General features: G+C 37.0%; 5 protein-coding genes and 1 pseudogene across 5 annotated transcripts; all 6 read right to left on the bottom strand.

Annotated features, from left to right (window-relative positions):
• Nucleotides 1-10,008: 10,008 nt before the first annotated feature.
• LOC131914239 (putative olfactory receptor 8G3) lies at nucleotides 10,009-10,932 on the bottom strand. Its single transcript, XM_059266830.1, has one exon. It carries the CDS (start codon nucleotides 10,930-10,932, stop codon nucleotides 10,009-10,011), a length of 924 nt encoding a protein of 307 aa, XP_059122813.1.
• A 13,275-nt stretch (nucleotides 10,933-24,207) lies between these two features.
• On the bottom strand, nucleotides 24,208-25,146 carry LOC131914238 (olfactory receptor 8G50-like). The gene has a single exon (XM_059266829.1). It carries the CDS (start codon nucleotides 25,141-25,143, stop codon nucleotides 24,208-24,210), a length of 936 nt encoding a protein of 311 aa, XP_059122812.1. The 5' UTR covers nucleotides 25,144-25,146.
• Nucleotides 25,147-35,285: 10,139 nt separating this feature from the next.
• Nucleotides 35,286-36,218, bottom strand: LOC131914237 (olfactory receptor 8G50-like). Its single transcript, XM_059266828.1, has one exon. The coding sequence runs from the start codon at nucleotides 36,216-36,218 to the stop codon at nucleotides 35,286-35,288; it is 933 nt and encodes a 310-aa protein (XP_059122811.1).
• A 16,421-nt stretch (nucleotides 36,219-52,639) lies between these two features.
• LOC131914236 (olfactory receptor 8G50) lies at nucleotides 52,640-53,578 on the bottom strand. Its single transcript, XM_059266826.1, has one exon. It carries the CDS (start codon nucleotides 53,576-53,578, stop codon nucleotides 52,640-52,642), a length of 939 nt encoding a protein of 312 aa, XP_059122809.1.
• An 8,232-nt stretch (nucleotides 53,579-61,810) lies between these two features.
• Nucleotides 61,811-62,474, bottom strand: LOC131914674 (olfactory receptor 8G50-like; annotated as a pseudogene).
• A 5,853-nt stretch (nucleotides 62,475-68,327) lies between these two features.
• On the bottom strand, nucleotides 68,328-69,272 carry LOC131914235 (olfactory receptor 8G50-like). The gene has a single exon (XM_059266825.1). The coding sequence runs from the start codon at nucleotides 69,264-69,266 to the stop codon at nucleotides 68,328-68,330; it is 939 nt and encodes a 312-aa protein (XP_059122808.1). The 5' UTR covers nucleotides 69,267-69,272.
• Between the last annotated feature and the right edge of the window lie 2,817 nt (nucleotides 69,273-72,089).

The raw sequence follows: 72,089 nt of genomic DNA, 5'->3' as shown, positions 1-72,089 counted from the left end.
ATTGAAACTTATATACATGTAAGGAATCACTGTTCAGAATTATAAAGAACCTCACAAATGAATAAAGGAAGAGAAAATAGTGCAGCAGGTAACAAGTCAAAAGATAGGAACATCCAACTCATACAGATAATAGTTATCTTAACAGCCAATAGGCAGCCAGAGCAGCTTACCTTCCTAGTGTGGTACTCAGGATACTACAGCAAGAACACAGGGCTGCTTGGTCTTCTATGCCATTTTTAGCTTAAAGAGCATTTGTAAATTGGGAGATAAAGAAGCTTGCTCTCAGACTTACTGGCAAATGTTAGTTCTTCCTATGCATAGATTGTCTTTCACCATGTCCTGAAAGGGACATGATCGAGAAGTTCTCAAATGGTTGGCAGTGCACAGCTCCAGATTGGCTTGCAGAAGCATTCTGGAAGGTTCTGGGAGGAGTTGGGGAAGGAGGGAAAACATGATCAAAATATATTGTATAAAAATTAATTTAAAATGAACACACACAGGGTGTGTACTGGTCGAAGCCACATGGGGGTGGGGCAGGGAGGAACTAGATGTGAACCTCCATCCCTAACCCATAATCTGTTTACAGTTGATAAATGCTCTCAAAGGGAAAATAAATTATCTCCAGTGGAGTTTCACTGGACAGACAAATGACACTTAAGGGAGGTCCCATGCCCAACAGTAGATGGCCAACACAAAATGAACTCTATGATATTTTTGGAGGCATTTTTATCTCATGATGCTTTGTTTGGGAATTTTCTTTTTTACCTTATTTGTCTTTTGCTTATCTATTATGGTTTTTGATTTTGTGTTCATGGTGTGTGTGTGCATGTGTGTGTGTGTGTGTGTGTGTGTGTGTGTGTGTGTGTGTGTGTATGTGTGTGTGTGTGCATGTATATGTACGGACTTCTTGTATTTTTTTCTGGTCTGCTTTGTTTGTACTGTAGCTTTTTTTGGCCTGATTGTTTTCTAAGGAGAGCGGAGGCATAGGACTAAATGGGTGGGGTGAGGGGGAAGGTCTGGAAGGAGATGAGGGAGGGGAACCATGATCAGAATATACTGCACGAAAAAAATTGTTTTCAATTAAATAGAAAAAAAAGAAAGTATCAACTTGAGAGTAAGGGAAGACACGGGAGTGGTTTGAAGGGGGAGAATGGGGGGGGGCTGGATGGAGGAAAGGCAAGGGTAAGTGATACAATTTTATTTCAATTAAAAATAAAAAGTAAATTATATCTTAAAAAAGCAAAACAAGCCGGGCGGTGGTGGCGCACGCCTTTAATCCCAGCACTCGGGAGGCAGAGCCAGGCGGATCTCTGTGAGTTCGAGGCCAGCCTGGGCTACCAAGTGAGTTCCAGGAAAGGCGCAAAGCTACACAGAGAAACCCTGTCTCAAAAAACAAAAAACAAAAAACAAAAAAACAAAAAAAAAAAACCAAAAAAAAAAAAAAAAAAGCAAAACAAACAAAAGAAGTAACTGGAGATAACTTCCCTTTAAGAATCCATTCCATTTAAGAAACAGATTAAATCCAATACATAAACAGATTAAAATCCAATACATAGAACATATTCTGATCATATGTACTTTTAAGAACCTCAACATGTTCCTGCTTTGTTAATGGGAATAGATTGTGACTTGACTGATTAGTACGTCCTTGGGAAGAAGCTAAATGATGTAATTGCAAATTTAGTTGCGCCCTTCTGTGCATCTCTAGTAGTATTCATTTTCAACTCATGCACATTCCTTTTAAGGCTCATCAGTAAACCAGAAAGGTGACCCATGACTCTGTCCCATCCAAACCCACAAGTGGCCACTTTCAACATATGACACAAGAAGGCAAGTCACCACTAACTCCCATACTAGATTGTGGCCAGCCAGAAAAATGCTTCTAATGGGTACATGGTGGTGTGACAGTCCTGTGTGTCTTCTCACTCCTCTCAAAGTGCTAAAGCAATGTTTTTTTTAATAGACTTACTTTATTTACAAATTGATGGCTCAGTGGGTAAAGGTCCTATCCCTTCCAAGCCTGTTGACCTGAATTCAAATCCCACAGCTGGATGTGGCAGCATGTATCTATAGTTCTACCATGTCTATGGAGGTGAAATGGGAGGAAGAGAGTGTATAATTGTCTGGAAGTCCATGGGCAGTTAACCTGGAGTACATAGTCCAGCGGTAAAGCATCAAGAGAGATCCTACCTCCACATAGTAGAAGACACGCACACACATACACATGCGCACATATGTGTGTGTGTGTGTGTGTGTGTGTGTGTGTGTGTGTGTGTGTAATGTGTTCGTTATTAACCATGGTAGGTTAGAGATATAATTCAGTATTCACAGACTGAGGTCCCTTGGCTTGAGTTCAAAGCCATTGTGAGCTAGACCGTGAGATCTTGCCTTAAAAAAACAACAAGAACAAAAGAAAAAAAAAAAAGAAAAAAAGTAGTAACGGTGAAAATGCAGTGATTTTCTGCTGAAAATCACCTGCCTAGGAAGCAGAGTATAAAATAAGAGTCTAAAACTGCAGGAAGACTCACCCGTGTTCTCCTCTCCTCACGGCAGCCTTGTCTGCCTGTTGAGTTACCTCAGTGAGGGAACAAAGAACCTAGGACTCACATTGGAAACCACTTCACCACAAAACGTGCAGTCTTTGTTTCTCCCAGCTCTAGCAGGGTAATTTTGTATCCATGCTATACCGTAGAGAGGTCAGCCCTTATCAGAGAGGTCTGGGAGGGCTGTCGGAAATGGCTCTGTAATGACTCTGTCACAGGGTAGGCTATGCTTCTGCCCTGCAACCTTAGAATCCTCATTTTGTCTGAGCACAGACAGGGACTTTTTCTTTTGGAAACAGACTTGACAGTAGCCCAACCTATTAAGCTGATTCATAGGAGCAGAATGCCATTTTTCAAAAGGACAACCAAATTAGGACACTAGAAGATGGTATCCATCAGTTGACTCAGCCCAGCTCTGTGGGAGACAGGTCCATAACCGGAAGGCCAATGCATCGATTGGATAAGGAACTCTGCTACAGGAGCTTGTGTACTTCTGTCTGCATGACTCATCATTGTCCTGTAGAGAGACTGTGAGACTTAATAACTAAAAATGGTTAGGTTAGAAAATGAAACAAAATGAAAAAAAAAATCAATTTTCTAATACCGAAAAGAGAATGGTTTGTGTGGGACCAGTGCTAGTGAGAGGTGATTGTAGCCACTTTGAACAGTAGTCTAGATTTTTCATTTGATAGCACAGTCACACATTCCACATGACCTCAGTTCCTGATTTAGAAAATTTTAAGTTTTTAAAAATAAACTTTACACATAACAAAACGTATAACTTGTTGGTGAATACAATGCCTGTGAATAGTCACAAGAATATTTCTGTCTCAGCAGAAGTTTCTTCCTGTGTCTGTTCTCCATGAGTCTGATTATTTTTCGATGCTGGGAAATGAGTTCAGGTCCTTGCACATGGTAGGCAACTGTTTCACCTCTGAGCTCTAGCCCTGGCCTCATTGATTGACATTAGATTCTTTTACTTCCAGCTTGACTTCTGTGACATTTCTTAACATGGCTGTGTGCAACTATGCTGGAGTTTCAGCTCTAACCTACCATGCCTGGTAGCTATCACATTTAAAAACAGTTATTCATTTATTGTGTGTGTATGTGCGTGTGTATGTGGGTGTGTGTGAGTGCATGCGGGTGTAGTGCATGCGTGTGTGTGTGTGTGTGTGTGTGTGTGTGTGTGTGTGTGTGTGTATGTATGCTATGGCTTTCACATAGAGGTCAGAGGACAGCTTTTCATATCTTGATAAAACTTTTGTCCCTGTGCTTTTTCCAATCATAGTCTCAACATCTCTCGCTCATACAGTCCCTCCTCTCTCTCGCCAATTGGACTCCCAGAGATCCACCTGGGGCCTGGCTGTGGATCATTGGATGAGAGCAGTTAGGGTGTTTGGCCATCCGATTACCAGAGTAGGTCAGTTCGGGCTTTCTCTCAACCATTGCCAGTAGTCTATTGTGGAGGTATCTTTGTGGATTTCTGTAGACCTCTCTAGCACTTTGCTTCTTCCTATTCTCATGTGGTCTTCATTTATCATGGTCTCTTTTTCCTTGTTCTCCCTCTCTGTTCTTGATCCAGCTGTGATCTCCCATTCCCTTAACCTCTAGTGGAAACACATGAACTATGAACCAATAGCTGAGGAGCCCCCAACTGGATCAGGCCTTCTGGATAAGTGAGACAGTTGATTAACTTGAACGGTTTGGGAGGCCCCCAGGCAGTGGGACCGGGACCTGTCCTTAGTGCATGAGCTGGCTGTTTGGAACCTTGGGCCTATGCATGGACACTTTGCTCAGCCTGGGTGAAGGGAGGAGGGGACTGGACTGAATCTACCAGGCTGAGCTGAATCCCCAGGGGAGTCCTTGCCCTGGAGGAGATGGAATGGGGGGTGGGTTGGGGGACCTGGAGGAGGGAGGACAGGGGAATCCATGACTGATATGTAAAACTGAATTAAATTATAAAATAAATGAAAAACCTTTTATGGCAGAAAGATGACAACATATTATTATTTTTTTTTATGCTTTTGTTAGGAGCATTGTCTCCTGTGTTAAGATATCTCCAATTAAATTTTTTTTTTTAAATTTATTTTTATTTTTATTTTGCAATACAATTCAGTTCTACATATCAGCCACAGATTCCCTTGTTCTCCCCCCCTCCCGCCCCCCCACCTTCTCCCCAGCCCACCCCCCATTCCCACCTCCTCCAGGGCAAAGTCTTCCCTGCGGACTGAGATCAACCTGGTAGACTCAGTTCAGGTAGGTCCAGTTCCCTCCTCCCAGGCTGAGCCAAGGGATCCTGCATAGGCCCCAGGTTTCAAACAGCCGACTCATATTTTTAATTCTTCCACTGATGGTTACATATTTATTTCCCTTTTTACATAGCTGTGAAGAAAGCCATTGTGAAAATCCTTGTATGGTTTTTGTAAGCAGATGTTTTAATTTTTCTTGTGAAAATTGAACACCACATGATGTCATTCATTTGGAATCTCAAAATATTAACTTCACAGGAACTGAACTTAGCATGGTGTGGCAAAGGTGTGGAGTGAGGCTGGAAGACGTTATTTAATGGCTACTGAGTCACAGTAAAGAGCAGAGATTTTAGTGTTCAGTTGTAAAATAGGATGATTGCAGATAACAATGGCTAATCTACAAGAAAATATTCTAAAAGGTTTTGCTGTAAATAAATGATAAACATTTGAGGCTGTAAATATATTAAACTTTATTTAAGCATTGCACAGTGTGTGCATATATATATATATATATATATATATATATATATATATATATATATAATGTTAAGTTGGTAGGGGCCATTTGTGCTGAGCACCAATTCAAACTAATTAAGGTTGATAACAACAAGAAACTAAAGGAATTGTGTAGCATGAATCTTAAAAGGTCCTTATTAATAAAACCAAACCTGAGGCCAGTTATTGGTGTGAATGCTGGAAGATCTGAGAAGCAGAACAAGCCACAGCTACCTCACCTCACCAGTTCCTCAGCTGATCCTGTTTCCTCAGACTAGAAGCCTCTGAGTCCTCATCCGAATGGATCTCAGCTGAACTGCTGCTCAAAAGCCTGAATGCTTAACCAGCCAAATGCTGCTAGTTTCTGGTCTTCACACCTTATATATCTTTCTGTTTTCTACCACCACTCCCTGGGATTAAAGGCTCACTTCTTGGGATTAAAGGCATGTGTCACCATGCCTGGCTGTTTCCAATGTGGCCTTGAACTCACAGAGATCCAGAGGGATTTCTGCCTCTGGAATGCTAGGATTAAAGGTGTGAGTGCCACCGTTTTCTAGCCTCTGTATCTAGTGGCTGTTCTGTTTTTTGACCCCAGATAAGTTTATTAGGGTGCACAGTATTTTGGGGAACACAATACCACCACAGAATTGGTAGGTCTCTATGAAATCAATTGAGAAGAGAAACCCTCCAAGGTGGTTGGGTACATTGTGTAGTGATTAAATACTACAGAAAATAAACTAACAGATGAAAAAAACCCAACAACCCAGACCAACAAGATCATGTGAAAGTACTTGAAATTCAAGAAATGAACACATAAAAAAATTGGCTCATTAAAAAATGTATCTAAAAAGAGCAAAGCCAGGAGTCAGAAACTTAATGTTAAATTTTGTCTCCCTTCTCCAACAGTTCTAAGAATATATTGTCTTAGAGGTTAGTAATTCCCATCCATTAACAGAGAGGCTTCCTCCAGCAGCTGATGGGGAGCAGATACAGAGACTCACAGACAAATATTAGGCAGATCTTGGGAATCCTGAGGAAGATGGGGGGAAGGACTTTAGGAGCCAAAAAGGCTGAGGACACTAGGAGAACACAGCCCACAGAATCAACTAAGCAGGGCTCATAGGGGCTCACAGAGACTGAAGCAGCAATCATGGAGCCTGCATGGGTCTACACCAGGCTCTCTGCGTACGTGCTATTGTTCTTTAGCTTGGGATTTTTGTCAGACTCTTAACAATGGGAGTAGGGATGACTCTGACTCTTTCCTGCTAGTGGGGCCTATTTCCTCCTACGGGGTTGCCTCATCCAGCCTCGATATGAAGGTACTTGCCTAGTCTTATTGCATCTTGTTATGCCAAGTTCAGTGGCTATCACCAGGAGGTCTGCTCTTTTCTGAAGGAAAACGGAGGAGCAGTGGATTTGGGGTAAGGGGAAGTGTGTGTTGGTGTGGGAGAGGTTGGAGGAGGGCAGGGAGAGGAAGCTGTGGTTGGGATATATTGTTTGAGAGGAGAATAAAAGAAAGAATTCTCATTTAACGACTGTGTTAAATAGCTGTTTGAAGGGTTGGAGAAATGACTCAGTGAATAAGAGTATCTTATATTCTTTCAGAGGATCTGAGTTCAGTTCCCAGCACACACATGGCAGCTCACCACCATCAGTAGCTTCAGTAACACAGAAAGCAACACTCTCTTCTGATCTTCACCTGTACCAGACATGCTCATTACGGCACCCCCCCCCCATAAATGAATGTAATAAAATTAAATTACTTATTTTAAGAACTTTTAAGAGTGAACACCCAAAGAAAATTCATCTTGAGAGTTGATTAATGGTAGTGACAGCTGATGGGTTCTCAATTGATAATTGAGAAGTAGCAGTAGAGTTGGAAGATTTTAAGATGCATTTAAATATGATTTAGGCTGGGCGGTGGTGGTGCACGCCTTTAATCCCAGCACTCGGGAGGCAGAAGCAGGCAGATCTTTGTGAGTTCGAGGCCAGCTTGGTCTCCAAAGTGAGTTCCAGGAAAGGCGCAAAGCTACACAGAGAAACCCTGTCTCGAAAAAACAAAAACAAAAAACAACAACAACAAAAAAAATACGATTTAGGGTCAGAATGAATAATGGTGATCACTGTAATGTGAAAAGAAGTATAATATTCAAGTAACATACAGACTGAATAGCTTATCTTTATATAATGGGGATATATATATATATATATATATGTATGCATGTATATATGAATATATACATAAAAAGAGGATGTGAATTTGAAAGCTTCCTGGGGACAGTGTTGTAGAGCTAAGGCCATTCACCCATCTTACTTTCAAATGAAGTTATGATAAAACCACAGTTTGTATGGTGAGGAGCCTGTGAATAAAACATACAGATAAAGTGGACTATATTATCTGACAAGCAGTCAAAGTAATTATACTAACCCGCAGTAGTTAGTTTTTTTAACTTGACCAGATTAAGAGAGGTCTAGGAATAGTTAGGCATGCCTCTGGGTGTGTATGTGGTACATTTCCAGGGATGATTTACATGAAGGACAGCAACAGAAGGGAGAAAAAAGACCCCTTCTGAAAATGGGAGGCACAATCTAAAGGTGCTGTTCCAGGTTGAAAATAACTGGAAGAGAGGAAGGCAGCATGAAACTTCTAGCGGCTCTCCTTTCTGATTATGTCTGTTGCTGCTGCTATCATCTGTACACTTCAGATTCCAGTTTGTTAGAACTTTTGACAGAGTGCTAGTGACTCTCCAGGGAGCTTCTATGCCCTCTGCTGGATTGTGACTACTGAGACATTCTAATTCTTACAATGACTACTGTTTTTTGTTTGTTTATGTTTTTGCTTCTCTAGCACACAGATAGTGTTTGTTGGATTGAATAGCTAACCAAATAAATTCTCTCATCATATTTACTAAATTTAACCCTTAATAAAATATATTTACTACGTATTATATTTCTGTATCCCCATGACACATGAATGAAAATATTTAAAAAAAAAAGAATATTGTATCAGAGTCTTCTTGGCTGTTAATAGAAGAATACAAAAATCGTGTTAATTGTGTGGTGGTGGTGGTGGTGGTGGTGGTGGTGGTGGTGGTGGTGGCACACGCCTTTAATCACAGCACTTGGGAGGCAGAGACAGGTGGATCTCTGTGAGTTTGAGGCCAGCCTGGGAAAGGCTCCAAAGCTACAGAGAAACCATGTCTAAAAAAAAAAAATCATGTTACCCTTTTACTGGGAATTGTCACAGAAGGACTCTGGATTGAACCTTTAATATTTTTGTACATAATCAGTAAGAATGTCCACATTATCTTGAAGATCCTTGAGGAATTTTTGAAAGTTATGGAGTTTAACCATACATTAATTGTTACAGAATTTTTAGATACTTATCTTAAAAGACAGTATCTGATTTTCCAGAAGTGGAAATAATAATTATGGACTTACTCTGGCAAGAAGTATTCTAGGTCCTAGAGGCATGGATGTAACCATGTAGATCTACAGAGCCACAATGCATCAATTAATTTTTAGTACAGTAGATAATAAACAGACAAATACAACAAGGAAAAGCAAAGGGCAAAGAAGGGGATATGTTTACTTGAACAATCACAGCATGTAACTATATCTGTAACTCAAATTTTAAAGTTTTGATTAAGTTGCCGAAGTAAGATATAGATTTGATATAAATTTCAAACTAGAAATTAAAGCTATTATCCAGCTCTGATTTTTGCTATTATTGAGTGCACATAGTAAAGGAGTTTAGTATTTCCACTTGGATGATGGGATTATCATCATGGTTGAGAATTCACTTGAGTTTATATCAATTAGTAGAAAAAGACAGGCAAGATGAATGGATTTGAGATGAACTGTCCCATGTGATTTTGGTATTCATTCTAATAGATCCCTCAATGATACGGATGACTCAATAGTACACATAGCAAATGATATCAAAGTTCATAGGAAGACAGTATATTGAAAATAGAACCCCCAAATGCAAAACAATGTTGACATACCCACCAGTATGCAATGGATTATTCAAATAATATAATAGTCACTAACAGGTTTACAACACCATTTTCTTTTCATTAAAAATTTCTGTTGACAATAATATTATTTCTATCACTTTAGGCAACACTGAAGCAGTTTTTTTTAAATACTTGACATCAGGGAATTCAGCTGAACACAAGGCTTTATATCTATTTAAAATTACCCAAACCAAAAATCATTTTGAGTAGTATCATGGTATAGCATCCAAACTCTATATGCTCAATTACTTCTTATGTTCAAGACTCTGAGCATACATTTTTTTCACTTGTAAATATGTGAATAACACTAAGACTTGCTCTGAGAGATATTATTATATAAAGTATCCATTTGAAGTTTTGGGTGCACATTATATTTTGAAAAATCTCAAGGATGAATACTAAAACTATCATCATTATCCTCATCCTCATAATAGGTTTCATTGCCATCACTATCATCATTGGCATTATTATTAAAACATAGAACTTTGGCTCTTTAAGCCTTAAGAGTTTTTTTCATTCTATACACTCTTTGGACATTGCAATATAAGTTCAAAGATGATATAAATGAGAATTGTGTAAGGGTTACATAGGAAAGCGTCATTGATATTCTAAAAATACATAAAGTAAGGCTAACAAATCTCAAACACAGGCAAAATACCTGTTTCTAATATGACAACAACTCCATTCATGAGTCTATCATGTTCACCTGTTAAGAATTTTCTTTATGGCTGATTTGACATCCTTATTTCTTAGGCTGTAGATCAATGGGTTCAGCATGGGAACAACAGTAGTATAAAACACAGATGATACTTTCCCTTGTTCCATTGAGCTTACTGATGATGGCTGTAAGTACATGAATGCAGCAGAACCAAAGAAGATAGCAACAGCAGAGATGTGGGAGCTGCAGGTGCTGAAGGCTTTGGACCTGCCCTCAGTGGAACGGATGCGCAGGATGCTGGCCATGATGAAGATGTAGGACATAAGGATGGTCAAGGCAGGTGTCAGGATATTTAATGCACTCAAGAAAAGAACCAACAGTTCATTGACATATATACTGGAGCATGATAGCTCCAAGAGTGGAAAAAGATCACAAAAATAATGGTTTATCACATTGGTCTTGCAAAAAACCAACTTTAACATAAAGCCTGTGTGAATTGATGACCCAATAAAACCCAAAGTATAAACTCCCACTGTGAGCCATAAGCAGAGATGATGAGACATGACAACATTGTAAAGTAAAGGATTACAGATGGCAACATAGCGGTCATATGCCATTGCAGCCAACATGTGACATTCTGCAATAGCAAAAACAAGGAAGCAGTAGAGCTGAGTCATGCATTCAGGGTAGGAGATGATGTTCTTCACTGTCACAAAGTTCACCAGCATTTTGGGGGTAATGACAGTAGAATGGCAGAGGTCAATGAAGGACAGACTGCTGAGGAAGAAGTACATGGGCGTGTGCAGGTGGGAGCTGAGCAGGATCAGGATGATCATGCCCAGGTTTCCCAGCACTGTGAGCAGGTAGATTCCAAGGAAGAGGAGGAGCAGGGGTAGCTGCAGCTCTGGTTTGCTTGAGAGTCCAGCCAAGATGAACTCGGTTACCGTTGAATGGTTTCCAGACCCCATTATGCTCTCATTATATTGTCTGAGGTTCTAAGTTTAAAACAGAGAAATGAGTACACTTTTGTGCATCATCTGTATTCTCTCTCTTCCCCCATCTCTCTGCCTCTGGGACTGTCCCTGTGCTCTTTCTCTATCTATCTCTACCGCTGTCTGTCTCTCCCCCCCGCCGTGTGTGTGTGTGTGTGTGTGTGTGTGTGTGTGTGTGTGTGTGTGTTTCAGAGAGACAGAGACTTAAAGCATTCTGGGGAGATTATGGTCCCTCATCAAAGCATACATTCCATAAAATTGTTTCTTAAGCTTCTCCATTTCCTTTGGACAAGGGATGACTGCACGATCAGAGGAAGAGGAAGAAACATCTAGAACCTTAAAATTAATGCTGATCACAACTTTTGAGGATGAGTGCAAGGTTTGTACTTTAAACTTCAATTTAAAACAAAGGATTATGTTTTATTTTTAAAGATTTCCCCCCTCTCAAATTCTCTGTCATATGTGTTGTCATGCATATTGCTTTTTATAATGCACAGTAATTAAATTTTATCAGATTAAGAACCAACAAGAATAATAAATATTTTCTTTCATTTCTATTTGTAACTCGATTCATAGAATTGTTTTCCATGGTGTAATTCTGACTATAAGTAGCTGACCAACTGGCTGGCTTGTCAATATAGTAGCTATCCTATTGAAACTGCTGCACTGTGTATCCCATATACTTCACTTAGTCCTGCTACCCTTCAGGGCAAAGAATAATTTCCCCATAGATGTTGTACTTGTATCTCAACAGCAGAGGCATTGTGCTTTCTTCTAACTTGGATAGTTCCCAGGGAAAAATCTATTGGCATACATTTAGTTATATTCTTCACCACTGTGGAAGAGAAACAATGGACCATGACTGACCTCTGCTAACTGGACTTCATTATTGAATTGGCAGAGCTCAAAATACTACTTGTATGAGAAGAGTTTGGAAGACCAACACAAGATGCATTCTTCATTGGTAGATTCTGTGATCATGAAGTTTATATGTACCCTCTAAGTGTTTATTGATGGTGGCTTGTAGATTATCAGAGCACTTGCAAAATGGAATTTGAAATTTTTATCAACCCACTAAGCTAATGATATAATGTAGTACTTCAAAATGACCAATATACATTTACTTTATATTAAAAAAAACACTTTCAAGCAACATCTGTACTATCTTCAGACCAGACTTGGATATTTTAAAAGAACATGGAAACCAGATAGTTTCAGAAAAAAAGTCAACAACTCTTGTTAGTTGGGGAATGTTTAACATAGTAGAGAGTAATTTGACAATATAGTAAAAATACACATATTACATGACATGTGTATCAAAATATTTATCTTATTGGTCTATTTAAAAGAGTATTAGCCACCTGTCAGAATGGCTACGATCAAAAACATTGGTGACAGCTTATGTTGGAGAGGATATGGAGCAAGGAGAACACTCCTCCACTGCTGGTGGGAGTGTAAACTTGTACAATCACTTTGGAAATCAGTATGTAGTTTCTCAGAAAATTGGGAATCAATCTACTTCAAGACCCAGCTATACCACTCTTGAGCATATACCTGAAGGATGCTCAATCATACCACAAGGACACTTGCTCAACTATATTCCTTGCTACTCTATTCATAATAGCCAGAACCTGGAAACAACCTTGATGCCCCTCAATCAAAGAATGAATAAAGAAAATGTGGTACATTTACACAATGGAGTATTACTCAGTGGTAAAAAACAATGACATCATGAAATTTTCAGGCAAATGGATAGAATTAGAAAAAAATCATCCTGAGTGAGGTAACCCAGGCTCAGAAAGGCAAACACATTATGTACTTACTCACAAGTGGATTGTAGATGTAAAGCAAAGGATAACCAGGATACAATCCACAGCCCTAGAGAAACTAGGTAACAAGGAGGACAACTAAGAGGGATGCATGGATCGCCCTGGGAAGGGGAAATAGATGAGATCTCCTGGATAAACTGGGGGTGGAGAAGAGGGGAGAGGATGGGGGTTGGGAACATGAGAGATCAGGACGGTCAAGTTGGGGGAGGAAGGGAGAGGGAGAGCAAGAAAGAAATATCTTGATAGAGGGGTCATTATGGGGTGAGGGAGAAATCTGGTGCTAGAGAAACTCCCAAGAATCCATAAAGATGATCCCAGCTAAGACTCACAGCAATAGTAAGGATGGTGCCTGAACTGGCCTTCTCCTGTAATCAGATTAGTAACTACCCTAATTGTCATCATAGAACCTACATCCAGTAACTGTTGGAAGCAGATGCAGAGATCCACAGCCAAGCACTGGACTGAGCTCCGGGAGTCCAGTTGAAGAGAGGGAGGGGGGATTATATAAGCAACGGGGGTAAGATCATGATGAGGAAACCCACAGAGACAGCTGAGCTGAGTTCCTAGGAGCTCATGGTCTTAAGACCAACAGCTAGGGAACCTGTATGGGACTGACTTAGGCCCTCTGCATATGGATGACAGTTGTGTAGCTTAGTTTGTTTGTGGGGCCCTTAGCCATGGGACCAGGATCTGTCCCTGGCACATGAGCTGGAGTTTTGAAACCTATTCCCTGTGGTGAGATGCTCTCAGCCTTGATGGGGGTGTGTGAATTGGGGTGAGGGGAGAAGCTTGGTCCTTCCTCAACTTGATAAGACATGCTTTGCTGACTCTCATGGGAGGCCTTATCCTTTCTGAGGAGTGGATTGAGGAGGGGGTAGAAAGGAGGTTGGGGGAGGGGACAGGAAGAAAGCAGGGAGGGGAAACTGGTTGGTATGTAAAATAAATAAAAAGATTTAATTACGAAAAGAGAAAATATGAGTATTGGCCTCACTGTATTTGTCAGTCTTAAAGTAAAATTAATGTCCTGAAGTACATTGCTTCAAAACCAAATAGGACATCTCAACAGTCAGACATGCTATGATTTCCTCAAATCCAGGAATGTCAGAGTATTTACTGTGTAGCCATTTTTCCGATATTGCTCAAGGACATAGAATTAGGCATATTAAGTCCCCTTTAAGACCTGTTCCAACTCTATTATTTTGTGACTTGATAATGCTAATGTTATAGATTAGACAATCTAAGTTCAAATCATTTCTCAAAATCCTATTTGCTGTGTGACCTCAGGAAAATTTATTCCATTCTTCAATTCACCTAGAAAGCAGAAATTTAAAAATCTGATGTGTAAAAGTTAAATTAATTGGCACATAGGCTCTGGATCAAGGTATGAACTTAACTGAGGACCATGTTGTTTACATTGAAATGTGTTGAGTTTCTCTCTGGGATGTCCTACATGAGTTAGCAATTTTTCTTCTCTTCCAAATTGTTGATCTGAATAATGCTTGGCTTATTGGCTTGTATATAGTAAGTGTCAAAAAATGCATTCAATAAAGTTGTCTACAGAAACTTAATATTCAGTTAAAACAAATTCACAAGAATGGAATACCATCTTCACACTGATTTAGCTAAAAGTGAGTGAACAATGACGTGTGTGACATGAGTCTATACTGAAGAAGACGTGGGGGAAATAGACTTCTCCTCAGTGTGGTCTCTAGAATTAGCATGGGTATAGATGGATAACTGCCGTGAACATCTGTGTGGACCAGGAGAGATATTGCAGCAGAAGATTATAAGGTTTTAAAAGATAACCATGGAAGTTTGTACTTACCCTTCTTCACAGCCAGTTCAGTTGGAGGTTTTTAGTCTCCATTTCACTGGATAGAAAATTGTCTTTGATAATGTGAGAAGGGAATAGATAGCTTCAAAGATTCTTGAGCCTCTGATCTTGACCTGCGATTAAGCTGGTGCTTCAGTCGTTCGTTCATGTGCAAAGGTTGGCTAATACAACACTTCCATATGTCAGAGAAAACCACAGTCTCATTAAAAACAAAAGTAATAATGACCTCTCAGAAGAATCCTATCCCATAGGTATTAACTGTGAGGGAAAAAGTCAACAATTAGAAATCCCCTTCCTCCACCGACTGTCAAGTGTTTAGTATCATCTAAGGTTATTTGCCCTTCTTATTAGACTCTGAATTCAAAACAAGGATGTGAGTACTCTCTCATTGTTAGAGTCTAGACATCTTAAACCAAGGCATTTGAAATTTCAAAACTTCAGCATAAATGTAAAACATATATTTAAAGAATTATCTCATGTAGTTTCTCCAAAAGGGAAAACAGAAACTAGAGAAGCTATATGCTTTCATTTACCTTTGTTGACTTTACTACCCTAACTGTATTTAAATATATAATACATTCAGAAGCAGTGATTTTTAGAATATTTTCAATTGTGGAATGAACACAAGCATATCTCATTTTGCTTTCCCATTAAAATATTCAGATATTATCAAAGACTCACAAGGAGTTCCTAACAAGACCAATAGACTGAGACAAATATTTTTTCTTTCTAAATTTAATAATAAAATATGAATGGACAAGGTGAACATATTTTTTGTAGGCTCTATTTTCATATTAAATTATTTGTTGAAGTAAAATTGCATTTTATGTTCTATTCACTATTCACTAACATACAGTTTTGAGATAATGGTAGCAATAAATTTTTGTTTACTTTGGAATTCTTTAAATTTTCTGGATGCAGAATAGAGTTTTAATGTACTTTATGCAGGTATTTGTCCAAACTGTTAAAACCTACCACTCAAGTTTTAAATAAGATTAGTAAAAATAAAGCTATCAGCAATTAATGGCTGCTGGCAAAAGGAAAATGGAATATCACTAGGTATATTAATCACATTCCAGGACAGGGCCCATGCCCAGGAATAGTTGATAGACACAAAATGGGCCCAATTTTGTTTTCTGCTTTTTTGTTTTTCATGGACTTTTTGTTTCATTTTGTTATTTTGATATATTTTTGTCTTGCTGGTCTCTTGTTTGATTGTTTAATGGGGTCTTTTTTGTTTTTGGATTTTGTTTTTTGTGTTTTTATTTTTTTTTGAGAGAGAGAGAGAGAGAGAGAGAGAGAGAGAGAGAGAGAGAGAGAGAGAGAGAGAGAGAGAGAGAGGCATGTTGTGTGGGGAGGAGGTGGGGAGGATCTGGGAGTAGTTCAGGGAGGGGAAATATATGATCAAAATATATCGTATGAATTTTTTAAATGAAAATAAACTAATTAAAAATAACAATCAATCAAGAAACAGACATCAAGACAGAGGACCTGTGACAGCCCTGCTGTGTGGGTCTTGTGCTTACTAACACAGGCTGGCACCTTCTCTTCCATACCCCAGTGCTGCTGGAAAGTGGGGATGGGGGTGGGGTTTGGAGTGTTTTAGGTAGCCAGAAGGGAACAGAGATCCATCTGTATTAGATGTATCATGAGCAGGAACTTCCTCCTGGTGTCCTTACTTGGAGCAGATATTAAAAGAAGAAAAGAAAGATGTTGCTGATCAACAATGGTACTATGCAAGACATAGTATATGACATCTACAGCATTCAGATGCAACACCATTTCTATAGCATGTATGATGGGTGGTATAGTGGGATGGGATGTCTGGTTAAAACCTGGAGCAGTAGGGAATGCATGGCAATTAACCACTTGTGCTTGTCACTGACAGGACTTTAAAAGCTGGAAAAGGATGGAATAAAAAAGCCATTCTGGGTGGGAAGCATCAGGAATAAAGACAAAGATAAAGACTGAGTTTAACATGATATGAGCCTTTCTAAAAACTGTTTTAAAAGTTACTAAAATACTGAATATTTTACTAGTGCTTTATATATCTTATTTTAGTCACATTTAACAGCATTATTTTTCTTAAATGCAATGCTAAGTCCAAATGTTAAATTCTCGGTATTAGTATTAGAGAAATGCCTCAGCTGTACACTGTACTTGCTTCTTGCAGAGGACCTCGGTTTGGTTTCCAGAATCCACATTGTGTCTCACAACAGTCAGTAACTCTGAGTCCAGGAGATATAATGCCCTCTTTTGGTCTCAGACACTAGACGCGCACATGGTATATATGCAACCAAAAACTCAGATACACAAGAAAATAAATCTTTAAAAGATACTAGGAAATGCTTTGGATACAACTGCATCATTTCTAAAAATGCAAAATTTGCAATATGAGGAAGAAACTGTTAGATATTTATTCCTGATATTCATTCTGTTTTCTTCTACAATGAACATTCTGAGTCTTAGTTTGACATGCTACTATCTAGATCAACATGGCATCTCTCAATATCTCTTGCAACTAAGTTTGCTTATGACTAAGTTCTTCGAAAAGGGATATAGGGGAGCTCCATGATTCCTGTGTCATACTCATCAAGGTATGAGGCACCCCTTTTTCCTTCCACAGATTTCTTTCTTACTGTCATGCAATGCAGATGAACCATTATGTAAGACCAAAAATGAGAGCTCCTCATAGCACATAACAATGAAAAGAAACTAATGTCTCTGGGTAACTATTCTACCACCTTGGGTGACCTTTTGACTGAATGTGATATGGTTTATATGTGTACATATGTGTGTCAAAATTTTGGTGTCTAATGTTCCTTCTAGTGACAACTAATGGTCCTTGAAAATGCTAATTTCATATGTAGAAACACTTTCTAGTAGAAAACAATATTCAGTTGTATCAGAGAAATGAAATACCTTGAACAAGAATATTACCCACCTTCATCGTAGTACTTAGTGACAAAATGTATTTACTCTGTGAAATTTTCTTAAATTATTAACATTTTGATTATATGAGTAATTTTGTAATTGTGTTTGATAAATTACTGTATGTATATGTACCACATAACACACATCTATGTGAGGATTGATAGACATGTATGAGTTTGTTTGTGCTGTAATAAAGGGCATATTATATAAAGAAGTCATTAGTATATGGAATGTGAGGAAGGCTATTTCTTCTAGTTTTCAAAGAAGAGAATAGTCTATTATACAGTTTTGGTGCTACACAGAGTGGGAAAATTGACAGGATCGAGGTGTTTTGTGTATTTGAAGGCCAGGTGAAGAAAAGGCAGCATAGCCCCAAGCCTGCTAGAGGAGGCAGCTGGTATTAAAGTTACAAGGCAAACAGTGCTAGTGCCCAAAAAAGAGGAATAAGGGGTCTAGTGCTACATCTCAGGACACAGAACAGCACAGGGGCAGGGAAAACACAGTGTTTCTTGGAGATATCCATGCTTGTCTCTTCCAGGAAACTTTTTTTTCAAATAAAGCTTGAGGATTTATTCATATTTCTCTTTGGTAACAATTACAGCAAGGAGGTAGGATTTTTTTAATAGTTGAAAGAAAAATTTAAAGTCAAGGAAAATTAATTATATTTTTATTATTCAAAACAACTGTACAATTTAAGTATATTTTGATCATACTCTTCCCCTCCTGCAAGTTCTTTGAGATCATCTCCTCCTTCCTATTCACACAACTTTAAGTTCTTTCTAAAAAAACAAACAAAACTCCAGGACAACAATAAATGACCCCCAAACCAAGAAAACAAAATAAAACTATGCCCCCAAACAAATCAAAACACCAAACTGTAACCAAATAAAAGCACATAAAAACCAAAACAAAAAACCTGTGGAGTTCATTATTTGTTGGTCAACTACTCCTGAATGTGGGACATTTCTACTGTATAAGGTTCCCATACCACACCTCAAATGCCTTTTAGCTTTAGCTGTCTCTACCCGTATTTCCTTCCTCAACACCCTTTTCCCTCCCCTGCCCACCTGTCCTCCCATTCCAGCTCCCTGGCTTCCATTTATATCTATCTATTTTATTTCCTTGCCTAATGAAATTCATCTGTTGCCTCTAGTCTCTTACTCCATACCTACCCCCCTGTGGTTATATGGATTATAGCTTGGTTATCATTTGCTTTACAACTAGTATCAACATATAAGTGAATACATACCATATTTGTCTTTCTGGATCGGGTTTTCCTACTCAGAATGATTTTTTTCTAGTTCCATTAATTTGCCTGCACATTTCATGATGTCATCTTTTTAAGTGGCTGAATAACTGTCTATTTGTAAATGTACTACATTTTCTTTATCCATTTTTCTGTTGAGTAACATCTAGGTTGTTTCCAACTTCTGGCTATTATGAACAGAGTAGCAATGACCATGATTGAGCAAGTGTCTCTGTAGTAATTTGAAGCATCCTTTGGGTTTATACCTAAGACTGGTTATAGCTGGATCTGGAGGTAAATTGATTCACAACTTCTTGAGGAACTGCCACACTGATTTCCAGAGTAGCTGGGTGAGTTTGTACTCTCACCAGCAATGGGTGACTGGCTATTTCTCTCACTCCACATCCTTGTCAGCATGAGCTGCCACTTGTTTTGTCGATTTAACCATTCTGATAGGTGTAAATGAAATCTCAAAGTAGTTTTGATTTGCATTTCCCTGAAGACTAAGGATGCTGAACATTTCTTTAAGTGTTTCTCAACCATCTGAGTTTCCTCTATTGAGAATTCTGTTTAGATCTGAACCCCATTTTAAAATTTGATTATTTGGCTTTTTGATACCTAGCTTCTTGAGTTCTTTATACATTTCAGATATCAGTCCCCTATTGGATGCGGAGTTGGGAAAAAAATTTTTTCCCCATTCTGTAGGCTGACACTTTGTCTGACTGACAGTGCCCTTTGCCCGATAGAAGCTTTTAAGTTTCATGAGGTCCCATTTCTTTTCTTTTTTCTTTATTTTTCTCTCATATAATACACCTCGACCAGAACCTCTCTTCTCTCTCCTTTCTTACTCCCCCTTACCTCTCCTCTCCCGCAGATCTACTGCTCCTCCATTTCCCTTCAGAAAAAAGCAGGCCTCCCAGTGATATCAAGCCAATTACAGCATAACAAGATGCAGTAATACTAGGCATATACCTTCATATCAAGACTAGACAAGGCAACCCAGTAGGAGGGCAAAGGTCCCATGAACAGGCAAAAGAGTCCATTGTTAGGAGTCCAAAAAAAAAAAAAAATCAAGCTAAAGAACCTAGTTCATTGGAAACTTCCTAGAACCTATGAGATTGACCCTAGCAAGGAGTCCTAGTAATGGAGGATATGGAGCCCAAACAAGTCATCTTCTGTAATGAGGTCCCATTTATTAATTTTTGATCTTAGTGCCTGTGCAAATGGTGTTCTGCTCAGATAGTCTTTTCCTGTGCCAACGAATACAAGGCTAGTATTCCCCACTTTATTGTCTATTATGTTCAGTATATCTGGTTTATGCTCAAGTCTTTGATCCATTTGGACTTTGAGTTTTGTGCAGGGTGATAGTATGGCTGTATTTGGATTCTACTACATGTAGCCACCCAGCTTGCGCAGCAGCATTTGTTGAAGATGCTGTCTTTTTTTTTCCAGTGTGTATTTCTGTACTCTTTATCAAAAGTCAGGTGTCTATAGCCATGTGGACTTATGTTTGGATCTTCAATTGAATTCCACTGATTAACTTGTATATTTTTGTGCCAATACCATGCTTTTTTATTACTTAAGCTTTGTAGTCAAAGTCAAGACAACTTGAAGTCAGGGATGGTGACACCTCTGGCAGTTCTTTTATTATTTAGGATTGTTTTAGCTATCCCCCCCGACTCCCTGTTTTATTGGCTTTGTGTTTGACAGTTCCATGCAAAGTATAATCTGATTATTATTGTAGCTCCCACCCTTTTTAATCTCCCTCCCACCAGTATTACTACCACTTCTGCTTAAAATTCTTTTTCCACATTCAGTTTTTATTTTTAGTTTTGCTGGGCTCTGTATCTCTGGTTCTTTATCTGTGTCTGTCTGCCTCTCTTTCTCTCTCTCTCTGCATGTGTGTGTGTGTGTGTGTGTGTGTGTGTGTGTGTGTGTGTGTGTGTGTGTGTTGAGACTCACTAAGTTAAACCAAGATCATCTGTGTGGCCATGGTTTTGAAACTACTCATTGGAGACTGCTGGGCTCCTCAATGGGCACATGACTAAATTTAATGATTGGTTCTTGCTTATTATCCATCAGTATATAATACTTCAGTAAGGAAAGATAGGGCTGTACAATGTTCCCTGTTCTGTCCTTGTTTCCTGATTCCTGATTGACTTATGATAGGTCCAATCTAGGCAGTGAGACCATGATATCATTGTCTGTGCCATGCCCAGAAGCTATTGTGTAGCCCTTCTGTAGCTGGAGTTTTCTCCAGTCCTGCTTGGGCCCGCAGCCACTCAGAACCAAATAAACATGCAGAGGCTTACATTAATTAAAACTGTATGATCTAATGGCTCAGGATTGTTCTTAGCTAGATCTTACATCTTAAATTAACCCATATCTATAAATCTATACCTTGCCACATGACTTGTGGCTTACCGGTATCTTTACATCTTGCTTCCTCTGTGTCTGGCTGGTGACTCCTGACTTAGCCTCCCTGTTCCCAGAATTCTCCTCTCTGCTTATCCCGCCTATGCTATACTTCCTGCCTGGCTACTGACCAATCAGTGTTTTATTTGTCAACCACATCAGGGCAACACATTCACAGCATACAGAGTGACATCCACAGCACCCTTCTTCCTTTCTCCTGGCTCTTACATTCACACTAATCCCCCCTTTTTCTGCTGCCTCAGAGGGGGTGGTATAAAGGTGTTGCTTAGGGCTGAAGGCTCATCTCTTACTTAGCATTAGCACCTTGAACAGTCTCATGTCTCTGTTTTCAATGTTGTCCATTACAAAAAAAGGTTTTTTTTGCTTGAAACTAGGAGTAGCATTTGCCTTTTACTATAAACACAAACATTTAGAAAGCAGCTTTGGGCCATGACAGTTTAGCTAAAGCAGTAGTCAGTTTGCTCCTCAGGTCTAAGAATTCCTCAGTATGTTTTAACTGGGTTTATGCTGTAAGGCATGAATTTGCTCTTGTGAAATAAGCCTCAAATCCAGTTAGAAAGTAGTTAATTATCCCCATAACGGTTGTGCCACTATTGCATTAGAAGACATCTTCCATAGTACTTTCTTACCCTCTCTTCAACTCATATTAGTCCTGTCCTGTACTTCCTAAAAGTTCCCTTTCTATGATCATGCCATTTTGTTTGATTTTGTGACCAACTGAGTTTAGCCAAGGCCATCTGCATGATCCTGGGTGGGAATCATTCCTTGATGGGTGATGTTGCTCTGTATCCTCTGAATGTGTTGCTGTGAATGTGTTGTTTTGATTGGTTGATAAATAAAATGTTGATTGGCTGGTAGCCAGGCAGGAAGTATAGGCAGGATAAGCAGAGAAGGAGAATTCTGGGAGAGGAAGGCTGGGACAGGAGATGCCAGCCTCTGGGGCATTTTTTTAAAATTATAACTGCACAGCTAGCTTAGTCAGTAGAGCATGAGACTCTTAATCTCAGGGTTGTGAGTTTGTGCCCCATGTTGGGCACCATTTGTAGTTGATGTTTTCTCCAGTCCTGCCCAGCCCCATGGACCCTGCAGCTGCTTATAAAATAATCACTCAGAAGCTTATATTAATTAAAACTGCTTGGCCATTTGCTCAGGCCTACCAATAACTAGCTCTTACATTTAAACTCAGCCCGTTTCTGTTAATCTATATGTTGCAACGTCTTCTGTGGCTTTACCTGTGTGCCATTACATGCTGCTCCCTGGACTGTGGGCTGGCATCTCCTGTCTCAGCCTTCCTGTCCCAGAATTCTCCTTCTCTGCTTATCTTGCCTATACTTCCTGCCTGGCTACTGGCCAATCAGCATTTTATTTATCAACCAATCAGAGCAACACATTCACAGCACACAGAGCAACATCACTCATCAATTCCTAATGAAATTTTTCAATTTCTTTAAGATTTCAGTAACACTCAGAAGGAATCAGTAACAACACAATCATCACCTATGGCCCAGAAGTAGCTCTAGATAATAAGGAAGCACCTTCTTTGGAGATGCTTTAGGAGAAGACAAGAAAAGTTCTGAAGATGCTGCTACCTCCAGGAGCAAGAGGAGGTGATATGGAACCTGATATATTTTTTGGAGACCACTTAGAGCTACTGAGATGGCCTGATACACAGTTACCTTCCAGAAGAATGAAATTAGTTTTTTGAGTGCAGTTTCAAAGAGAAGCAATGAAAATTCAGTTGCATAAGTGGAAAAAAGGGATTTTTTTTGGACATCTTCTCTGTTGTGGAGGCCCACAGAGGTTTCCTAGTGAGATATGAGCTTGCTTTACCCAGCAGGGCTGCATTAGAGGATTACATGACCATGTGAGTGGTTACTAGGTGATTGGAAGGGTCTGCATTTGGCTATGCTAGGGAGAGGTCTTTTGCTCTGCCTCTTGGCATTCCTATAAAAACCCCTTTAGAAGAGACAGAAGGGGCCAGTGGATATTGATGCAGGCCCTCCTGAACCTATTCTGTGTTTCTGTCTGTTTCTTCTTCATACTCCTTTTATACCTAATATTCTTTATCCCTTGCCTCTAGAGTACCCTGGGAAAAATGGGAAAATGTGGGAGCTGGCCTCCCACACTCTATCCATAATTCAGCCTTCTTTTGGAAATAGATACTCCTTTTGTAAATATCAGGGCTACTTGTCAGTCAGAAAACAATTTTTTTCAAATTTTCCTTTCCAGAGATGAATAAATATTTCATGTTGTGCAGTATTAAATTAATGCACTTCTGAATCTGCCATGTTCAATTATGTGTTGCAGACATGCTTACAAATATTAAAAAACACACCAACATAAGAATTCTTATTCTTATTTCTACTCTGCTTTGGAGGCTTTGTGCACAATGTGTACATTCTTATTTAATGATGTGTGTCTCATCCATTGTAACCTTTTTTGGAGGTAGAAGTATCTTATAACTCACAATATCACTCCATCACCTTTAACACAGTTCTGTGCACTTAGCAAAAATTAGGCATCATATTTTGCATATTTTATTTTTTCACAAAGTTATTTGTTTTGAGGATCGCAATGTCTGAAATTTTAAAAATGATACCTAATTAAAAAGGCCAATTACACAGATTTTTGAAATGATTAAAGATGTTGACCAAATATATTTATTTTCTGCCATAAGATAAATATGTCTTGCATAAAAGGAGCATTGTTCTACATACATAAAACATAATAATTAACAAGAAATCTTTAAAGTGTTTGATAAATTGCTTATGTGATACATGTTATGATGAGCAGATGGATTTTCTGCATTCCTAGTGAGATGTTGTCCTTTGTATGTCTTATTGGCTAAAACCCCTGGCAACTTAAAAATAAACAGTGTTAGAATAATTTCACAACCTGTGGCCATAAAAAAGCCTTTGAATTGTTTGCCAATCCTACAAACACGAATTTTAGTAAAGAAAAAATTAGTCTTTTCATAAGAAAAATTTTCGTTCAAGGAACTTATTTAGAGCAACTTTGACATCCTTATTTCTCAGGCTATAGATCAATGGGTTCATCATGGGCACAACAATCGTATAAAACACAGAAGACACTTTCCCTTGGTCCATGGAGCTGACTGATGATGGCTGCAGGTACATGAATGCAAGGGAACCAAAGAAGACAGCAACAGCTGATATGTGTGAGCTGCAGGTGCTGAAGGCTTTGGACCTGCCTTCAGTGGATTTAATCTGGAGGATGCTGGCAATGATGAAGATGTAAGAGCTCAGTATAGTCAGAGTTGGAATAAAGATGTTAAAAGCACTGAAACACAGAACTACTACTTCATTAATAAAAGTGTCAGAACAAGAGAGCTCCAGAAGTGGGAAAAGATCACAGAAGTAATGGTTTATTACATCAGCCTTACAGAAGTGCACTCTTAACATGCAGACTGTGTGAGTTGTGGCCCCAATCAAAGCCATACTATACACTCCAAATACCATCCAGGAACAGACTTGATAGGACATCATAACATTATAAAGCAAGGGGTTACAGATGGCAACATAGCGGTCATATGCCATTGCAGCCAACATATGACACTCTGCAATTCCAAAAACAAGGAAGCAGTAGAGCTGAGTCATGCATTCAGGATAGGAGATGATGTTCTTCACTGTCACAAAGTTCACCAGCATTTTGGGGGTAATGACAGTAGAATGGCAGAGGTCAATGAAGGATAGACTGCTGAGGAAGAAGTACATGGGCGTGTGCAAATGAGAACTGAATTTTATCAGGGTGATCATGCCCATATTGCCCACCACTGTAACTACATAGATTCCTAAAAAGAAGAAGAAGAGAGGGAGTTGGAGCTCTGGTTTGTCTGTTAACCCAGCAAGCATGAACTCAGTCACTCTGGAAAGATTTCCTTGTAACATTTTCTTCTGGGAGTTCTATTTAAAAAGAGAAGGGAAAAATGAGATAAATATCTATTATATTATTATATACTGAGGTGTGAAAGAGAATTTAAGTTTTCATTTTGCCTAGCATCTTCAATTTTCTGACAGCTATTCTTACATGTTAGCCATCTAAGACTTTAGACTTCCCAACACATGGCACTTGTAATTAAATATAAGATACATCTGTCCCTGTTTGTGACTTTTGCCATAAAAATGGTAGTACTCAGTTCATAGACAACCAAGGAGAGATCTGATGCATTCAGCAGAGTCTGCTAAGGACTTTTCATGACTCATTTGTAGTTCTCCCGATCAAGAGAAAAACATTTTTTCTGTGTTACAATAAGAGCAGCATCTACACAGACAAAAGAACATCAGGCACATATACAACCCATCCTCTAATTAATGGTGGTGACCTAAAGGCTTTCTCCATAAAGTAATGAACAGTATAAATTGAACTCTTTTTGCAGGCTACAAGAATGTATTATAGAGATTCAGCTGTGTATCAAAGCTATCTATACCTTGACCGGCCAAGGGTCCTGTCAGGAGACAAGCCATTTATTATGAATATTTGGTGCTATTGAGCCTTTAATATTCCAGCTATCCTCTACTATGACAATTTTGCATGGCCAAATATTTTCAGACCTGCTGAACTTCTAGGTAACTTCCCTGTTGAAGCCAGTACCTGGATAATGTCACATAAGCAAAGACAAGCTGGCAGAGACACATAGCTTTGTTTCTTGTGCAAATGAAGTTCAGACCACCCTCCTGACCCGAGGCCTAGTGGTTCTCCAGAGCAACTGACTGAGAACCAAAGAGGTTTTTACATATCAAGGTGAGAGATAGAACAACATTCCTAGGAGACAGGGAACCACATGCCCAGGGAAAGAAAAGGCAGGCACAGAATGGCATGGCGAAAGAGAAGAGAGGAAGACAGGTCCCATAGAGGGAAAGCAGATCTTGGGTAGAGTTTTCTGTGTCAGGAGTAGAGAGTATCAAAGATGGAGAAAGAGGATACAGGGGACAAAAATGAGGCTTGAAGCATAGGAATTTAGTCGTTAGCAGGACTATGAGCTAGGGAACTGGATGGAACTGAAGCTATGGAAATTCCCAGAGAAATAAAGTAGACAGATAAAGAGATTGGTATATCTAGAGTTATTTCTGCCCTAAATGCCTGACGGAGCTATAGCTGTATTGATAGGATTTTGTCTTAGAGGAATAAAGTTAACAGACATAAGAACATAGTGTATGTAGATTTTTTTCTCTCAGATATCCCACACTGAACATAGCACCCGGGACCCCTGGGTACTCCATATTCTCTTTCTTTAACCAACATTATAGTAGAAGTTAAAGTTAGGGCAATCAGATAAGAATACAAAATCAAAAGGCATCTGAATTGGAAAGTAAATAATAAAACTACCTTTGCATGTATATGAATTAATTTTGTATACACAAAATTCCAAGAAATCTATAAGGAAGCACTGTTATTTATCTCAAAGTTTATCATGGAACTGGGGCCCAAGATCATCAAGAAATGTAGCAATCATAAAAGTCCATTTAAAATATCATGGAAAAGGTTAAAACATTTAGGAATAAAATAAAGACATAAGGTATTGCACTTGAAATTATCAACATTGTCAAAAGGATAAACCATTACATACATGGAAAGACACCCCATCTTCATGGATTACAAGTTTTAACATTGTGAAATGACAATACTTCTCAAACTAGTCTAAAAGTTCGGTGCAATCCTAATGAAAATCCAAAATATTTTTATTGCAATAATGACATGCTGATCCACAAAATATAAGAGCCTTGATCTGGGAATGATCAGAACAAACCTGAAGGAAAAGAATGAAATTGGAATTTTCAAGTTTCCCCAACTAAAAATATACTACAACCTTATAATATGCTCATAATACAGATGTGCCATGAGATATAAGGAAATTGGCAATCTGTTAAAAAAATACATCTACAAATTATTAAAGTTATGTGTTTAATAATAATTCAGTGTAGGAACAATGGATTTCCAATAAATGGGCAATTAGATGAAGTTACATGTTAAATAATTAATATGCAACTCTTCATACTATGAAAGAGTTAATGAAAAATGGATGTTATATATAAATATTCTATTTTAAAATAGTAACATTTGATAAAAACTGCAATACTAGAACTTTATGCCCATGAAATTGGTGATAGTTTCTTGGATAGGATGTTACAATCAGAGGCTACAGAAACAAACAAACAAACAAACAAATAAATTGAACATAATTAAAAATAAAAATAATTGGTGCCTTAAAGGACATCATAGATAGATGAAAAATAGCACACTCAATGGGAAACACATCTCATGTAATGTATCTTAGGGAGAACTACTGATAGATGTAAAGAAATTTTTTATATCTGAATGGCTAAGGGAACAAATAATCCAGTTATACGCAGCCAGATAATCTGAATAATGATCCTTCTAGTGGAGATAGACAAATTACCAATAAACAGTGAAAATATGTGTACTATGATTAACATTAAGGTCATTTTAATAAAAACCAGAGAGAGACAAAATTTCACATTGGTTGGAGTGGTTGAGATAAAATGGTAAGTGCTTACAAGGATGGGAGGAATCACAACCTCATATTACTGGTGAGTTTATAAAATGGCACAGAAGTTTCAGAAAATGGTTTGAGAATTCTTCAAAATGTAGAGTGAGTAGAAAATTTCTTAATAAAGAAAAATGAATAAAAAATGTAAACCATAGAGTTATCACCAACCCAAGGAATTTCAGCACTTTGACACCTCTATCTGAATTAATAACACACTGACAGAAAAAGTCATACAAAAGTGTCTGGAGTAGCAGACAATGCCTAACAGCCAACGCTAGGTGGAGGTCTTCCTACTCCATGCTTGTTTCTTCTACCTCTCCTGCTGGTCTCTCCTAATGGGAGAAACCATCCTGACTGTGGATCAATTCTATGCTTTTCTATAAAATCTCAAGACTTTCTAGAGGTTGATTTTGTTAACTTAAAATCAAACTCAGAAGTGACAGTATACTAGTTTGTATGAAATCTGTTTCTTTTAGCAAGTCTCCTAGTTTTGTTGTGCCCAGATCATGACCCTTAGAGAGACCACCAAGGACGAGCGTACCAGAATGCAAAAGCAAGGTTTAATTTCAGGATATCCAAAAGCAATACAAGGCTAGGCAGGGACTTTGTCCAACCGATCCAACACAGTGGAGGCTGGAGGAAGTGCCCACCTATCTGTAAGCTCAGTTTTTAAAGGGAAAAATCACAAGGTTACATCATTTAGGGGTGCTAGTACGGGTACAATTCTGATTGGCTTGTGTCTAGGAATTCCAGAAATCATGATTCAATTTTCCTTCTAAGGAGGTAGTTGCCTGTCACCATTTCTCATTGGCTGCCCCCAGATGGGGGCATCTGGTAATTACGCAGTCACTATGGAAACTAGGGTTGGGATATTCTATGGTCAAACAGTTACCTAGGGAACCAGGGAGAGGACATTCCATAGTCAGGCAGTCATTACCTCCTGACTACCTTGTGACTCTGGACTTTCACACTTCCTGGTTTCTGGAATCTGGACTGACTGGTTTCAGTAACTTCTGGCCTGTTCCAGTAACTTATACCCTGTAGCTAAAAGGAGAAGTCTTAGGCCTTAGTTTTGGGGGTGAAAGCATTTGGTCTTATTTTGCTTCCACAGTTTTATCTCTCTTAAAGAGAAGGATGACTGCCTAAACGTGAGCTGAAGAAGGAAAGCAGTAGACATGCTAATGTCAACAGAGGAAAGAGGAGGCTTTGATACTATGTAAAGAATTACTATGGGCAACTAAGGAACACTGAGCTTGGGAGAACTTGTTTTCCTTAGGGAAGAATACACTGATCAGTATGATGATATAGTTACATTAAAGTGATATTATTATAAATGATATAATTATAACACAAAATCATTATAAAATACATAACTATGAAATATGTGTTATAATCATAAAAATATAATTATATATAAATGTATTATAATTATAGAGCTATGTAATTATAAAAATTATAAATTGATATAATTACAGTATAACCTCAAAAAGTAAAAGAAGTAAAAGAAAAGATAATAAGCTTCAATATTGATATAGTTGTTCTGTGTCTCCCAAAATTCAAGTGTTGATAATTTCCACCACGGATTAAACCTGGATTTCAATAACAACAGAATCTGCAGAAAGTCTACAAACTCATGAAAATGGAACAACTCTACTAAATCATCACTGGTTCAATGAAGAAATAAAGAAATTAAAGATTTCCCAGAATTCAATGAAAATAAATGTACAACATACCCAAACTTACAGAACACAATGAAAGCAATCCTAATAGTAAAGTTCATAGTGCTAAGTGCCTTCATAAAGAATTTGGAAGGATCTCATACTAGCGACTTAACATCACACTTGAAAAATCTGGAACTAAAAGAAGCAAACACACACAAGAGGAGTAGAAGGCAGGAAATAATCAACCTGAGGGCTAAAATCAATAAAATAAAAACAAAAAGAACAATACAAAGAATCAAGGAAACAAAGAGTTGGTGCTTTGAGAAAATCAACAAGATAGACAACCCCTTATCCAAACTAACTAAATGGCAGAGAGAGAATATCCAAATCAACAAAATCAGAAACTCAAAGGGGACATAACAACAGACACTGAGGAAATCCAGGGAATTGTGTTTTTGAAGTATGACCCAATGAACTAAAAGAGACCTCCTGTATTAGTTGTTTCAGCATTGTTTTTTTTTAAAACAGTGTATTTATTTATTTTTAAATTATTTCTTTTAAATTTATTGAGATTATAATATACTTACAGTATTTCCTCCTTCTTGTTCCTCACATTAAATCCTCCCAATATAACCCTCTTTTTTCTCTTTCAAATTCGTAGCCTCTTTTTCCTTTCATGTATGTATGTATACATATATATCTTAGCCTCCTTTTTATTAATTTTAGAGATGAATATGTTATAAGCAAAATATCAAAATGTAAGGACAATATTTTTCCTTAAACTTTGAGTACATAATACTGTGTTAAATATAGGTACTATACTATATACTGCATTTTATAGCTTAATTCATCTATTATTACTAAGGGTTTATACCCACTGAATAAGTCTACCTCTTCTCTCTCAGTTTCTGTTCTCAGAACTGTTTTCAGAACTAAAAGGAATGTAGCAATGGCCTAGAAAAGTTGTGAACCTGGTGAAGTGCATCTAGATCTTTGATTTTGTTATTATTTGATAGACTATATAATTAATTTTTAGGTTAACATACAAAACTGTGTTTAGTCACTGCATCTAAAAATATGTACTTCTTTCTTTGTTCTTCTTCCATATTGAGTGGTCCCTAGTTTATCTTGATAGATTTTGCTAAGCCTGTTGAATTTATCTTGTACAAATGACAATTACGGTTCATATATGAAAATAAAAAACAATCATCTATAGCTATGTAAACTTAGGGAATACGTAAAACTACTCAGAGATTGAGTAATCTTGACTAATTATTTTCCAAGACCTTATATTTTAATTGTCATGAAAAATATCTATTGCAAATTTATATACCATGTATTATTTATTATGAAATTTGCAGAAAATACTTCCATAATGATAATGATCAAGAAATACTGTTTGGCTGTGAATGTGGACTGATAAAAATTTGATAAAAATATGCAGAAAACATTTTATAGGCATAAAGCCTATGCTCATTAAAATGCTATAATATATAAGAGAGAGAAATGTGGTCTATGGGATGCATATAATGACTGAGCAGTTCTGCAGGAGCACAGCTGCTGTGGTGTGTGATCTAAAATGGGGCCATTGAAGGATTTTCAAGAGAAATACAGTTTGGAAGAATAAGAAGAAATAAGGTATGTTTATACAATATTAGTTTTATTTTAGATTTACCAACACCAGAACATACTAAAATTTTCAAATGATTTATTAGAAGAAATAATGAAAAATGAGGAAAGTAGTAGAAACTCCTCATGAATAGATGCTGGTAAATTGTGTTTACTCTAGGTGTTATTGTTTATGACAGGGTTTGTACACTGATGTTATTTGTAAAATCTGAAGAACTGTTTGAAAATAACTTACCCCTAGTGTCTATATGACTTATAATAAAAATAAGAGCTGCTGAGTTTTTTTTTAAATTTACATTTTATTTTTTTGTATGTCATCTTAGAAGAAAGAGCTATAGCCACAGAAATACATTGTGTAACAACAAAATTTCATTCAAGTATGAAAGATGCCTGGGAGAAAGCTTGGTTCCAAAAACATGAGTGATATTTTTGACTAACATTTGAAAATTTCTAAAATGTCTGAAAAGTAGAGTTCATGGTGGTTGTCTAACATTCTGAGGTTGAAAGATTTTAGGACAAATGAATGTTGGTTGCTCACCTTTCTACTTGGAGACTTCCATTCAAGTAACATATGAGTTCTAGACCAAACACCTCTTCATGTCATTGGTGTAATTCAAAATAAAATCTGGATCATTTTTATTTGTGGGATCAGAACATATATCCTATGTTCTGAGTAGTATACATTTCTATTATAAATCCAATGTTTTGAGTCCATTGTGTCTTCCTAAGGTACTTACCAAAATGATATCATTTTCACAGAGACTTTTGATACATAAGAGGCACCATAAAAGTTTACAGAAGGAAACTCCTCAAGGATTTCCTTCTACTGGGGATGAGATGCTCAAGGGAAAATCAATTAAGATTTTCTGTATGATGATGTGGTTCATACTTTCTCTTTGCCTCCCTTGAGTATAATTCTCTGTGTTTGGAAATAGTATCATTCATTGCATTTGGGGCTAGAAACTGAAGTCTAATGACATAGTGGTAAAGTGCCTCAATGACAAAATCCCATCTGAAAATAGTCTCTAAAATATATGAGGCCGTTTTCACTGCTTTTTATTTCTTGAATTAATGTTTGGGGAAATAATAATGACTTGTAGTTATTATCAAAAGTTCTTTCTTATATGTTCCATTATTATTTCAAGGACAATACATAGTTTTATGAAAGTGGTTGGAGATGAGCATGTTGACTTTAGAAACTTTGGCAATGTGTAGAGATTGCAGGAATACAGATAAAATCAATATTAATTTATTTAATATAATTGTTGATAGAATGATTTTTCATAAACTTACAGGTGGAAAATTCTAGGACCACTATAAGCAAAGAGGAGGAATGGAACCATAAAGTTGTAGGGAATAGACAATAGTGACTACTTTTTATTTTATGTGGAAGTTACAAACAAGCAATGGAAACTTCTAAACTAACCCATTTGGTACTAATCTAGAGTATAACGCATTATATTAATGATTTTTGGCTTGTAATAGATGCATATGGGTGCATTGTAGTTAGGTAATTAGATATGTATCTCTATAAGGGCTTAGTACAAACACATGACTACTTGTGTTTATACTAGTGTGTTCAGAGAATTAGAATCAATGGCATCAAAGTAGCTATGAGCACACCCAGCTTCCATGTGTGTATCATGTTTATAATACTGTTATTCAATAAATATATCCAGAACTGATAGGAGAAATGGTTACTTTTATTTCTGGAAAAGAAAATTAGAAAATTTTTAGTGCCAGAAAACAATGTAAAGTTAAATTTCTGGGAGTATATGAAAGGGACATAGACATAACAGAAGAGGATTTTCAATTCCCATAACTGAAATGAGTTAAGCAAAAAATAATTGCAGCAGTTTATAGTAGAATATAAATGAAAATAGAAATTGTCTGTGAGTCCACAGTGATTTAAATACGTGATTAAACAAATAAGTGGAGTTAAAAGACAAATTTATAGTATGCATGAATTCCAAGAAAATGAATTAGGAGCTCTCCTTTCAGATAAGTGGAGCACAACCTCTCATCCCTTAAGAGTGGATTGTGCATGATGCCTTTTGATATATCATGAGAACTGTACATTGCTTCTGTGGCCTTTCTCTAACAGAAAGAAAACAAACATACAACCTCACTCAAAACATATGGTTAAACATAACTACCTGGTCTACAGTGACACTCTACACAATACCCAATACAATTAGTTTCCTTAACTGTCCACATCTTTTTGATCTCTGGGTTGTGACCAGTGGTGGTTTTCTAACAGCCTTTGTCTGTTGCAAGGAGAAGCTTCTTTGGTGACAGATGGAAGCTATCTTATCTGTGGCTATAAGAATATGTTTTAGAACACAGGAATCCTACTTTGCTGAGGGTGAAAGTGCATTGTACTTTTAAATCTGTATGGGACAGGTTAGACATGAATTTCATTAACTCTTTTTGTTCTGTTCTCAAACAGAGGCTCGAGATGCATCATTTATTTGAATCACATAGCTATTAGCCAGAAATAAATTGAAAGAGACAGAGGTAGTCCCTGAGTTGAGAAGCATTGCCTGGGAATGATAGACCAAATTCTGCCTATATTCTTGATGCATTTTTTTCTCTCCTTGCAGTAGTTCTCCTTGAGGGTATTTAGTATCTCCTGTTTGTGGTAGAATTCTAATATTTAAATATTCTACTCCCTAACAGTTCTCAGAATTATCAAGGATAGTTCAAGCATGTATTTTCTTATACTATTTCTATTTTCAATGTATAAATAAATACTTGGTAACAAAATGCATAGTTTTATCCTAGCCAGTATCCATGACTATGAAAAAAAAATCTGGATGCTATTTTGTGCCTATAGGAAGAAATTTTTAGGTATATAAATTATATATACATAGACCTTCCAAGCAGATCCAAGCAATAAAATGAAACATTCATATTATACAAGTTTCACATCAACATACATATGTATCACATAACATATGCATATATGGTGGATAAATATATTTGGGTAACTTTGTATAGCAAGAAAATCAGTTGTGAAAATGAGACATGGTTAGTACAGGAAAAAGTCTCCAACTTCTGAAGGTTTGGTTTTACAGGATGAGACAAACTGACATGGCATTGACATTCCTGTGTTCTGGATTTAAGCTGGTCACAAAGTCTGCAATGTTTTGCACCTGTAATCAGACAGATGATATTTTAGATGTGGTATAATCAGGTTCAAATGCTCATGATGGGAAAATCCATTGTTATGACTCTGGGCACAGTATAAGAGGTGGGACAGGCAAAATATTATGTTAATTAAAGATGTCTGGGTTTGTTTGTTTGGCTCCTTTTGTTAAAGTATTTTTATTAATTATTTGAAATTTTAAACAATGTGTTTTGATCACCTTCATCTCCTTACCTCCTCTTCCCCAAGATCTTTGTCCCATTCCCTTACTCACCCAATTTTCTGTCCTCATTAAAAACAAAGCAAAACACCAAGTCCCGCTTGTACTGCCTGTATGGTTTTAGGTGTGTGGCCATTCACAGGAACATGTTAGACATACCAGGGATCACAGCCTTAAAGAGAGCTAACTTCTCCTCTCCCAGCAGCTATCAATTACCAAGAGCTCCTGAGGAAGTGGCGGGACTTTATGACCGCCTGTTCCCTTCATTCTGTGAATTTGTCTTGTTCGAGCTTGTGCACGTGTTGTACACGATGTCACAAGTGCTGTGACTTCATATGTGCAGCTGTCCTGTTGTGTCTGGCCAACACTGTAGTCATCTGCCACCTTACCTCCACCATCTTACATTCCTCCCACCTGCTCTTATGCAGTGTTTCCCAGGGACAGGCAGGCATGATGGGAGGAGGATCCTTTCAAGGCAGGGAAGACAGAACTTCGTGATGATATAAGGGAAGAAAGCAGAACAATGGAACCAAACAGCTTAAATAGGTTGGGAGATAGGAGGACAGGGTAAAGGAGGGAATATGGGGAGAGATAACACCAAAGACTTTCTAAACGAAATCATTTGAAAAACTTCTACTGCAGAAGATTGCTAAAATATAAGCATATATACACACATATGCTTATTTTCTTAACACAGGTTGTTGCCAGGATTTAAATCCCAGAGAAATCAGAAAGAAAGAAGCCATGGTCTGTCATCTAAAATAGGACACAAAATAAAAAGGAAATAGCTGGCTTTAGAATATCGAGAAGATATCCTCAAAAGAGAAAAAAAAGTCACAACATTTTGATAAAGAGAAATATTTTCATGGGAAACTTTTTTCATACAACTTCCTTAGGGCAAGTTTGACATCCTTATTTCTCAGGCTGTAGATCACGGGGTTAAGCATGGGAACAACAATAGTATAAAAGACAGAAGACACTTTCCCTTGGTCCATGGAGCTGACTGATGATGGCTGCAGGTACATAAATGCAGCAGACCCAAAGAAGACAGCAACAGCTGAGATGTGGGAGCTGCAGGTGCTGAAGGCTTTGGACCTGCCCTCAGTGGAACGGATGCGCAGGATGCTGGCAATGATGAAGACGTAAGAGCTCAGGATACTTAGTGTGGGGAAAAGGATATTGAAAGCACTAAAACATAGAACTACTACTTCATTGACAAAAGTGCTGGAGCACGAGAGCTCCAGTAATGGGAAAAGGTCACAGAAGTAATGGTTTATTACATCAGCCTTACAGAAATGCACTCTTAACATGCAGACTGTGTGAGCTGTGGCACCAATCAAACCCATGCTATACACCCCAAATATCATCCAGGAACAGATTTGATAGGACATCATAGCATTGTAAAGCAATGGGTTACAGATGGCAACATAGCGGTCATATGCCATTGCAGCCAACATGTGACACTCTGCTATAACAAAAACCAGGAAGAAATAGAGCTGAGTCATACATTCAGGGTAGGAGATGATGTTCTTCACTGTCACAAAGTTCACCAGCATTTTGGGGGTAATGACAGTGGAATGACAGAGGTCAATGAAGGACAGACTGCTGAGGAAGAAGTACATGGGTGTGTGCAGGTGGGAGCTGAGCAGGATCAGAGTGATCATGCCCAGGTTCCCCACCATCGTCACTGCATAGATTCCGAGGAAGAGGAAGAAGAGAGACAGCTGCAGTTCTGGTGCGTCTGTTAATCCAGCAAGGATGAACTCAGTTACTGTGGAGTGGTTTCGGGCTATCATTTCCTCCGGGAATTCTCTGTAGGAGAGGAAAGAAAAGTCACCATAGGTAATTCATGTCTTATCACATAATGAGGTGAGAAATCGAGTTCAAACTCCTTCAGTCATGTATCTCCAAGTTCAACGGCTGCTCTTATACCTTATCAGTCTGGTCATCAGAAGTTCAAATTATAATACTTAGAAGTAGATAAATATAAGATGCACCTACCACTATTCCTGATCTACATTAGGAGAGTACATTCGTACCCATTCCATGAACAACCAAAGAGAGATCCGATGGTTTTAATGGATTTTTCTAAGAACTTTTCAAGCCTAATTTGTAATTCTCCCTATCTATGTACAGAGAAAAAGCTTTCCTATGTTACAATCATAGTAACACACACAATCACAATCAATATAATCAATATACTTAATGTCAATGGCTAAAAGACTTCCCATAAGTACTAAACAATGTATCCTGTTCACTATGCACACTTATTTTACATTATAATAGAGGATCAATTTATGGCAGCCAGGCAAGAAAATGAAAGAAAAAGTCATCTTATTGGACAGTCAGTAAAGAATAAAACCACCTTTACATTCAAATGAATTGATCTTTTTTATGCAAAATTAAAATATATCTGAGAAAGAATTATTGGAATTAATTCAAGGTTTTCCAGAAAGTGGGACCTAAGATCAATGGAAAAACTAAGCAATCATAAAAACATACCTGCAATATTGTAAAAAATAACAAAACACAGGGACAAATTAAGTGAAAGAAATAAAAATTATTTCACTTGCAGGTATAAGCTTGGTTGAAAAATAAGTTTACATAAATGAAAGAACATGCAAGGACATCGCATGTCCATGAATCAAAAGATTTAATTCTGTGAAAACAGCAATGCATCCTCAATTAATGCACAAGTTCAGTGTAATACTTATAAAACTCTCAGGCTTTTTTCCCCTCTGGCATGTAATGATCATAAGTCCCTACAAGTATAGAAAGGACATGGAATAATCAGAAGAAACTTGAACAAGACAAATAACTGAAGGATTCATTTCTGAGACAGGGCCTTATTATGTAGCCCTTGCTAGCCTGGAACTCACTATGTAGATGAGGCTGGCATTCCAATTTAAGAAATCCACCTGCCTCTGCCTCTGGGATTAAGGGCATGTCATCACACCTGGTCAAAATGGCAGATTTTGAGTTTTGTCACTCGAAAACTTACTACAATGTTTCAGAACTGTCATAAGATAGATTAAACAGATATATTGAAAAAAGTTGGCAATCAGGAAAAAGTAAATGCATTTATAATTAAATAATTTTAAATATTTAAAAATAATTCAGTACAGAAGGAATTTTTAACAAATTCACAATTAGGTTAAAACATATGAAAACATTATTTCTCTCTCACACCATATACAAAAATTAATTAAAAAAATAAGCCCTATCACTAAATGTAAGAGGTCAAAGTAACAACATTGGACAAAAATATAAGACTAGATCTTTGTGAGCATGGCATTGGTGATGGTTTCTTGAATAAAGATGCAAGAACCAGAAACTATAATAGAAAAAAGTAAATCAGACTAGATGAAAATTGAAAAGAAATTGTGTTTTAAAAGACACTATAATTTGAGAAGACAACACCCAGATTGGAAAATATATTTTAAAGCACTATCTCTTAGGAAAAATTGTTAGTAGACAAAACAAAGTCTTATACCTTAATAATAAATAATCCAACTAGAAATGGTCAGATGATTGAGTAGTGATTCTTTTACTGGAGAGAAACAGATTACTAACATACACCTGAAATATGTGAATTATTGTTAATTATTAACAAACAACCCAATGAAAAATTAGGGAATAGAATTAGGGCATAGAACTAAACATAATTCTCAAAAAGAAATACAAATGGCTAAGAAATATCTAGTTTTTAAAATCCTCCTTCACCATCAGGTAAATATACATTAAAACTACTTTGAGATTTCATTTTTACTCAGTCAAAATGTCTAAGATCAAAACAAACAAATCAGTAAACAACAACAACAAAAAATCGAACAAAAGCTGGCACAGATATGGAAAAAGGGAAAGACTTATTCACTGGTGCTTGGAGTGCAGCCACTATGGAAATCATGTGGAGAGTCCTTAAAAATCTGGACATTATCCTGGGTTTATATATATAAAGCTAAATGTTTGGCTTATTCTGTCATGTTTTGGTTTTGGTGGTAGATAAATATGTAAGTTGAATGTGGAACAACACAGCTTTCATTTTTAATACCAGTTCTAACTGTATGTAAGTTCATTAAATTGTATAGTCCTTGAATCTGGTTAATTTTGATGTTTGATATTTTTATTGCTGTTTTTTTTATAGTAAAGTAAAATATAAAAGCTACTAGATCTCCTACATGATCCAAAATATGTGATTTTGAGACATAGTCACAACTGATTGTATATTCTACTATAGAAATATTTGCTTATCTCTTCATTGCAGTTATATTCCCAATAGCCAGTAAAGCAACAACAACAACAATACAAAAATAAAAACACAGGTGGTATAAAGAGGAAATGGGTCATGGAGCAAGAAGGATTACACTTAATGGGACTGGGAGTGCACGATAGAGGAAGAAATATGAGGAGGAATGAATGACTAGGAGTAAAGACTTTTTTAAAAGTCATATGGAAACCTACTACTGCAGAAGCCTCTTAAAATGTGCACATATACATATGTAAGAGTAATTTAAATGGAGCTACCATATAATGGAAAGCAGCAAGTACTGGCCTGGAAGATTTGTCCCTACTAGTTAGCTTTCATAGTGCTAGAAAGATCTATGGACATTTCTGGAGGAGGAAAGTAATTGCCAGTCTTACTCAGTTGTGATCCCTGCAAGCTACAACAATGATTGACCTGGTGTAGAAGAAGGCCTTGTGCACACAGATAAGCACTGGAGAAGGAGGAAAGTTAAACCCACAGCTTATCTTTTCAAAGGAATGAGGTGCACAGCTGCTCTTCCTGGAATGCCAGGAATGATGGAGTTTTACAACCTGGTGATCCGTTGCTGTCTGAAGAGACAGGCTCTGCCCGTGTCTCCCAGAAATTATGTTTTATTTATCCAAAACCTTTCCTCCTAAATCTTGAGCACTGCTTTTAGACTATAAACCCCACTTTTACGAGTGAGGCCACTTGTGTTTTACAGCAGCCTAAGTGACTTCTATGTTCTCTTAGGGCCAGGCCAATCCCAATACCCACAGGCTTTATGTATATCTCAGTCAAGCTTCCTGGACCTAAATCCTGGACACTATCTCTGAATCAACAGGACCCATTCTTTCAAAAGAAGCCAGATGTACTTCATAAGGAATCTCAATGTAAACATGTCTTAAATTGTTGTACACTTAGGACCGAGTTAATTGTTATCTGAATACTTTTTAGTCCCAAATTGGCTGAAGTAAAATGATCTGGGCCAGACTCTAGAAGTCTTGGTCCAGGACCAGTTACAATAAAATCAGGTTGAGCTGAGTTTCATTCTTATCTTCTACGGTTTTTCCCTGCCTGCTGTAACCCTGCAACGAATCACTACAGCCTGGAAAGATATGCTCACTGGTGCAATACTGGCACAGACATTATGAGAATGATGGATTGGATTTAAGGACTGACTGCTTTGCAAGACAGAAGCCATGACCAGCACCAACATAGGGGCCAAGAATCTGGCCAGACAGGTCGTAGTCCCTGGGGGATAATCTACTACCATTGTTCTGTTAAGTATACATAGTATTAAATTGACTCATAATGACTTACCCTTGTACCCATACCTTTGTTCATCTCTTAACACTTATTAGACAGGCTTCTTTTTGCAGTAGATGGCAATTTACGTAGTGATCCACAACTGAACAATAGAGAATGAGAGACTGTAGCATGCCTGCGTCTAAATGGGACATCTACATTATACCCTTCCTTCAAATGCTCAAGGATCATTGTGGAAATGGGACCAAAGACACTCTATCAGCTAGAGGTAGTGGATGAGCACAGTGAAAGTGTTTCTATAAACAACAGGATAGTGTGCGTGTAAACTCACAGTGGTTGTGACAGCATACACGGGGCCTGCACATAATTAAGCCAGAAGAAATCTAAGCATGGAGGAGGGAGGTGGTTAGGAACTCTCATTCCTAGGTGAGGAGCTATTGACAATTTACTGCTGCTAGTGAAAGGAGAGTCAGTTATTCTTTTTAAAGCAATGTAGCCTCTGAAAGGCTGTCCATATTCCAGTAGATGGTCCTATATCCAGGAACATGGTGATAGCACTTTGTAAACTCAAAAGCTTTTTTAAAAGGACACATGATTATCCATGAAAACATACAAATGAGTAACAACATTATGACTGAGTAGGTTATATTTAGGAATATATAGATATGTACATATATATATATGTGCATACAACAACAATTAAAAATAGAGGCTTTTAAGGAGAGTATAGGAGGTTCTGGGGGGAGGAAAGAGAAGAGAGAAATGTTATGATTATATCATAATTTAAAAAACCAAAAAAAGTAATAAAATCAAGACAAGAACAAGGATGTAGCTCAGTGGTAGAGTATATTCCTACCATGTTCAAGGCCCCATACTTGATTATAGACACCACAAATAATAAACTAAAATAAATTTTAATGAAATAAATGAAGAGTTGATGAAGTAAAATGTGCAGAGCACTGAACACACCACACAATTTTTAAATTCACTGATCCTTCCTCTCTCCTCACTGCTCTCCCTCAGCCCCAAGGAGACTTGAACAAGTCACTTTTCCAGGGCTTTCATGTTCTCTACTACAAACATGAGGTATTGGGTGGGAAATGGTTTGTAGCTAGAGTTTTCCTGCCTTGCCCACAGTCAGGACAAATCTCTCTCATCCACCAGTCTCACAGGCACTCAGACTCAACCAAGTAAACACAGAGACTTATATTGCTTACAAACTGTATGGCCGTGGCAGGTTTCTAGCTAACTGTTCTTATAGCTTAAATTAATCCATTTCCATAAATCTATACGTTGCCACGTGGCTCATGGCTTACCAGCGTCTTCACATGCTGCTTGTCATGGTGGCGGCTGGCAGTGACTCCCTCTGCCTTCCTGTTCTTTCTTTTCTCCTCTCTGTTAGTCCCGCCTATACTTCCTGCCTAGCCACTGGCCAATCAGTGTTTTATTTATTGACCAATCAGAGTAATTTGACATACAGATGACCCCCACAGCACTCACACCCTCCAGGGAGCTTGACAGAATACACCCACAGGTGGACCTGGAAACCAGTGTTTTCCGTTCTGGTTATTGTTGGGTGGTTTAAGTTCTCTACATGATCCTGGACAGCCAACCCATCCTAGAAATGCAATCCTATGTTTGCAACACTAACTTTCTCTAGGTATAACAGGGCATAGTTTCATTTTTAATCTCTCTTTCTCACTTAGAAACTTTATTTAATAAATCAAAATATAAGTCACCTGAAAAAAAGAAAGAATGTGGGATCACCATATATTACTGGTGGGATTAGAGAATAGAAAACAATTGGGTGGCTCTCTTCAGTTGGCTATCTTCTGTAGAAGACAATTGTCTCATTATGGGCCAATTCTATATTTTATGATAAAGATTAAGAATATCTAGCAGTTGATATGATTAACTCAAAATAAAGTCAAACTTGCTGACCCTAGATTGGACAGTTTGATAGTTAGCTATTATATTTGGTTTATTTTAATTTATCTCATCATTTTAACTCAATTAAAGACTCCATGCTTTGTGCTGATGTGGATGTTATGAGTCCTGCACAGTTCATGTGTTGTGAATTTTATCTCTTATAAAAAGTTGTAAAGATGTGAGACCCTTAAATGACAATTGGTTTAATAGAGTAATGTGGTTAGGAAATAAGTTCGTTATCATATGTGGGTTCTTAAAATAAGCACAAGTTCAGAATCCTCTGTACTGTTTAACATGTGTTCTCTTTGTCCTTATGTTCCAACATGGCATTAAACAAGAAGATGGCTCTCACTTGATGTTGTCTTTGACCATGGGTATTCCAGCCAAGTAAAGTTCTGCATTACCTGACCTGTAGTTGTATATTTCTAGTTGTATGATTCAACACAGACACATGTTCTTTCACATTTTTTACTCTTCTTACTGTCAGATATTCCTTGCCTCTCACAGGGCTACAAGGTTACCTCAGGACGCTGGTTGCATAGTAGTGGCTCTGTTATCACTTGCCTAGTCATTGTAACTTGGACAGCAGTTGGTGGGTTCTGACCCAGTCTAAGTGACCAACTTCCCCTGAAGTCTGGGTCTTCCACATTCTCTAACATCCTACTACTTCCCATTCTGCTTTGCTACCACCATCAGTGGTGGTGTCCATTTGTCCTTGGTGGAGAATCCAAACAACCTCTTCTGTACAACAGTTATCTCAACACCCCTTGAATTCGTCTTGGAGATGAAAAGAACATAAGAAAAATATAAGAATGGTTTAAGGTGAGAATGTTAGTTTATTACCAGTATTGTTGAAGTGTAATCACTATACAATGCTCTACATGCATTTAATCAAATACAGTTTGATCAGTTTGGACACACCCATACACTGTAATCAGTAATCTTTCACTAACTATCATTTTCTTTTATTACATGGTGATTTTTGATTGATTTCTTTCATCAAGATTATTAATATGAGATGTACCCCATTTTGAGTATACAATTCCATATTACTTGTAGATATTATACTGTACTGAGTATTTTGTTACCTAACCAATTAACAGTAGTAAAGACTTATAAATGCTGAACATATCTACCCTGTCTCTTGTAGTTCCATAATCTGATAATTTCAAGGCATTTTCTGCTGCAGTGGGTTAGAGTTACCTTAGATACGTAGAATCATTCAGTATCTTTCCTTTGGTGACTGGCTTACTTCACTTAGCATGGTATCTTCCAGATTTATTCATGCATTTGGAAGCTGAAATGATAATACACATTAATACAACAATTTTCATGGTCAAAAGTATAGATTTACAAAATCTTAAAATACACTAATAATTCAAAATGATTTCTTAGAAGAAATGGTGTATCTAAAATGAGCAAAGTGGTAGGAACATGTGATGAATAGCACCTGGTGAACTGTGTTTAGTTTCAGAGTATATTTTATGATAGAGTTTATAAATTATAATTATGCACTATAATTGGGAAATAGTTGAAAGCAGCTTACACTTAGTATGTATGTAACTAGTAAAAAATTAAGATTATGTTTATCATGTTATCTTTGAGAAAAGTACTGTAGCCCTGAGCTACATTTTATGTTAACATCAAAATCTCTCACCACGAAACACACTATAAGAAACACTGACTCCAAAACATGAGAGCTGTTTTCAGTTTATGAAACTCCTATCATGTCTTGAGAACAGAGTTCCTTTAACATTCTAGGCATGGAAGGTGCTAGAACACATGGAACTCAAATACTCACTTTCTCTCTACTTGGAAATCAGGTGAGCTTTAGAACAAAAGGATCCCTTCAGTGAACTTGTGCTTCAGGTTGTTGGTGCTGGAAGTCCATAGTGAAATCCTCTGGCTCTTCTTTACTTCTGGGATCACAATGAAAACCTCATATTCTGAGTAGTTCTTATGAACATTGCAAATCCATTGCCATGATTCTCCTCACAGCTTCCTAAGTCACCTACAAATCTTTTACAAAGATTTTAAAGTATAAGAGCTGTCATAAAATCTGTAGAAGGAAGCTTCTACATTCTCTGTCCTTGGGAATGAGCTACTAGAGAAGTGCAATTAGAATTTCCTATAATATGCCTTGTATGTCACTCTAACCCCTTGGGTTCAATTTTCTGTGTTTTGAAATTGTAGAAATCATTATGTTAAGGGCTAGAAATTAAGCCCCAGCAGACATCATTGTAAGGAATCTTTTTATTAGCTTTGTTTATTTATCCTTTCATTTTTTTTGTGTGTGTGTAGGCATGCATATAAAGGTCAGAGTACCATTTGTGGCAGTCAGTTTTCTTCTTCCACCATGTAGTTCCTGGGATCAAATTCTGGCTATTAGCCTCAACAGTGGCACTTTTAACCACCGAGCAATCTCTCTAGTGTATAAGAGATCTTAATGACAGTCCTTCTCATTTGAAAACAATCTAAAATATTTGAGGCCATAGTGTCAATATTTTCCTATTTATTTAAGGCTTGAGTAAACAATATCTGTAATTGTTATTATAGTTTGTTATTTTTATGTTTCATTATCATTTTAAAGACAACTTGATATGTAATTTCAACAAAGGAGCTGAGGATGAACATGTCTTAAGTAACTTTTGAAGTGAGTAGAGATTGAAGAATTAAATACAAAAAGAACTTTGCAATCATTTCGGTCAATCAAAATGTTCATGGAATTGCTTCTTTTAAGGGTGTGGGTGGGATATTCTGAAAACACTACTGCCCAAGACATGGATTCAGTTAATAAGTAATAGGGCAGTGAATAGTGACAACCATGTTTCTTGAAATGAGAAGTTATGAAATTACTAAATTAGCAATGAGAATTTCAAAAGTGATCTATATGGCTTTATTAAAGAGAGTAGGAAACTGTTGTATAAACAATGTTCATCTGATTATACAAACAAATACACATGCAAACACAGATAATGTAAACATGTCTTCATATGAGAGTTTGTGTACATACATGTATCTCCTAGTTTAGATAGTTAGAAGCAATGGCACCAAAGTAGCAAAGAGCACACGCAGTTCCCATGGGTGTACTAGGTGTGCAATAGTGTTCTCCCACAAACATCCAGAGGGACCTTGAGAAAAATGAAGTAATGGACAATAGTAATTCTGGCTATAGAAATTAGAAGAGTTTTTAGAACATCTTCAATGCCAGGAAGAAACAGAATGTTAAAACAAAATGGATGGAGGATTTCAAAGGGGCCCAGGCATGACTGACAGGTATTTTCCATATCCAAAGAGGAAGCATGATTAGCAATAAAACAAATGCCCTAGTAGGGGAATGTAAATTAAAATAGAAATAATATCCATGCAAGTATATTGATTTACAAAAGCATTAAACAAAAATTAATGGTATTCATTGACAAACAGCACAAAAGAATTACACACAATTTATTTAAGCTTGATTCTCTCAAATGAGTGACACACAATCGCATATTCTATAAGGGTCGTTTGTACGTGATCATCAAGTCTCATCGGGAAATAGGCCTTCTAGGTAATTAGACCCTGAGCAGAGAGGGCTGACAAGGACAAATCTAGTTTACTCTGATCTTTCTGGTCACCATGCCTACTGTCACATTGCATGTGTTACATATTTACTCATCATATTTATTCATGAGTTACTCATCAATCAGCCACCACTTTCAACCAAGTTTCACAATTATATATAGCTGTTATCCCAGCCTCTTTTTCCCCTACTTACCCAACGTCATCACTCCCATAAACAACCTAATCACCCATATTGTTAAATTCCACTACACCTCCACCCCATCATAACAGCTTATTACATACATATACAGCCCTCTGCTTCATAAAACTCCTAAAATCAAAACATCTAAAATAATTCAATTAAAACCAAGTCTCAGGGACTCCTCCATAGCCATAGCAGTTGTATAATCAAACACAACTAGCATACCACCCAAATAAATTTAAAAAACTATTAAACCAGAAAATGAACCCCCCAAAACCTATGACAACCAAACAACCCATATACTTGCTAATTATTAAACCTAATCCCCCCAAAGTAGGTGAAGACTTTAATGTAAATGCTAAGTGCCCCATTAAAAACAATAAACTGAAAATAAAATATAATTAGTCCACCGGGCGGTGGTGGTGCATGCCTTTAATCCCAGCACTTGGGAGGCAGAGGCAGGCGGATCTTTGTGAGTTCGAGGCCAGCCTGGTCTACAGAGCGAGATCCAGGAAAGGCACAAAGCTACACAGAGAAACCCTGTCTCAAAAAACCAATATATATATATTTAGTCCTTATTCCCACATAGCATTTAACTATGACTAATGACATGAAAAATCATTGTTGTAATTTAAATATAAAACACTAATAACAAATATCTGAAAAAAAACAGCCATTACTCAAAATTATCAACCACTCTTTTATTGATCTTCCAACTCCATCTAATATTTCAACATGATGAAAACTTTGGTTCCCTCTTACATATTTCCCTATAAGTCATCATCAGTCTACTCTGTCTACATTATACATCTGACATAGTAATAGCATTTTCATCAGTTAATCATATTTGACAACTTTTTACTGAGTCTCACTTACCTATTAAGGGGAAGAGTGATAACTGCCAGGTAAATTAAGCCATACCTTAAGTAAGCCTAAGCAAGTTGTGTAAGACCTCCTCTTCCCTTTAAAAAAAAAATGGCACATTACTTTGCTTCTTAGGATTTAGTTTCACCATCACATTCCCACCATGCTGATGCCAATATTAACAAATGTCTGCCTAAAAGTGAACAATAATGTCTCTGGATACAATGCCACAAGAACTGAACTTTTTTCCTGTGGTCTTCCTCTGTGTACACACACACACACACACACACACACACACACACACACACACACTCCATCTGAACAGAAACACTTCAGCCCACTCTTCTGCAACAGTCTACATAATTCGTTACTAGTGGTCTCACAATTCTCAAAAACATCACAAACAACGCAAACAGGCTCTAGAGGAGCCTGAGATGTAGAAAAACCAATGGCAATGTAAGAGCTAAATGGAATTTCCCCAGGAGAAAAAAAAAGACATTAGCAAAAACTAAGAACAAGCATTTGTTCTTATTTCCCCAGGAAAACTTCATGCAATGTTCCCATAGACCCATGATCTGAGGTGTTGATCCCCAGCTGGTATCTCTATTTGGAAAGTTTTAGAAAAGTTTTAAGGTCAAGCCTAGCTGGAATCAGTAAGTGAATCTTCGAATTTATATTACTCTGACCACTTTCTACCTGGCCACTTTCTGGCTTACTCCGGCTTCCAGTTGTCTTTAATGAGAAGTGCTTTGCCCTGTCTTCTTGAACCCAGGATCATGAGCTGAACTCTCTGAAACTTGGAAACAAAACAAATCACTTCATTCTTCCACAACAAGAGTAAAACAAGCAAACAAACAAAAAGTCTCACATTGTACAATATGCAAATAAAGCAATTAAATATGTGGTGGCAATAATTATTCCCTTAAACTTGGATAAGGTTCAATCATTGAAATACATATTTTGGAATTATTATGGGCATCCTTTCTTGAAAAATTGAATGCCTTTCATCCTTTTTTCTTGTACTTTTCTACTTCCACAAATTAGGTAATCATTCAATGACATAATTGGCATTAAGTAACTTAGTGAGCAAAACACCTTCCAGCACCATGAACACTGATCAGTAGGAGTGAAACTTCTAATTGAGCATCAGCTTTGTTTCTCCAAGTTCCATGACAAAAATAAGCTATCTGGTTCTCAGCACCAGAGCCTTACCATCAGGTTATGTAGAGTAACTAATAGCCTCGGCAATAGTCTGTGGTATTTGAGGAAGGAGTTTTTTAAGGGACCCCTTTGGTCAACAAATCAATGAGATGTCATCCATTCCTGGCATTGGAAGTTTTATCTTGTGGCATAAGATATCTAGTTGGAATGTTGTTTTCCTTCTTATATCATGACTCCACTAAAATTCTGGGAACAGTTGATGGAAGTGAAAGAATATAAATAAAATATGTTGTATGAAAGTGTTTTAGATTTAATGAAAAAATAACAATGAGATGTGTTGAAGGGTTATAGGTAGCTGTAAGTTGTAGTACATGCTGTCATGGGGCTCAGAGGACCACACTGAGACAGCCCAGAGAAGAATATAGTTTTATACGCAAAACACTCTAAAGATACGACCAGAAAACTGCTACAGCCGATAAATGCATTCAGTATAAGATACAAAATTAACAAGAACAACAAAAGAGTAGCTTTCTTATGTACAAGTGAAAAACTTACTGAGAAAGAAATCGAGAACACAATGCCGTTCTTAATAGCCTCAACAAATTTTAGAATAAATCTAACTAAGGAAATTAAAAATTTGTACAGTGAAACCTTTGAGACACTGAAGAAGATACCACCACATGGAAAGACCTCCCATACTCACAGGTTGGCATGATTAATACTGTGAAAATGCCATCCTACCAAAGACAATCTATAGATTCAACATAATCTCTATTAAAATTGCAAAGCAGTTATTCACGAAAACTCAAAAATAATCTTAAGTTTTATGTGGAAGTACAAAACAGGCTATCCAAAACAAATCTGAGCAATAAAAAGTTGCAGTAGGTATCTCCATCCCAGATTTTAAGTTATATTACAGAAATATAGTAATACAAACAGCATGGCACTGACATAAAAACAGTTATTGAGCAATGTCTAGAATTGATGACCCCATTAAATACACAATTACATAGCCACCTGATTTTTGACAAAAAATGACAATATGTGTTAGAGAAAAGTTAGTATCTTTAACAAATTGTGCTGGTCAAACTGGATTGCCATATGTAGAAGAATGAAACTCTATTGTAATCTCTTTCTATACAAAACTCAACTCTAAATGGATCAAGGAACTCAATGTAAGAAATGATAACCTGGATAGAGAAGAAAGTAGGGAATATTCTTGAACTCACTGACACAGGAAAGGACTTTTGAGCAGGACCCTGATAGTGCAGGCACTAAGATAAAAAATTAATAAATGGGATATTTGATACCAAAAAGCTTGTGTACAGCAAAGGATACCGTGAATCTAGTTTGGAAGAAGCTCACAGAATAGGAAAAATTCTAACATCTGACAGAAGATTAATATTTAGAACATGCAAAGAACTCAACAAATTAAACTTAAATAAATCAACACAATTTTAAAAATGGGCTCATAATTAAATATCTCAAAAGATGAAATAAAAATGACTGGGAAATATTTTTTAAAAGGTTCAAGCCACCAAAGAAATACAAACGAAAACTCCTTTGAGATTTCATCTTACCCCAGTCACAAAGGCTAGGTGAAGAGAAAACTGACAAGAAATGCTGGCATGCATGTGGAATATGGTAACACTTATTCACTGCTGGTGGGAGTTCAAGCTGTTGTGCCACTATGGCATTCAATGTGGAAGTTCTTCCTAAAGCCAGAAATAGATCTACCACATGATCTGGCTATACCACTCTTAGGCATATACCCATAGGATTTCATATCCTACTATAAAATTACTTGCTTATTGCTACTCTATTCCTAATAGCCAGAAATTGGAAACAGCCTAGATGTCCATCAACAGATGAACTGATAATGAAAATGAAGTATATTTACACAATGAAATATTATTCAGTTGTAAAGAAAAACTAAATTATAACATTCTCAGTTAAAATTCTGAGTACAATAACCCACATCCAGAAAGGCAAATGTCTTTTATATTTTTTTCTCATTTGTGGATGTTAGCTTTGAATCTTCAGATATATGCGTTTCATTTAGAATACCCATAGAGATCAGGGAATTTCTAAGGGGCCATGGAGGGGATAGGGAAGTTAATTGTTTAAAACTGAAGGGGAATAAGGGAATTGTTAGTGTTAAATATGGGTGGGAGAGGAGAGGGCGGGCTAGAGGAGGGAGTATTAGAAGAGAGAAATACTATTAAAGATCTCTTTTAAAAGTCATTTAGAAACTTAATGACTTTGGGGATGGAGAGATGGCTCAGTGCTTTAGAACATTTGTTACTCTTGCAGAGGAACCAGATTTGATTCCTAGAATTCACATCAGAGTTCATAACCTCCCATAACTCTAGTTTGAGGGGATCTGACTTCCATGGACACCAAGCATACATGTGGTATACACATGAAATACAAGCAACACACATAAAAAAATAAAATGACTAAATATAATTTTAACTATTAACAAAGAAACCTACCTACTACTGTACAAGATTTCACATATGCATGTATTAATTATAATGGAGTTACTCTATAATGGGGTACAATGACTCTATTATACATCACAGGCTAACAAACAAAAACCCAGTGCCAAGAATAGGTTTCTTCTTTTGGAATTGTTACCCAGTCAGTTCCCAAAGACCTTCAAACATTAAAAGATTGCCGATTCTCTTGGTTTCCTTCCAGAACTTGATAATATGTCTCTGTTGCTGGATATGTCACACATTTGAATCATAGAAAATAGAAGTATCAAGTTGATACTCAACTGAAAACTTCATTTCTACTGGCTAGCTTTCATAGGGCTAGAGGTGTTATGCTGCTAGTGGAGAAATGTAATAATCATTCTTTCCCAATTATAAATCCTGTGGTTCCTGTCTGATCTGTCAAGATATACTCATTGGAGCAAAAGTAGCATGAACATCATAGGGGTAATGAACCACTTTCCTGTTGGATTTAACAATTGTGCCACAAAATTAAACCCATGCCTGGCCCTATTGTCAGGCTAAGAACCTATCACTAGACAAATCCTTGGCTGTGAGGGAGATCTGCTACATTGACATAGTATTAAAGCAATTCTAATTGAGTTATTATTACACTAAAAGTTTAAATCAGCTTTCAACTCTCAACAGAGAATCTTCTCTATGTAGTAGATACTGATTAAAGCAGAGACCCACAACTGTCCAAGGTGTGAGAATAAGAGACTGCTCAGCCCTCAGTGGAACATATAAAACACACTCCACCCCTCTCTCAAGGCTCAGAAATCCTTGCAGAAGAGGGGAAATAAAAAGTGTAAGAGCCAGAGGTGGTGAATGACTACAAATTTTATCTTCTGGATATAGCAGGGCAGTTGTGGTTGTAACAACATGCATAAAACCCATGAAGGCCAGGCCAGACCAAACACCACCATAGACGGGAAGTGGGGATGAAATTCCACCCCTATCTGAGGAGCTATTGGAAATTGATAGGTTCTGGGAGAGAGTCAGTTATCTCTAAGAGTGTAGGCCCTGGTGAGTGGACCATGCTCCAAGAGAATAGTCAAGCAACACAATTTGCTTTTGATGCATTTTAAAACAAATAAAAGGATACAAGTTGGGTGTGTAGGGAAGGAAGTGGATCTGGCAAGAGTATGGGGGTATGATGCACAAGTTGTACAAAATTCTCAAAGAACTAGTGTGTGTGTGTGTGTGTGTGTGTGTGTGTGTGTGTGTGTGTGAAGAGAGAGAGAGAAAGAGAGACAGACAGACAGAGGAATTTATTAGAAGAAAGTTTTGTTTGTTTTCTTAGACAGTTTTGGAGTTTGAGCACTACTTGTCATTAGTCAGAAAACAATGTTCTAACTTATTCATATTAATTAATTAATAACCCAAAGTTTGCATTTGAAAAAGGATGTTCTGCATGAATATAAGATTTTATAATGTGGGTTGAAAAATAACTATCTCTTTGTCATAGGGAAATTAGTATTAAATTATCAGAAAAGCAGATTTTTATTGAAAAATAATTTGTTTCATACCATATATTCTGATCAGGGTTTGCTCTTCCTCATCAACTCCCCCAGATCCTCCCCACCTCCCCGTGCTTCTTTCTCTCCATGTTTAGGAAATCAACAGTCAAATTAAACAAACAAACCAGAACAAAACAAAACAAGCAAACAAAAAAGGGAAAAGCACAGCAGGAGAAACATTTTGTGCAGACACACATATATACACCCAAACCCCCATAAAAACAAAATAGTGAACCATAATACACAAGCAAAAGACCAGTAAGGTAAAAAAAAAAAAAAAGCCAAAACAAAGCAATATAAGACAAAGAGCTCTAAAAACACTATTGAGTTTGTTTTGTGTTGGCTATTTACTTACCATAGCACAAAAGCTGTATTGAGGAACCTGGACAAGTGTGTGTCAATTTTTGCAGCTATGTTTGTAATGTGAATCTGTCACACTATCACATTATTTAATTCTCAATAAAAAATTACATGCCTTTATTTCCTCATATTCTCTAATATAGATCTGCACAGTTAATAAAACTTAAATATCAAGCTTTTGTTTTTGTTAAAATTATTTATTTCAGAGATCAAACTTTTAGTGGTTGGGCAGTACACTTCATTGAAAAATTTCAGATAGTCAAGATATTGAGAATATAAAAAGACATGACCAAATGTATTGGTTTACCAAGTAAGATAAGTAATCTTAGCTAAAAGAATATATTTTATACATATAAAGCAAAATGAATCATAAAATGCTTTGATGGATTAAAAATATATTTGTAGGTTTTACAGGTTACTCTCTATAGGTGAACTATGGAACATTCAAGAATTGTCTTTTCAATGTGTAAGAAGTTATAAATCCATTATTCCCTGAATATCCCCTTTTTTCTACCAAAACAATCACATACTAACAGTACTCTCATGGTTGGACACACATTGTTGTCTCTGGCATTTTTCCTAAACAAAACCTTAGATATGGTATATTTTTGCTATGGTGAATATTTCTTTACACATGGAACTTCTTTTTTTGAAATAACTTATTTAGAGCAACTTTGACATCCCTGTTCCTCAGGCTGTAGATAATAGGATTCAGCATGGGCACGACAGTAGTATAAAACACAGAGGACACTTTGTCTTTATCTTTGGAGCTGACTGAGAAGGGCTGCAGGTACATGAATGCCAGGGAACCAAAGAAGACAGCAACAGCAGAGAAGTGGGAGCTACAGGTGCTGAAGGCTTTGAATCTGCCCTCAGTGGATTTGATACGGAGGATGCTAGCAATGATGAAGATGTATGAACCCAGGATGGTCAAGGTTGGAATAAAGATGTTGAAAGCACTGAGGCATAGAAGTACTACCTCATTGACAAAAGTACTAGAGCAGGCAATCTCCATCAATGGGAAAAGATCACAGAAGTAATGGTTTATTATATTAGCCTTACAGAAAACCACTCTTAGCATGCAGAAAGTATGAACTGCTGCACCGATGAAGCCCACGCCATACACCCCACTTACCATCCAGGAACAGACTTGATAAGACATAGTGACATTGTAGAGCAAGGGATTACAAATGGCAACATAGCGGTCATATGCCATGGCAGCCAACATGTGACACTCAGATATAACAAAGGCTATAAAGAAGTAGAGCTGAGTCATACATTCCTCATAGGAGATGACATTCTTCTTTGCCACAAAGTTCACCAGCATTTTGGGAGTAATGATAGTGGAATAACAGAGGTCAATGAGGGAGAGACTGCTGAGGAAGAAGTACATGGGGGTGTGCAGGTGGGAGCTGAGCAGGATCAGGATGATCATTCCCAGGTTCCCCAGCGCTGTAAACAGGTAGATTCCAAGGAAGAGGAGGAACAGGGGCAACTGCAGCTCTGGTTTGTCTGTTAACCCAGCAAGGATGAACTCAGTCACTGTGGACTGATTGCCTTCTGCCATTTCTTCCTGAGAGTTCTATTTAAGAAGTGAAAAGAAATAGGAGTTAGATATTTATTGTCTTTCCATACATTGAAGTGTAATACAGAATTTAAGTCTTTCAGGACAGGTGTTTCAGTTCTTTAACAATAACTTGTGTATGTTAGTTAGCAAAAAAAAAAAAAAACTGTGATCACCTAAAATATGGAACATGCAAACAAATAACAGGTAGACTTAAGCCATGTGCATTCATCTGTGTTCCATTGCACAACAGTATGCTTGTACTTGGTCCCAAATACCTGAAGAATAGGTATGATTACTTTGATTTTGCTTCCTCCGGACTATTGGTGAAATCATTAAGGCCACTCCACAAAGTTAAAAGCGAGGTTTATTTTGTGGGGTAACTTACAAGTGAAGGGATAGTTTACAGGGTCTGGGAAAGTTGTAGTGCAGTCCAATGGTGTTCTCTGGAGAACTCTGCTTGGTCTACCTCCAGCGTCCAGGATCCAGGAACCAAGAGAGCCGGCGCATCCAGATCTCGGGAATTCAGGGTCCTCTCTTGGCCCTGTCTTGTAGGCGTGACAGTTACCAAAGCCTCAATGGGGGTTGGAACTTCCAGATCAAAGCTGGAATGGCTACCCACTACATTTCCCCCTTTTGTCTAAATAAGAAGGTTCTAACCTAATACAAGATTATATACAAAGGAATGGTTATCAAATATTGCCCAGGAGTAATGAGGGATAACGACCTAGATAAGATGGAACTACAACCATTGCAAACAATATCAAGCAAGAAACACATACTAAAATCCAGAGAAGTCTAGAGCGTGGGTAAATGGTATGTTACAAAGATCATTCCAAAATGTGTCCTATCCTAAAGAACCTGAATCTAATACTTAATATGTTCTATCTAAGATAATAGGTATATATACATATATATATATACATATATATATATAAATATAATTAAGTTGTTACTAACTACTAGTCTTCAATCCCATCAAAGACCTGAGAAGGAATATAATGGTACCTGAGAAATGGAAGATGAATGCAAGCAACTTTCGGGAATCTTGCAAGAGTAGACAGAGACAGCTGGCAGCCTGGACAGTCACCTAATGTTTCTCAGCATTGTTGGTGCATTCAAATTGGCTACAGGCCTAGAGTATCTGACAGACCATTTTCAGAAGCAGGAATTCTGAAAGACCATTTTACCCTGTCTTGCCAGAGTTCAGAAGTCACTTTTCCTTGTGTACCGCTTGTCCAGAAGGACAGCACTCGTACTGTCAGCAGTTGAGGCAAGGGCAGTTCTTTGCCCAGTAGGCCATTTTGTGCCAAGAAGACAAACTTCCAAATGGAAATGTCTTAGAAGCCAATGTTCTCAAATTGGTACTGCCAGGAGCAATTGTGTCTCACGTCAACAGAATTCTAAGTTATTTAAATGCCATATTCTCTAGGTCTATGAAGTGTTTGAAGATTACCTGTCCATCCTACCTATGTGTCTGTAAATCTAGATAACCTAACTAATGTAACTATAGAGATGACAAGCATAGGTGACTATAAATCTATAAGTCTTATCTACCAAAATAACCTAAGAACTAAGGCTTTATGTAAACAAGGTAAACAGTCTATAAGCAAATGTACAGTAAAGGATGATGACTTAAAATTGTGACAATACACAAGATATTTATAACAGAGGTAGGAATGTATAGTGCGATAGGCAATATGACAATAATCTTAAATATATATCAATATACAGAATATCCTAAATAGAAGTAGAACATACATACAGTATGACAGATATAAATTTACATTTGTATCAATATACAAATATTTCAAATAAGAGTAGAAATATATGTACATTATAACAAATATAGTTCTGTATTTGTATCAATATACAAATTATCTTAAACAGGAATATAAAAATTGTTTACGTTTGTATCAACACCGGACTCTACATACCTTACTCATAATAAGCTCATCTAGTCTCTATATGAAGATTTCATATTCAAATATGTATATCATCCATAAGAGACTCCAACAATACTACTTGGAAGTCTCCTATGGTAACTTAATTAAGTAAATACAAGTAAAATAAAAATTCCTTGCACTTTCATTCAGTATTGAATCAGAGTTATTTTTTTTTCTTTTTCAAGACAGGGTTTCTTTATGTAACAGCCCTGGATGTCCTGGAACTCACTCTGTAGGCCAGGCTGGCCTTGAACTCACAGAGATCCACCTCCCTCTGCCTCCTGAGTGCTGGGACTAAGGGCATGTGCCACCACCACCTGGTTTTAATCAGAGGTTTAATTTTGTCAATTAATCATTGAAATAAAAAGAAAAATCTTTTATTGGCAAGCGAATGTGAAGTTGTGTCTTCTTATGAATAACAATGTTCTATACAGAAAATTTTAACCCAATCATGTACCAATTAAATTCGTGTATAAAGTCAGTGAGGCTGTGGAAGACAAGATTAATAAGAAAACTCAAGAATCATAAAACTTATCTAAAATATGTGATCTTGTAAAATTCTCAAGAATGAGTGACAGAAATGTAAGATATTGTACTTAGAATCATAAGAAATTGAGAGGAATTAAAGAGCTATGTAAATGGAATTCAAAGATTCAGCATTGTAAAAATGGAAAATACAATTCTAAAATGTTGTATAAACTCAGTGCAATAACTGTGAAATCACAACAAATCTGTTATTGTAGATACCGACACATGCAATAGATTGCCTAGAGAATGTATGGAGCCCAGGAAAATCAGAGTAAATGATTTGAAAGACAGGAATAATGTGGGAGATCTTAGTTTTTCCTTCTTGGAAACTAAGTGTTACAATATCAAGATGGTATCATATTGACTTAATAGTAGGTACACTATGAAATGAAATTAATATTCTCAAAATAAACATCTATGAAAAAATCATTAAGTATAAAGATTTTATGACATTTCAGTAGGGATAGTAATTTTTTCAACATATAGTACTGTAATAGTTAGATAACTCCTTTGAATCAATAAAATTAATTTAAAATGGGTACTGGAATAAACGTAAGAGCCAAAGCTATAACAATAACAACAACAATAATAATAAACCACAAGACTAAATCCTTGCAAGCTTGGAATTGATAATAGTTCTTATGTAAGATGCCAAAGCAAAGACAATCAAACAAAGTTAGTAAGCTGAGCATTATTAAAAATTAAAAGGTGCTTTAAAAGACATAACACATAACTTGAAAAGATGACACACAGAACGAGAAAAAGTTCACAGAATATATTTGAAGAAATTATAGGTAGTGTACATAAAGAACTCACACAACATAACCATTAAATGACAAATAATGCTATTTATAATGGTCAGAAGAATGCGGATAGTCCCTCTTCCAGTGTGGATGCACATATGGCCAATAATCACCTGAAAATCTCTCTGTTACCACTGGCTAAGGAACTTCAAATCAAAACCATAATGGAAAATCATTTCACACCAATTGGAAAAGTTACAGTAAAAAGACAGTAAGTATTGTTAAACGAGTGAAAAAATATCATTCTCACACATTTCTTCTGGAATTTTAAAATGATATACAGTATTTATAAAGCAGTATTACTTTAAAAATAAAAACTGTTAGGTTGACATGTACTGAACAATTTCAGTGATAGATACATACCCTCAAGAACTGAAAATATTCCAACATAAAAATTTGTATATGAGTAGATAGAAAAGTGCTTATGATAGCCAACGGCTGGGAGCCATTCAAGTGTCCGTTCAATGATGAATGGACAGGTATGGTGTACTTTAATCATAAAATGGGGCACTCAGTAAAGATGCCTGAGGTCATGAGAGTTGTCACATTGTGAGTCTGAAGCATTCTAAGTGAAATGAACCAGGTATGGGTAGCCACATAGTAGAGGATCCAATTTACAGTGTCAAGAATAGAGCAGTTCATACAGACAGAAAGAGCTGTCTGCCAAGTGCTGTGGGAAAGTAAGATGAAGGTAAGCTAGTTGTCACATGTATAGGTGCCTAACATAAGAATGAACTTGGACTCTAGTGTTCTAGTGTATATATCCTTTGTTCTTTCTTGTTTGCCATAACACCAGGTATCCTCTGACATTGGACTTCCAAGCATCCAGGGACTGGAGACAAATGAATTCCTGATCATTATCTAGTGTCTATTTTTGAATGTGGTACTATGCTAATTAGCGTACAACAGATCAACACATATCGTTATGACACTGTGTTAATCAGCATATAACACATACCATTATACAAGTGTGAGTGTTTCACCAGCCAGATGAGTGCTTTCTCTGCCACCCTGGCCTCACAAGCTATCTCAGGAAACACCAGTCCTCATCACAAGATCTGCATTATCTCTTGCAAAGTCTTTGTGGCTTTGACAGCAGTCAGGGGTCCTGACTCACAGCAGTTAACTAAGCTAACCCGAGTCTGTTTCTGACAAAATCTCTGAGTCCTATCCTGCAGCATTGTATTCTGTTCTGATAATGCCATCTGTCTAGATGCATGCCTTTGAACTTGGCAGAGAACCAACTTCCCCTGAATCAGTTGATTAGTCTAATCTTGTCTGATGAGTGTTAGAAATGAATGGGTCATCAGCAAAATACTTAAATGGTTTAATGAAATGAAGTATCATTTGTATGTATCTTTATAGTGCTATTGAGTAGAAATGACATATAATGAACAGTGACTATGTAATATACATAATTTAATCAGTTCATGCATATCCCAATCTGACAATACTGTCACCACAATCTAGGCAATCATATATGTATCCTCTACCAAAAGTTTTTAGACCAAATTTTGCATTCATTCTTTCTTTTCTTTTTTGATTTTTCAAGACAGGATTTCTCTGTGTAGACTTGGCTGTCCTGGAACTTGTTCTGTAGACTAGGCTGGTCTTGAACTCACAGAGATCTGCTTGCCTCCATCTCCTAAGTGCTGGGATTAAAGGTGTGCACCACCATTGTCTGGCTGCTTGCTTTCTTTAAATGTGTTTAGAATGCTTATTAAGAGGAAATCTACCTTAAGTTCTAAGTGTAATACCTTGTTATAAACCACAAGCATCATACTTTATTCACGTAAAATTAATAAGAATTAGTAGTAACTGCACAAGTCCTCCCTATATGTCCCACCCCTTACTCTGGGAATCACTTTTATGTTCTTTGCTTTGGGTTTCACTTTTTATGCTTACCCTATATATGTAAAATAACTCAGTATTTCTTCTTCTTCTTCTTCTTCTTTTTTTTTTTTTTTTTTACTGGATTGTTTCACTTTGAATGGTGTCCTCCGAGTTTCTCCATGTCATTTCAAATAAGGTTTCCTTAGAAAAATAAATGTGTTATTTTTCAAGAATGCAAAGATGACTCATAGCAAACATGAGACCCCTAAGCATATCCAGAATCTTTGTTTCACTAGAATCTTGCTAGATTAATACAGTAATATATTGAAGTTGTTCTGCATTATCTTAAGTATTTGCTAAATTTCCTTAGTCATTTTCTGCACATTGCACAGTTATATTTATCCATGAAAACAGAAAACAGTATTTCCTAGTTATGCAAATCCAGGAAACACCTAAAATTGTGTCCTGGGGTTAGAAAATGTGAGTTATTATTCTGTAAGAATTTATGTTTCAGCTTGTCTTGAAAATAGACTTTCTCAATAACTTAGCTGATATCATTCACAAAATTATTGTGAAATTGTTAGGCTATGATACTGAACACCTAACTAAAGTTAATATTTCAAGAAGGTATTACTTGGATGTGAATGCAAACTGACACTAAAACCATTTAACAGTGATAAGCAGAAATGCTGTTTTGAGAATTCAGGGTAGAAATATGTCAATGACATATGCTTCTCAAAATGCTCTAATACAGAAGGGGAAGGGGAGACAGACCATTAATACACTATGGTGGCAGGTCCACAGGAGCATGGTTGCTGTAGTCTGGCCCAGAATGGGTCCAGTGGGTGCTTTTAAATGGAAACCAAGGCTAGAAGTATTAGCAGAAGTAACCTAGGTCTGCACAATTTTCAGTGATAAGTAGTATTATAACCACGTTTTGGGTTAAAGTATGGATTCATAAGAATAGTAAGGTAAGTAAGTTAACCATTTCAAATGATTTATGAAAAGAAACAAGGGAGCCAACATGACAAAAACAATAGGCACACATGTTAAACAGCATTGCATGAACCACTTTGATTTGTATGTGTATTTAATAACCGTGTTTCATAAATTGAAATTACCCACTAAAGTGCTCATATAAATGTAACCTGTACCTAGTATCTGTATAACCAGTAACAAATCAGTATTAGATTTATTGTATGCTACTTTAAATGCAATTTTGCTAACATCAAAACTCATACAAATGGAATAAGTATAGGTAGAAAGATGAAAATGGTCAGGTGCTTCCTGTCTTTTATGTATTATTGGGTAATACAAGTGATCACTGTCAGTGTGAAGAAATTCTGACAGCATCTGTGGCCTCGAGTTCATGGTGATCCTCTAAAATTCTGAGCTAGAATGGTGTGAAGAGAAATGCAACATGTGCATGCTAACTTTTTCTTTACTTAGAAACCTGTCTCACTGTGAAATGTGAAGGGTAGGCCCAGTTCTCTTATGTGAAATCGCTCTTCATTTTGGTGATAATCCAAAGAAAAATCACATTTTTAAGGGGTCAGAAGGCAAATCTCTAATTCTGAGTATTTCACATGCTCATACAAATTCTTCGTCCTGATTGCCCTCATGGCTTCCCAAGCTTACCATACTTACCTGAATGATGTTATTGTCACATAGCTTTTCATAGTGAGTTTTCATTAAAAATATATGTAAAAGGAAATTCTCTCAAGGTTTCTTTCCACAAGGGATGAGCTGCTGTGAGACAAGAACAATTAGAGTTTCCGTTATTATCCTTTTTATAACACTCTTATTAATTCCCATAAGTACAATTCTTTCTTTTTCGTTGAAGTTGTAACAACGATCAAGTCAGGGGTTAGAACCCAAGGCCTAGAGATGTGGTTGTAGGAGATTTTTACAACAGTTTCCAACTTGATAATAGTTTCTGAAATACTAGAAAACATTGGTTTAGTCTTTTTTTCAGTCTTATTAAGACTTGGAGAAAAAGATAATGATTTGTAATTATTATTAAGTGTTGCTCCCTAAGAGCTGGATCGATGGCTCAGCAGTTAAGACCACATTACTGCCAATCAGTTTAGTAGATGAGGGCTACTTCCCTTCAGTGAGAAAACTGCTGCAGATTTAAAGTTTTAGTATGAACGAATGGTCCAAATGAACACATTTGTAAAATATTGTAAAATTTGCAGAAAAAAACAAGAGCATAAACAAAACAAAACAAAACAAAACGAAACAAAAAAACAAGATGTGCTCCTGCACACCTTTAACCCTAGCACTCTGGATGCAGAGGCTCTAGGAGATCACTGTGAGCTCCAGGATAGCCTGGTCTACATACTACATTATATGTAGCCAGCCAGGGCTACACACTGAGACCCCATTTCAAAAGAATTGTGCTAAAAAGGCAACTTCTGAATACAGTATTCTAAAATTTGGTTTTCTAATAATGTATTCATTGTATGAAACAGGGAAGAGTGGTGCAGAACAGTTAGCAAAACAAACTCCAAAACCGGATGGAGGAACAGTGCACAGTGTGGGATTGTGGGAAATGCATGTGGTCACACTGAGCTTTGGAAGTCTCACATAGTGTCAGTTCCTTGTAGGGAGTTGTATGTTCCTTACATTTCTGTTTCCCAATAAAGATCTGTGTATTAGTAAGGATCAGGGACTATAGCTCAGGTGTATTCATTTTTACTAAAATAACTTATTCTAGATATCACGTTCAGAAATAGTGAACAGTGGACCTAATTTTAAAAGGCTGAGCACACAAAATAGTGAGAGTATCAAATCATACAAACCAAAAATATTCCCTTGAGTAGGATGAATATATTTCACCTGAAAATAGTCATGCTCTAGATGCATAAAGAAGGCTTTGAAGGGGTTTAAACCATCTAGAGTTATCACACTTAACTCTTGGTGGATGAACACAGTGGCATCCCACAATTGCTTCCTCATATATCATGACCCTTAAATCCAATAACTGCTTACACCATTTTTTTTCAAAATCTAATGATCACCTACTAGTGATAATGTCATGATCAGACATACATTGCTGCCCCTGGACTGTGTTCTTATCAAAACTCTAAATATGATACAGATTTGCTAGTGCAAAATATTCTTTATACATGCAATTTCTGTTTATGAAACAGCTTATTTAGAATAAATTTGACATTCTTATTTCTCAGGCTGTAGATCAGGGAGTTCGGCATGGACACAACAGTTGTATAAAATACAGATGATGCTTTACCTTCCTTTTGGAACAAACTAACAAAGGCTGAAAATATGTGAAACCAGGGAAACAAAGAAGACAGCAACAGCAGAGGAGTGGGAATTGCAGCTGCTGAAGGCTTTGAACCTGTCCTCAGTGGATACTGACAATGATGATCTAAGCGGCCAGGATGGTCTGGGTTGGAACACTGAAATAAGAATGGCTGCAGCATGGAAGTGCCAATTCATTGACAAAAGTACTGGAACAGGCAAGCTGCAGCAATGGAAGGTGATCACAGAAATTATGGTTTATTGCTTTAGCCTTGCATAAAAGTACTCTAAGCATTCACAGAGTATGAATTGTAGCCTCAGTTAAGTCCATGGCATGTGCTCCACTTATCACCCATAAGCAGATTTCCTAAGACTGGTGATATCATCAAGGGGTTGCAGATATCAACATAGCAATCATATGCCATTGTAGCCAACATATAATATTGTAACAAAAATTAGGAAGGAAGAGAGCAGAGTCATGGGATCAGAGAAGGAGCAAACATTCGTTTCTGCCACAAAGCTCATCAGTATATGAGGGTAATGAAGTTTGGCAATGCTTAAAAATAAAAACGTTCAAGTTACCATATGGCCCAACAATTCTAGTGCTACCAAACGACCCCAGACTGAAAATGTGCACATCAAGAAAACCTGTGCATGGTGACTGCAGAAGTGCTTTTATTTGAAAGCTGAAAGCCATCCAAGTGTCCATGTAGTGATGCACAGACAGGACAAGTGCACCCATCCATGCGATAGAGCACTCTTCTTCAGTAAAGAGCCCTGCAGTTCTGAGATAGATTGCATCTTCAAAAGGCCTGAAGCATGCCAGGAGAAAGGTATCAGAGAGGGTCATACATCGTATGGCATCATGTGTAGGAAATGTCAGGAACAGGTTCATATAGATGCAAAGCAGCTTAGTGTCTGTCTGCTGGGAAGGAAAGGAGGTGCTCACTTGATCATATATGGTTAGAGGCTTTAGTTGATATGTGGACAATAGTCTATAGTATAACATGGTGAGATTTGCACAATTCGTGAATATACAAAACTCCTACCTGTACATTGAAAATGTGAATATTAAAATATATCATTTATTTTAGTATATGTGTTATAAACATAAAAACATTGGCCAGTGAGATGGTTCAGTCTGTAAAGGCACCCACCCAACAGGCATGGTGACTTTAGTTTAATTCATGTAGCCCACTTAAAAGATGAAGGAGAAAGCCAACTCTACACACTTGTCCCTTGACCTCCACATGCACACTCACACACGCACACATCACATATATGTGTACATTCACAAGCATACACATACATAAAAAACCACATATAGTAACAAATTAAATTTTTGAAATTTAAAGATGCACCAAAAGAATACTAGCATCGTGTGAACCCACAAAGCAGTCCATCACAACCTGCCATTTCCCCACCTTCTCAAAGTCTTTCCCATCTAAGGTATATCTAGCAGGTAGCTCTTCATTCGTGCCAAATACACATATTATAGTTTTCTTAACATTATGACATTTCTCTTTGCCATGAACAACAGAAACTGCTATATTAATTAATAGGCAACTATCATCATAGTTATTTTTAAATCTGCAACATATAAAAATGAAACCACAGGCTGTGTAACCTTAACTGTTGAGTACAAGACTCAGTAGAGACATGTGACTTAAAATACTTCTTTATGTTTATTATGAGAGAATAAAGTATAAATTACAAATATGTGAATAATTTAAATGACTGAAACTGTTAGATGGTTGAAGAAATTGTCAAAAAAAAACCCAAACCTCACAACTTACTGTTTGTGTTGTCCTAATTCCAACTGACCATGTCCTGCCTAGAACAACCATCTCAAAATCTGAGCCAATTCTATCTCACTAGAGAAGTAAAAAGAGTATCTAGATGTTGAAATTATTAATTCATAATGTGGTGTTCTTTGCTGACCCTAGGTTTTTTTTTTTTGTTTGTTTGTTTTTTTTTTTTTTGGTTTTTCGAGACAGGGTTTCTCTGTGTAGCTTTGCGCCTTTCCTGGAACTCACTTGGTAGCCCAGGCCGGCCTCGAACTCACAGAGATCCGCCTGGCTCTGCCTCCCGAGTGCTGGGATTAAAGGCGTGCGCCACCACTAAAACCTCCATTATTAAGTTTATTATATTTTTCAGTTTTCCTTCTATTGTAGAAGCTGGGATTGCACGGAGTTATATTTGGGATGTGTCTCTCAAAGTTTACGTTAGAAACTTACTCTCTAATATAATAGTGTACAGGCTGGGGTCTTCTAGGAAGAATATATTATAAGGTTACTGATTTAATGTTGCCACATATGTGAATTCCTAAAATAAGGATGATGCTAGACATCTCTGGCTCTCCAGTGTTCTAAGCTTCCTCCACAGACTGTGCAGGAAGAGGGTACATCCTAGATGTGGGCCGTTGACCTTGGACATCCCTCCACCTCCACTGATCCAAAGAGGTTCCTGATCATTATATTTTACCTAGAATATAATACACTGTTCCATCTGCATAAAAGAGACAAAGACACACGTCCTTCTGTAGTTTTGAGTGTTTGCAATAGTCAGTTGACAGTTTTTTTCTGTCTTTATTGCTTCTTACAAGACTCAGAAAACTGATCCCACCACAGAAGCTCCATTCTCTCTTGCAGTCTTTAGCATGTGGTGACCAACTTCTTCTAAACCACTTTCTCTAAAGGCAGATGCTTCCTGTTTTCTACTAACTGCCTGTGTGTTTGTGTTCCTTTGACATGGTAGGGAATTTCAAAAATCTTCTCTTGTATCTTAATCACTGACACATCTTAGGGATGGATTCTCATCAGCAAATTGCCAAATAATTTCATGGAACAAAGTTTATTTGTTGATCTCTTAATATATTATTAAAGTAGAAATGCTATGAAGTGGGTGGCAACATTTATTATCTATAATGTAATCAGTTCATGAATATTCAAATCATCATGACATCATGATAACAATCAAAATAATTAATATAGCCATCACATCTCAAAACTTTTCCATGTCACTTTATGCTTTTTGTTTACTTGCCTTAATTTCTGTGTTCTGAATGTTTAATATAAGAACTATCTCTTTTAAATTTTGAGGAAAAAATAGATTTTCTAGTCACATTGGGAACACAGTAAAGAGAAGAGTGCTTCTTTCTCAAAAACAAAGTGTGTTTTTTGTAAGGGAACATTTTGTAAGAGGCGTTGAATACCTTTCATAAATGCAATTTAACCACATGTTGCCTCTTGTCCTAGAAACAACAGTTCTTTTTTTAAACTACAAGAATTATACTATAAAGAGCATCCTTATAAGTTAATCACTCAACACTATGACATTGTTCTACCCAGTGGAAAACTACTTCCTGTCTCTATACCTCTCATCATATGGTAAACATTGTTTTGTTCTCTACTTGCATGAGTCTGCCTGTTTTAGTTACTCTATACAAGTAAGGATCATTCAGTGTTTCTCCTTTCATTGATTTACATTTCATGTTGCACAGTGACCTCCATGTTCATCCAGGTTGTTTCAAACAAAATTGTATTCTTTCAGAAGAATTTATTAATGACTCATAACAATGATAGGATTTCTGAGGCTTATGTAGATCTTAGTTTCATTATGATTTTACTAGGCTAATATAATAAAATATTGGGATAGTGCTGTATTAGCTTATAGGAAATTTACTAAATCTCTACAGTCACTACATACACATTACATAGTTTCTTTGTGGCTAAGACGCAGAAAAATGTCTCTTAGCTCTAGGGACCCAGGTAACATCTAAAATTAGTTCTAGAATTATAAATATTGGTGTGAGACATTCCATTTCACATTGTCTTGACAAAAACATTTCATCAATAGCTTGACAGATACACAGAAAATTATTATAAAAATTTACAGAAAATAAAAACTAATACTTGCATGATGATAGTGCTTTAAGACATTGTTTAGATGCAGATGTGAATTGGCACTAAAATATTTCTTAGTGGCAAGCAGAAGTGCCTTGTGGGTATTCAGGACAGATTGATACATGATGTAGCATCCATGCTCCTCATAATGGTATAGTCTAGAAGGAGAGGGTAGGGTAGACCATGGGATAAATGTCATGATTGACAGGTCCATAAGAGCACAGATGTTATGGAGCTAACTGAGGATGGTCAAGGAAGATTTCTAAGAGTCTGTTAGGATAAATACAAACAAGTATGCACAATATTCAAAGTTTAGATTCATTTCATCTTAAAATTATGTTGATCCACAAAAATCACCAAAACATACAAATAAGTTTAAATGATTTATTGAAACAAACAGGGTATCTAAAATGAGACAAACAGTAGAAAAACAAGATAAATAACACCTGGTGAATTGTGTTACTTTGAGGGTGTATTCTATGACAGAGGTTTATAAACAAAAATTATCCATGAAAATTGAATTTTTACATTAAGGTCACTTACACATAATATCTACATGACTACAGTGCAAATCAAGTATGATTCTTCCTATACTACAAGGGAGGAGACAGACACAGTTAATGAGATTAATTTTTGTGTCAGAATAAGAGTATCATTAAGAAAGCCTGGAAAAAGAATGGCTTGAAATAGGAAAAAGATAATTTCCTGTCTTCTGAGGTATCAATGTAGAATATTAGTGATTATTTTCAGCTACTGTGAGTATATTTTTATAATTTCTAGAGACTAGAGTTCATCATGGTCTGACACATACTGAGGTGGAATGGTGCTAGGAGAAATGGAATTCAGTCACTCATATTTTTCAACTTGGAAATTTATGTCCCATTTATGTTCTCTTCAATTATCAAAACTTTTGATTATATGTATTATTTTGTACTAGTATGTGGTAAGTGAGCCACACATATCATGCAACCTTAACAAACAACTGCAATGGATGTACATACACAGAGTTTTGTGGGATAATAGAAAAGATAAGATGAAGGGAAGTCAGGGTTATAGAAAAACAAGGGCCTTATTTTGATTTTCTAAAAGAATGTTGGCTTGTTGTTTCTAGTTTTAGTGTTACAGGATGAGGGAGAAGAGATGTGATAGAAAGTGTCTTGTCACATATTTGAAAGCAAGCTGAAGAAAAAGCCACCAATGTTCAGTGCCTACTACAGGATTCAGCTGAAATCATAGATGTGAGATAATAAGGTTTAAAAGTCAATGCTGGGAAGAGGAATAAAGGCTCCAGTTCGGTGCTTCTGGACACAGATTAGTACATGTGCTATTTGGAAATCTCCATGCTTGTCTCCATAATGCAACAGGTTTAAAGGCTTTGGAGCTCACTCACAGTAATCATGAAGTATAGAAGTTTCTAAAACAATGAAGAAGTGCCTTATTCTAGGGGAATCTCTTGTAGGCATAAGACCAGAAAAGCTATGCTTCTGCTGCTGATGTCTCCAGGAGAAGATGTGAAAGGTGGATGCTACCAGGAGATACTGAGACTTTCTGACTTGGATGATGTTATTTCTAACCTTGGATGAGGTTAGAAAATAAAATTTATTGGTTGTATCTTCCTTGCATGTCATGAACCCAGAAAGGATAGTTAGTTTGGGAGTGTGAATACTACATGTCATTAGACAGACAAGTTTCTAATTTTAATTTTTCTATATGAAAAATAGCACAACAATGCATTTGTTAGAGAATACCACTTCTGAAACTGAGATTCTAAATGTGGTCTTAAGAAAGTGCAGTAGTAGTTATTTTAAGTAGGAAAAAGTAGTATACAATTTTCAGAAAAATAAAGATGTTGGTAAAGTCCCTGAACTGGATCAATAACTATGTTAAGAGTATATGAACATGTGTACGCTCTTGTTAAATGTTTTCAGTATTATTTCCCTGAAGGTAGACATAATATTATTTCTAATATGTTTTATATTCCACAATACAGTTCTACATGCTTAGGAAGATTTAGAAGTGATAGCCTGGGTCTATGCATTTTTGCTAAGTTTGCTTATTTTAGATATCACTCTTTCAGATATAGTTGGTAATACACTTAATTGACAAGGGTCAGATACACAAAAACGAGATAATAGATATCTTTCTACCACATATATTTATTCCTTTAAATGAGACAACTAAATATCACTCCAAAATAGTCAAGTTCCACACACAAAAAGCATAATGAACTATAAGAAGATTTTGGAGGTGTTTTGAAAAATATGAGATGTAGTAGTTAATTTCATGTTAATAGGCTCCAGGGAATCTCAGAATTGCTTCTTCCACATCTAAAAGTTTTGGGTCTAATCAATCCTAATGGTTTTTTTTGTAAATAACCACATACTAATCCAAATTTGACATACATTGTTGTTTCAAGGTATTTTTCTTATCAAAACCACAGATATAAGGACTTTTGCTAATGTAAAATATTATTTTACATCTGAAATGTCTTCTTTAGAAGCAACTTATTTAGAGCAAGTTTGACATCCTTATTCCTCAGGCTGTAAATTAGCGGGTTCAGCATGGGTACCACAGTAGTATAAAACACAGAGGACACTTTCCCTTGTTCTTTGGAGCTGACTGATGATGGCTGAAAGTACATGAATCCAAGAGAACCAAAGAAGATAGCCACAGCAAAGATATGGGAGCTGCAGGTGCTGAAGGCTTTGAATCTGCTCTCAGTGGATTTCATGTGAATGATTCTGGTAATGATAAAACTATAAGAGCTCAAGATGGTCAGGGTTGGAACACAGAAATTAAAAGAACTGAGACACAGCATTACTACCTCATTGACAAGTGTACTGGAGCAGGAAAGTTGTAGCAATGGCAGAAGATCACAGAAGAAATGGTTTACTACATTAGCCTTGCAGAAAAGCACTCTTAGCATGCAAACAGTGTGAACTGTGGCTTCAATGAAGCCCATACCATACACCGCACCTACCATCCAGGAACAGACTTGGTAAGACATAGTGACATTATACATCAAGGGATTACAGATGGCAACATAGCGGTCATATGCCATTGCAGACAACATGTAACACTCAGATATAACAAAGACTACGAAGAAATAGAGCTGAGTCATGCATTCAGGGTAGGAGATGACGTTCTTCATTGTCACAAAGTTCACCAGCATTTTGGGGGTAACAACGGTGGAATAACAGAGGTCAATGAAGGAGAGACTGCTGAGGAAGAAGTACATGGGGGTGTGTAGGTGGGAGCTGAGCAGGATCAGGATGATCATTCCCAGGTTCCCCAGCACTGTGAGCACATAGATTCCAAGGAAGAGGAGGAACAGGGGCAGCTGCAGCTCTGGTTTGTCTGTTAACCCAGAAAGGATGAACTCAGTCACTCTGGAGTGATTGCCTTCGGACATTTCCTCCTGGAGGTTATTTGTAGGAATGTGAAAGAGGTTGTTTATTGTCAGGGACCAAACATGGACAATGGAAAAGTACTAGCTAGGCCAGAGACCAAGCCCCTGCCCTAAACCCGATGCCCCCAAAGATAAAGAACAGGTCAGGTAGGTCAGGTAGCATAGCAACAGAACAATGGGCCTTATCATCTAGCACAACATCCTGCAACCTCACGAATTGCACGTCCTCCTTCACCTGCACTTCTCCCCTCAACTGCACCCCTTCCCTCCTTCCTGCCCCCTCCCCCTCCCATACTATATAAGCCTTGCTGAGGAGAATAAAATAAAATTTGCAGCTTGGTCAGAACACTCTCTTGCTGTCTTCTCTCGTGTCTCCCTGTCCCTTTCATTCTCTCCCGCAGGCGGGTCGCCCCCGTTGACACCCCGCTGGCTGGGGCAGTTTATCACTTTGTGCTTGATTATGACATTGAATTCAAGTCTTTTTGTTCTTCTGTCCCCTGTTTCTAACAGCTCTTCATGCATGTTACTATTTAAGGACTAACATGAGAAATGCAAATAGGTATCTAGTATGTCCATGTCTATTTTTATTCCATGAACACCCAAAGAACAGACATAACAAAGTCTATGCAATTGTCTAACAATTTTTCATGTCTATCTGGTAAATATTGTTTTATATTAAAGTATCAATATCATCCAGGAAAACTGTCAAACAATACCTCTAAAATACTTTCACCATAAGTTAATAAATGAAAGCAATCTTCATATATTTATTTAATATTGTAACATAGATTCTAGTTAGAGTAAGTTGAACCAGACACTAACTATAAAGCACCTCTAATCATAAAAGAAGAAAGGAGACTATTTCTACTGGTTAATAACTTAATGTCCTGTATAGAAATCCTAGTTAATATATGAAGAAATTTAAAGAAATATTTAAATTGTCAGCAAACATCAGAACAGAAGATCAAAAAGAAACAACCATTAAACTCATCAGTAATTTAATAAAAATTATAATTTACTTAAATATACATTAAATGAAAGAAATATAAAACATTGCACTTAGAATCACAAAGCTGTGTGGAAAGAGATTTAAAGACATACAGAAAAAGAGAGGCATCCACATTCATGAGTCAATGCAAAAACTTCGTGACAATAGATACACTTTCTAGATCAACCTTTAAACTCAATGATATTCCTATCAACTTCCTGTTTTTTTAATTTAATTTACTTGCGCAGGAATCATTATCCCCCATGAAAATTATGTGACCAAAGAAAATCAGAACTAACTTAAAACAGGAGAATGAAGACCTAACCTTCCCTTTTCCACTGCAATCTCACTGTAACATTGTAATAGTCTACTTAGTGTAGTACTAACTATCATGTGCCAATCAATGGAACAAGTTTGCCATCCCAGAAACAAGCTTATATCTGTAAGCAGTGGATATAAGGGTTTATGATAAATCAAATGGAAATACTTTTTTATCATATGGTGCTGGGATAATTAGATAGGCACTTGTTATTAATATGTAACTCTTTCACATATCATTCAATCAAATCAATTCAAAATGGGCTGTTGAAAGCTAAATATAGCAGATAAAGCTATATCGATATTGATGGAAGACACAAACACATTTTTACAAATTTAGAATAAGAGCCAAAATCAGAGGATATCATATAAAAGTAGTAAATTGAATATTATATAATATCTGAAAAAATGACACACAGCATGGAAAAAAGTTCAAATAATATATTCAAGGAACAGATTTGAGCCAGATAAACTTGTGGTCACTATATAGTAACCATTATACAATGTGGCATTCTGTCATTGAAGCATAAAGTATGTTGACATGTACTAAAATGCTTCTGAGCCTGTTTTCACTGGCGTTCTGACCAGTTTTCCTCTGTTCCCTGCCTCTAGCAAGAATGTGCTGGAAAACAAGGGTTCTTTCCACACAAGCTCCATTATGTCTTCCTGCATCATTGTAGACTTGACACTAGTCATGAGTGTCTGGCTCATCCCAAACTGACTAATTGTCCTGAAGTCTAACATGTTCTCATAAATTCTACTGCTTCCTGCTCCCCTAACACTACCTTTATGTTTGCATACCTTTGACCTTGGTGGAGAATCACAAACACTGTCCCCTATATCAGTTGTCTTAGCCTGCCTTTATCTGATACATCTTAGCGATGAGTGAATCACCAGTTTTCAGAAGTGACATACAACAAACTTTAAGTATTTAAGTTGTCCAGATTGTGCATATTGAAACACTCATGACACCACAATAATCAAGGTGGTAAATATAAATGACATATCTCAAGTGTTCCTTTTGTGCTTTCATTGTTTCTGTGTGTTCAGAATGCGTTGTAGCTAGAGTTTTCCTGCTTGTCCCACAGTCAGGATAAATCTCTCTCACCTGCCAGTCCCACAGCTGCTCAGACCCAACCAAGTAAACACAGAGACTTATATTGCTTACAAACTGTATGGCTGTGGCAGGCTTCTTGCTAACTGTTCTTATATCTTAAATTAATCTATTTCTATAAATCTATACCTTGCCACGTGGCTTGTGGCTTACCAGCATCTTCACATGCTGTTTGTCATGGTGGTGGCTGGCAGTGTCTCTCTGACTCAGCCTTCCACTTCCCAGAATTCTCTTCTCTCCTTGTCCCGCCTATACTTCCTGCCTGGCCACTGGCCAATCAGTGTTTTATTTATATAGAACAATATCCACAGCAATGCTTAATTTGAGACCTGCCCTCTTAAGTTTTGATTGTACAAATGCCTAGTTGCTAACCACAGGCACTGCATTGCATAGAACATATTTATAA

The sequence above is a fragment of the Peromyscus eremicus genome, chromosome 7 (genome assembly GCF_949786415.1).
Source record: "Peromyscus eremicus chromosome 7, PerEre_H2_v1, whole genome shotgun sequence".
In the NCBI taxonomy this organism is placed as follows: Eukaryota; Metazoa; Chordata; class Mammalia; order Rodentia; family Cricetidae; genus Peromyscus; species Peromyscus eremicus.
This window is presented reverse-complemented; position numbering and strand designations above follow the sequence as displayed.

What these genes read in the sequence shown, in the direction of transcription:
- LOC131914237 (XM_059266828.1), bottom strand. Translation starts at nt 36,218, where the DNA reads ATGATAGCCCGAAACCACTCCACAGTAACTGAGTTCATCCTTGCTGGA.
- LOC131914235 (XM_059266825.1), bottom strand. Translation starts at nt 69,266, where the DNA reads ATGTCCGAAGGCAATCACTCCAGAGTGACTGAGTTCATCCTTTCTGGG.
- LOC131914236 (XM_059266826.1), bottom strand. Translation starts at nt 53,578, where the DNA reads ATGGCAGAAGGCAATCAGTCCACAGTGACTGAGTTCATCCTTGCTGGG.
- LOC131914239 (XM_059266830.1), bottom strand. Translation starts at nt 10,932, where the DNA reads ATGGGGTCTGGAAACCATTCAACGGTAACCGAGTTCATCTTGGCTGGA.
- LOC131914238 (XM_059266829.1), bottom strand. Translation starts at nt 25,143, where the DNA reads ATGTTACAAGGAAATCTTTCCAGAGTGACTGAGTTCATGCTTGCTGGG.